General features: G+C 37.2%; 1 protein-coding gene across 1 annotated transcript; it reads left to right on the top strand.

Moving 5' to 3' along the window:
• Positions 1 to 7,578: 7,578 nt before the first annotated feature.
• On the top strand, positions 7,579 to 48,464 carry CDCP1 (CUB domain containing protein 1). Its single transcript, XM_029285524.1, has 9 exons — positions 7,579 to 7,787; positions 30,823 to 31,029; positions 31,715 to 32,068; positions 33,515 to 33,883; positions 34,442 to 34,645; positions 39,867 to 40,259; positions 41,815 to 42,177; positions 42,985 to 43,078; positions 45,364 to 48,464. The coding sequence occupies exons 1-9, from the start codon at positions 7,712 to 7,714 to the stop codon at positions 45,791 to 45,793; spliced, it is 2,490 nt and encodes an 829-aa protein (XP_029141357.1). The 5' UTR covers positions 7,579 to 7,711; the 3' UTR covers positions 45,794 to 48,464.
• Positions 48,465 to 51,720: the final 3,256 nt, after the last annotated feature.

The following is a 51,720-nucleotide window of genomic DNA, read 5'->3' as shown; positions in this document are numbered from 1 at the left end:
TAGGTCTTTGGTCATTCGGGTTTTCTCCCATGTAGAATTGGAAGTGTCCTGGCGACGTTTCGACGAAGTCACATTCGTCGAAATGTCGCCAGGACACTTCCAATTCTACACGGGAGAAAACCCGAATGACCAAAGACCTACATACAAACACCCGTGAAAACCTCAGAAAACATATATATATCTCATATTAGGCTAATACAGTTATTATTACTATCAACTAAGTAAAAACATCTTTGTTACATTTATCAATAATTTTTAGCTTATACATATCTTAATTGTGTTTGCATTCAATCCTTATATACAATCAATGTCCTGTTATTGCTTTTTCCCCAAGCTTTAATTTCCCATCCATATTCAAATTAATATTTGGTATTTATAATTTTCATGCTTTAGGTAACCAAAATTTCCCTTATCTCAACTTCTTCCCCCCCCACTTTTTCCATTTCTAAGATCGCCACTGCTTCTTCGAGATTTTGATTTGCTTGTTCCAGTTTCTCATTTTCTTGCAGTAGTATTTCCATTTTTTATCAATATCTTCTGTTTTATTTTCCACTTTCTGAATTCTTTGTTCATTTTTAAGCATCATTTGATGGTGAACTTCAAATTGTGACTTTATATCCCAGATTTCTTTGCTTAATTTACCAAATTTACTTTTTGTCTCTTCATGATTTTTTGCATTGATTCTTGAATCAATTTTAATGTGGATTGCATCTCATTTTGTGTAGTGCTTATTTTCTCACGCTGCAGCATTGTTTCGATAGATCCCTGGGTTGTTAAACTAGGTGTTCCCACAGAGGGTGCAGAGGAGGTCTTTTTCATAAGTCTAGTAAGGTTTGATGTACTCATTCGTCCAGCCAACTATCTTAGGCTAAAATCCAAACTGTAAAAGGAGCCAACTTCTTTAGGCTAAATACAATATCTCAGGGAGAGAAAGCAGAATAAAGCAAGCAACAAGAAAAAAGAAAGAAAGAAAACCAACTGTCTTAGGTTAAAATCTAGCCAGGAAAAAAACAGGCCAACTTCTTTAGGCCAAATCCAGCTCCTCCAGTCGGGCCTCAGATATAAAACATTCACTGTCTTCAAATAATTTCTATTTTAGTTATATCCAGAGTCAACAAATCTAGTTATGAAACAAATCTAGTTATGAAGAGTCTTTTCACTTAAAAATTCACACAAAGACACTTTGTTTAGAACAGGTGTTGTCTCAAGGTCACACTCTTTGAGATTTTTTTTTGTTTAATATTACTATAATATCTTCTTTCACCACTAGATGTCCTCCTATGCTGTTTAATCAATGTCTGATCTTAAAAAGTTGTTACAAAGTTTTCCTTTTAAAGTTCTTTACAGGTTATTTACTCTTAGAATTATAGCTAAAAAAGATTTTTCCACCTCTTGTAGATTGAGTAGTCTTTCTTTGAATCAATCTGAGTTCAGTTTTAAGAGATCTTTTCCATTCCTTAAAAAGCCTTCCCAATTGTAGTTGCTTGCCGCCTTTAACTTTGTCCTCTAGAGTGCTTTGAGCATTCAGCTTTATTACTTTCCCAGCTTTTGGTGGTTATCAGATACATTGTATCTTCATCTTAATTGGTTAAGGAAACATTGTATTTTATGAATGGAGGCAAGCTTTCTCCAGTAATAACTGATGCTGATGGGTGGCATAAGCAGTTTAAGGGAAAATAAGGACAATGGAGTACTTTCCTTGTGGAAATTTCTTATCATTCTTTTAGGAAATCTTTCCGGTGGGGTCTCCTGATTTGGAGAAGGATTCAAAATAAAACTGTGCACTTCTGAAGGATAAAGGAAATAGATGTTCCAAAACAAAATATCTGCAAAAAAATTAAAATGTTTCCCGTAATGGAGAGTAAATAGAAAAGAAAGAGAAACTTCCCATCACTTTTGAGGAAAAAAAGAAAAAATCAGAAATACATTCAAAAGTAAAACAAAGTAGCAAATTTCTTTTAAAAACTAGTAAAATACAAAACTAGTAGAATACAAAATCCTTGCAGTAGTCCGGTGCAGATGTAAATTAAATAAGTTCACTTTCGCTACCAAGGACAAAGTCTTTGCATCATCCGCTTCCATGTGACAAAAGCAAAATTTAGCTCAATTTATATTACTAATTGTTTGTATTACAGAAATACAATCAAAAGTGTTTTTGTTTATAAATAAATATAAATTATAATGTGTTTGTTGCGCTACCTTGTAGCTCTCTGTAAAATGCAGTTTTTAATCTCAGAAGTGTTCTGCTTTCCCTCCCAGAACATGTCAATTTGAGGGCAATTCCAGGGTCACTTTTGCTTTCAGAATACCTCTTCTAGGACAGGATATGGTTCAGGGTTTTGTTCAATGCATTTTTTAGACTTTGCTTAGAGTCCCATGAACCTTTTCCAGTTCTGGAAGATTTATTTCATAGTAACATGCAAAACATTCTCAGAACACTGAGATTAATCATTACATTTTCTATAACCCTACCATATTTAGCTTCACTTATTATAATATCTAAAACGCACAGCTGATATCCATCAAAGCTAGTCTTTACTTTCTCCTTGAGCAGATCATTTAATAATGTTCTGCGTCTTGCATTTCTTGACTAGAAAAATGCAAACATGAGCAATCTACTGGACTTCTTGGACTATATGACAAACTGCAGAGATGAAAATACTCCTACAATCTATATATCCAACTGACAATCCTAATAAAAGGAAAGTGGTTTTTTTTCTCTGCCTATTTTTATTTTATTCAAGACAAGTGTCATGGTTCCGACAGATGAATCTCTTCAAAAGAACTTCGAGGCATTGTTTTCCTTAAAGAATCTTTTATTCGAAAAACAAAGTATCGACACTACATAGTTGAAGCCAAAAACTGAATTCCCCTCCCCTGGCACAAAGTAGCAAAGCGCAATTCCCTCCTCCAATTAACAGTCATAAATCACATTCCCCAATTAACTTGAACTGCGGGCTTTCTCCCCATGTCTGCTGTCCGCCAAATTTCTATCAACTCTGGACCTAATAACCTTGGGTTCCCATGGCTGAGTTATTATTGTTATGACTAGCTGGACTATCATCCACATTCCCCCTCCCAGCATCAACGAACTCTAAAGTGATAGAGAAAAGACAGCTACATTTCCATCTGTTGTCAAAGCAAGAACATCTGATGTTAGCAGCGTTGACAACAAGGTTAAAATACAAAACTCCAAAAATTCCAAAAAATTACAAAACAATCAAGACATTAAAAAAGAAAAAGGTGCATAAGAAAACCCAACACATATACACATATTATCCCCCCTAATTGAATACTGATTAATACATTACTACGACATTAGTTTCCATTTCTTTGAAACAGTCTTCTCACCAAATTTTTAAACAAATGAATCTATTTGCAAGTTATTGATCTGTCTTCAATAATATTAGTGACAAAATAGTTAATACGAAGAATAATAATACGGAAACAAAACAAAATTAAAGTTTTAAAACTCTCTGTTAACAGACTGTTATTGTAATTCACTCAGAAAGTTTATCATGGCATCTTTTCTGTCCCAAATCACCTCAAAAGTTAAAAATAATTTGTCTTAGATCTAATATCCACATTTGTTTTTGAATGCCATCTCTTCTCAATTGTTGTCTAATTAAATATAATAGATTCAGTCTCTACAATAAGTTTATCTTTCATCAAAGTCCAAATAGAAGTGGTTTCCAATTAGGCATAATAAATCCATCTAATCTCCCTCACTATTCATAAGAAAAAGAGATCTATTACTTCCCCATTCAATCAGAGTCCTAATACTGTAGTGATATGAGACCTTAAACAAGATGAGTGACAACATCAGCAAGTATTGTGGGCCCAATTGGCAAAAGAAAGCTCAGGACCATATTGATTGGAAACATGTGAAAAAGGCCTTCGTCCTGCAGTGGCTAAAATGATGATGATGATGGTGATGATGCACGCTTAAACTTTAGACAAATACATGGAATCCGCTCAGTTCTCCAGTTGTGAGAATATCTCTTTGGTCTGGAACTGGATCAAAGTCTTTTTGTATATCTTTATTCAATTTTACATGCCCCAGCATATTTTGCATGATCATTATCATCTCATCAAGCTTTTTAGAGAGTCTTTCAGCTAGAAGTTGCATACTACCCAACTTGTCTTTTCTTAGGTATCAGCCCCTGTTCAGCCATTCCTTTATCTGTGAAACTTGATCAGGGAACAAAGAACACTGAACTAGAAGGAAACCAAATGGATATTTGCTGAGTGTTTCTGTATATTTCAACCCAAGGTTTAAAAAAAAATAAAAAAAGATAAATTCCAAGTATTTTGCAAATTCAAAAAGTACAGAAATCCTGTGGTGAGAATCTAATATTGAAATAAGTCAAATGAAAACTCTTCACCTTCCAAAGGCGTGTCATGTTCCCTTATGGAAGGAACAAAAGTTATCCCAAACAATATATATCAAAAGAAAAAGAAAAAACAGTCCAGCAAGGGATTGAAATAAATCAGCATTCAACCGCTGTTTTTAAAGCAAAAAACAAAACACAACAATAAATTAAAAAGGTGAAAGTTAGGATCCCAGGCACGCTTAAGAAAACAAAACCACTGACAGGAAGATGTATATACCCAGTGACTTTTTAATCATTTCCAGGGGGAACTGGAATCTTCAAGACTCTCCTTCCCAACTGGGTCCATAGTTATCCCAAAGTCATCTTGGGTCATTCCTAAATGCTCCTATTCAAATCCAGGGAGTAGCTCTGCCAGAGAACCAGCTTTGGCAGTAAAATCAGAAGATTGTCAGTAAGAGGAAAGAAAAGCTTTTACTGTACAGCAGCCATTTTGGGGAGGGAAAGTGTTTTCAATTACAATAAAAAATAAAAGAAAAAAAAGCTACATTTAGAAACCAATGAAGGATATTGATTAAGATCATGATCATAGTTATCGACAGTAATTTATTTTTCATTAGAGCAAATTCATGAATGGTTGGTAGCTACTAAGAGGCTAGATTTAATCATCACACTAAGCCATCATGTGGTTTAATTATTTTTAGCTTGACATGTTGTATGAATACAGACACTGTGATTTAGTGCAATGGAAACCTAATCAAGTGAGATGTTGTAAGGACGAAACACTGATCAGCTTCCAATGTGGCAGATTCTTACCTAATCACACAATACCTAATCTATAGTCCTTTCCCATGGTTGAGACCACATATGTACCATCAGCCATGAGTCATCAAATAATCTCTCCAATATCTTGCATACATGGGTGATTCAGTGACTTCACCCACAAGAGTGCAGCAGGAAGAACAGCAAGTACAAAGGCTTGGATTTCCTGTCTTCTTTAACTTCTCTATCTCTGAGATTTTTTTGGAAAGGAACAGCCATACTGAAGACAGCTTCTTTTTGATCTTCTAGAAGTGGAAAAATAACACGTCAGACCTTCACAGGGAAGCATGAGGGTAGAAAGTATGAGATATTCCCCTCCCCTTCCTCCTGCCAAAAGTACCCTCTGCCACAGACTCAATGCAAAACCATTACGACCCACAGTGTCTATGGAGATTCTCAGTCATCCAGGTCATGATTATCCCAAAGATGCTTTTTCAAGAGGCTGGACTTTCTTGTTTTTCTTTGAAGACATTTCACTTCTCATCCAAGAAGGTTCTTCAGCCTCTTGAAAAAGCATCTTTGGTAATACAACCACAGATGAATTATTAGGACTTTTATATCAAAACAGGCTGCATGAAGAGCCAGAGGGCTATTTTCTTTCTCTAATTTCCCTAAAACACATTTCATTTGCTCAGTCAAGTGGAAATTACTACATTATAAAAAGCATTCCTTGTTTTGGCAAAAAACCAAGAATCTTGATTATAAAAAAGTATGATTTAATCAACCCACAAACCATATTTTTCAGAGAATATATTAAGAATTGGTCAAACAGAATGGATCTTGCTATATAGGAACTTTTTTTTAAAAAACAACAACCCCTAGATGATCACTATTACTTCTTTAACCCTCTGCTCACGATTTCCTTATTATTTAATTATTTAATCTATTATTTAAAGTTAGGTTGTATAATGCAAATGTTAGGTTGAGCCTAGCTAAGAGTTATCAGTGGTTACACTTTATTTTTCAATATAAAATGTGCTTTATAAAACATGTGAAAAGTTGCAACAGTCATTATTTCCAGTTTTATGATAGAAATAAGACATATAAACTAAAGGACCAAATGTTAGTTCTTTATCTCTGATAGCAGAATCACATCTTCCATAAAAGCAGAATACAAAGTTCAGGCAGGGTCTCAGCAATCGCTTCTTGCTTCTTGCCTGTACATATATCTGCAAGTATCCAGAGACAGCTATAAAATAAGGAAAGACACCTTTCTCAGGCTATATTAACTGAACACCAGCCAACTCCGTCCAGTCTTTGGTGTATGGACAAGATATACCTTAGTCCTACTTGCTAGTTTTAAGCATATGTGACTAAAAGAAGGGTGATTTGTATTTCAGTGGTTGGGTTCTCAAAATGTACTTACTTGTGGTTTACTCACTTACTGAGTTGGAATGAAATTAACAGCATGAATGCTTAATTAAACACAACTAAATAAACCCCATTTTCTGGGTTCACACAACATGCTAGAAAAAACACATTTGGTTCATCTTTGGTTTAGCCTGCTCTGCATTGAATAATCAAGTGAATTGTGGGCACCAGTAAGATACCAAAATAGGAAATGTAAGGAAGGCTTGTATACTGGAACTTTCTAATGCACTGTACCCTGTACAAATTATTACAATTTGGTGCATGGTGGCACAGGTTTCAGAAGCAAATAAAATAAAAAGATCGTCCAAATAACTACCACGATCCAAAGTTTCCTCTTCCACTGTTGCTAGGTTGCAATTCTCCCAAAGTTTCTGTGATAATAAAATGCACTGTCTTTAGGAAGCCTAAGCCTCCTTGTTCTCTCCAGCAGCTGATAAACTTTCTGTTTATCTTTCCAGAAAACTTCTTATTTGGAAACAATTTCTATTTCAGCAACATTTCCTTCTAAGTAAATGTGCAGGGGATGAATCACAGCCTGCAGCAGTTTTTAAAATCAACCAAAGGTGGAATGTTGGTTTCAGTCATGGAACCATCCCACAGACCACCCCACAGACTCAGGAAATATGATTTACTTACGAAGTCCACCCTTTTAAATATCCCATCAACGAAAGATCCATTAATATCCAGGCAGCCGTGTACCAGGGCTGTTTTTTTAAAATCTTCTACACTTCTTTTAAAGAGGGCATCCTCGTTCCTCTTAAAAGTTGAGGCACTGTGCGGAACAAGCCGCAGCACTCCTTTAACCTGCTCATTTTCTCCCCTCTGTGCTAGACAGGATCCCTCCCCGTGAAACGACATCTAATACAGGTCTCAAGAGGGGGGTAGAGAGGGGATCGGGGTCGAGGGAAGAGGAGCGATTTCGTCATCACTTGCCACAGTACGAGAAGCGTCAGCGTCTTAATGAGGCACTTCCTCATTAAGCAAGAGGAAGAGTTTTACCTGGGAATCGGGATTAGAGAGGGGGAGGAGCTGGCAGTGCCTCCTGTCTGGAGGAGGAAGAGGAGATCGCCGAAGTTGCTAGGAGTTCTTGCAGTTGCGTGAGCCACAAATAGGCAATTTAGCCTGCGAGGGTCGCAGCTACTGAACTTAGGGCAACTCCGCTGCGGCCGCGGAACAAAAGGGTGGAGATGGCTGCGGCTTGGTGGCTCGCACAGCCGCTTGCCAGGCTTGTGTTCGCTGCAGTGTTGGCCCTACAAGGGGCAGGTAAGCGGGGATCGGGTGCTTCTTTTTCTTTCCTCCTCCGCACGATCTCCGGGAGGGATGGAAAGCGAATCATGCTGCTGTTTCTCTTGAGTTGAAGGGAACTGGGGCGCTTTCTGGAAGCCTTGACAGGTGGGTGGAGAACAAATTACCAGGGCGCTCTTTGTTTCTGAAGAAGACTTTGGAACTTTAGACGCTTCCCACTTTTTTTTTCTTTATCTACACTCGCGCTGGTTGGTCAGAACTTTCCGTTTTTGAAATATATGTAGGAAGTTTTCGTACTAGTCGCCCTTTTTTCTACTCTGAGAACATGATTCGTTGGTTGCGTTCTCAAATAATGCTAAGTCTATACTAAGATAAGTGGTGTAAAATCTATTCATACTTCCTTCCCAGAAATTTTATCTCTTGAATCTGAAGCGATGGCGGCTTCTGACTTTCCTAAAAGATTGCTTTCAGTCTTTTGGAGTGCTTCTCCTACTTTGCTTAATGTCTTATTCTTTCAGATAATGCACCCGTTCTTGTATAGGTTGGAGTTCCTGGTCTGTTCATTCTCCGAATTCTATCTTTTAAGCAATTTCTGAATGCATTACTCTAATGCAATCTGGCTTTATTGTACACAAATTATAATCCCACTATGGGGGAGGGAATTATAAGGAGTCTGATAGTACTGGGCCGCAGTTAACTAAATCTTATCCTTTTTAATAAAATTTGTAAGTCAAAAAAGTTGCTACTAGCCTCCTTATGATTTTTTTGGCCAGTTCAGCTCTCTACCCACAATGTTTAGATTGTGGGAAAGTGGATCTTGGTGTATAGAGCCAGGGGTTCTCAACCTTGGCAACTTTAAGACTTGTGGACTTCAACTCCCAGAATTCCTCAGCCAAGATGGCTGAAGAATTCTGGGAGTTGAAGTCCACAAGTCTTAAAGTTGCCAAGGCTGGAGACTAAGAATCTTAACAATGTCCTCTATTTGGAGATATTCACCATTTGAAAATTAAGGCAGTTCCTGCTTGCAAGTAACAGCATTGGCCCATGTAAACCACATATGATTCTATAGATGGGATTCACAGAGGTGTGGGAACCTACCCCTCGGTCGGTGGATTACTCATTCTCACATAGTGCCCTTAAGAGATACAGGTAGTCCTCAACTTACATCAGTTCATTGACTGTTCAAATTTACAATGGCACTGAAAAAAATGGCTTAGGACTGTTTTTCACACTTATGACTGTTGCAGCATCCCACGATCATGTGATCAAAATTCAGATGCTTGGCACCTGGTTCATAGTTATGACAGTTGCAATATCCCATGGTCATGTGAACACCTTTTGTGACCTTCTGACAAGCAAATTCAATGGGAAAGCCATAGGAACTATGTTACTTAATTTAACAACTGTGGTGATTCGCTTAACAACTTGACAAGGAAGATTGCAAAATGGGGCAATTAATAATTGTCTCACTTAACAATAGAATTTTTGGGCTCAATTGTGGTAAATTGAGGACTACTTGTATTGGGTTTCATCATTCCCCTTTGAGTACGGCCAATGGAAATTGTTTGTAGGACACCTGGGGAAGATTAGAAGACAGAAGTAATATTTATTGCCCCCAAATGTTAAGAATATCTAATTCCTCCATTTCTGGGCCTTGCGTATTTTGTCCTTTTTTTCTTAAGAGATTTTATGGCTAGACAAGAAGGAGCAATAATTTTTCAAGCCATTTTTTTTATAGACAGTATTTATAGACACCATTCTCAGATATTTTAGTTGCTTATTGTTCCTTTGCCGTGGGACAGAAAATACTAGTTAATATGTTGTACTAAGCCATGGTTTATTTAACTTTGATTGTTTAATAAATCATAATAATCTAGTTTATTCAAAACTAATGATTTACAACACAACTATCAAGCTCACATACCTCAGTAAATTCAACCAAAAACACCACATTATGGCTTAGTATTATGGCATAGATACTAAATCTCACACACATTTGTGAGATATCTTACATTTTCCCATTAATCTTTAAATTGTGTCCATTAAATTGAATTAAGATGGAGCATCCAATGACATGTGGAAGCCCAGCCAATTTGATTTACCTAATTCTGGTTAAACTGCATTTTTGTAATATATGATTATTACATTAGGATGGGATAGAGGCTGATATTACAACTTGTTTGTTTTAATAGAAGGCATAACTTAGCTGTTGCCCTAGAAAACAGATCTGATAGGTTTTCATTACAAAAATCTCATTTCTTGAAAGTAGGAAGTATGGAACAATGGACCTAGTTAATTAGAATTTTAGTGGATTTGAGATCTTCAGTCCAGACTGGATAGTTTTGCAAAATGATAAATGCTGCTGTAACTCTTGATTTTCTGCACTGATCAAGAGTCCATTCTAGGAATCCACCTCTGATTTTAGGAACCAAAATTTAGGTAGTCCTCAATTTACAATCACAATTGAGGCCAACATTTATGTTGCTAAGTGAGACATTTGCCCCATTTTACAGTCTTTCTTAACACATATGTTAAGTGAAACACTGCAGTTATTAAATTAGTAACATGGTTGTTAAATGAATCTGGCTTCACCATTGCTTGTCAGAAGGTTGCAAAAAGTGATTACATAACATTAGGACACTGCAACCGTTATAAACAGGGCTTTTTTTCTCGGAGAAAAGGTGGCGGAACTCAAACCTGGCCACGCCCTCATCAAACCCTAGGACCGCCCCTTTAGAGAACAGGAATGCAAGTAAAATTTGGGAGGGGCTATTTCCGGTGCGGCCGGCCCGGAAAAAGGTGCCGGAACGCGGTTCCGCCGCGTTCCGGCTGAAAAAAAGCCCTGGTTATAAATATGAACCAGTTGCCAAGCATCTGAATTTTGATCACATGACCTGATGCTGCAATTGTTGTAAGTATGAAAAACAGTCATAAATCACTTTTTCAGTACCATTGTAACTTTGAATGGTCACTAAATGAACTGTTGTAAATCGAGGACTGCCTGTAGTACTGATTCTGAAAAGCATGCGTCATCAGTTCAGTGCATGTTCAGATCCAGAGAAGTGGTGATAGCTGCCCTGATTAAAATACTGTGGTAAAAGCATTATTCTGACTCTTGATGAAAAAGGTGTATTGGATTGACTAGAACTAGATCATTCCGTGGATCTTCAGTATTATAATGCATCTGAAACATTTATCTCCTGAGAATAAGTTACAAGCCAGTATGTTCTAATGCATCATTTCGCGGTGAGTCAGCTGATCAGAAGAAGCCTATTTATTGTCACATGCTCATTTGTGAACCCATTTATCTAGTATGATTATTGAGACTAGACTTAATGGTGGTCCTATTTTAAGATGGCACCACAGTGCAGACATTTGAAGATATCTATCTTGACACCTTCAAAGCATTGAAATGAACTGCTTCATTTGAAGGAATATCTTCTATGCATGCACAAATGTGCAGAAGACCTTTGAAGATCAGCAGAGCTGCTAGGTTGTATGTAACTTGGATGTTGTAAATGGAAGTGGCCCCACTTTGTTTTGCAGATCCACATCAAAGCAGCACTTTGTCAAAACCTTGATCAAAATGAATACTCCTTTGCTTTGAATATGCCTACCAATGTGAATATTATCAGAATGTTTTACAATACAACTTTTCTTCATCTGAGTTAGATAATGGAATATAAAGGAATTACAAACAATAGACTGCAAGATTTGCATGAATACCTGTTCTGAATTCAGGTCGTCCTACTTAAACTACTCTATTAAAAATGTACATCTATATTTTAAAATATACCTTTAAGTTGCTACATGTATGTATTGATTTGGGAGAGGTTTTCTTGCATCTTACTTTTGTCATTAATTGAAGCTGAGGAAAATAGCCATCTTATTATGTAGGACAATTTGAGGGATTCTCTTGTTCATTCGTCTAAAACATTTTTATATTGCTTCCCATTTTTTAAAAAAAAAATCTACAAGTACAAATAGCATGATAAGAATTGTAGCTATAGAGTTTTATGTGCCTTCCATTTATTTGTAAAATGTTTCAATTAATATTATTTGATTTTGACTTACCGTATTGTGTGGACTCATTTATGGTTTACTCAGTAAATCATGATTATATAAAATTTCTTTAGTTAATACAGGAAATTCTAACAGTGTATTCAGTTGCCCAATATATATTGCTCACAAAAATAAAGGGAACATTTTAACATGGAACTGAAGGAGTTTGCGTTCCCTTTATTTTTCTGAGCAGTATATTTGGGCTAGGACTGGGAACAGTGTCCAGTTAACCAGAAAACAACATGGAGGTACTGTTGCAGACATAGAAAGGTTTTTGATCTAGTTCTAGAAGCTTAGCTGTTTCTGTAGTCCATGGATATCTTGTTCACAAAATAAACCATGTAATATTTTGAATTCGGAGAACCCATTCATGTGGTTAGTGTATAATTCTCTCTGTTGGCTGGATTTAGAAAACTGGATTAAATAAATATTAGTAAGTGAGCTTGACGAGCTATCATACAAACACAGCTCATAGATGAAACTAACAAAATAAAGTACCCATTCTGATTAAAATGTATGGTTCATGGCTTAGTATGATGGTTCTAAAATCTGTCTTTACACAAAGGGAAAAAACAGACCAACCTATCAAAAATAGTGCCATAAAAAACAATATAGAAATACAAATTAAGATAGGCAAGAAAATGATAAGTGAGCACCTGTCCAGCCCAGACGAGTTCAAATCACCAGGACTAGATGGATTACACCCCAAAGTTCTCAAGGAACTGGCAGATGTGATCTCAGAACCACTGAACTATATCTTTCAAAGATCTTGGAGCACTGGGGAACTACCAGAGGACTGGAAAAGAGCTGATGTAGTTCCCATCTTCAAAAAAGGGAAAAAAATGGATCCAGGAAATTACAGACCTATCAGCCTGATCTCAATACCTGGGAAGATTCTGGAAAAGATAATCAAACAACGAATCAGCGAACACCTAGAGACAAACAAAATCACTACTAAAAGCCAACATGGGTTTGTCAAAAACAGATCATGCCAGACAAACCTTATTGCATTCTTTGACCAAGTGACAAAATTAGTGGATCAGAGGAATGCTGTGGATATAATTTACTTGGACTTCAGTAAGGCATTTGATAAAGTAGATCACAATCTACTACTTGATAAGATAGAAAAATGTGGGTTAGACAGCATCACCACTAGATGGATTCGTAGCTGGCTGACAGGCCAAACTCAGCATGTGGTCCTCAATAGAACTGCATCTACATGGAGGGAAGTGTGTAGTGGGGTGCCCCAAGGCTCTGTTCTAGGCCCAGTGCTCTTCAACATCTTCATCAACGATTTGGACAAGGGGATAGATGGGGAACTCATCAAATTTGCAGACGACACCAAGCTGGCAGGAATAGCCAACACTCCAGAAGACAAGCTTAAGATACAGGAGGACCTGGACAGACTTGAACACTGGGCGCTATCTAACAAAATGAAATTCAATGGTGAAAAAAGTAAGGTTCTACATTTAGGCAAGAAAAACCAAATGTACAGGTATAGTACAGGGGGTACCTTGCTCAATAGTAGTAAATGTGAGAGGAATCTCGGAGTCCTAGTGGACAATCACTTAAATATGAGCCAGCAGTGTGCTGCAGCTGCCAAAAAAGCCAACTCAGTGTTGGGCTGCATTAACAGAGGGATAGAATCAAGATCATGTGAAGTATTAATACCATTTTACAATGCCTTGGTAAGGCCACACTTGGAATACTGCATCCAGTTTTGGTCACCACGATGTAAAAAAGATGCTGAGACTCTAGAAAGAGTACAGAGAAGAGCAATAAAGATGATTAGGGGACTGGAGGCTAAAACATATGAGGAACGGTTGCTGGAATTGGGTATGTCTAGTTTAACGAAGAGAAGGACGAGGGGGGATATGATAGCAGTGTTCCAATATCTCAGGGGCTGCCACAAAGAAGAGGGAGTCAAGCTATTCTCCAAAGTGCCTGAGGGCAGGACAAGAAGCAACAGATGGAAACTAATAAAGGAGAGAAGCAACCTAGAACTAAGGAGAAACTTCCTGACAGTTAGAACAATTAACCAATGGAACAACCTGCCTCCAGAAGCGGTGAATGCTCCAACACTGGAAGTTTTTAAGAAGAGACTGGACAGCCATTTGTCCAAAATGGTTTAGGGTTTCCTGCCTGAGCAGGGGGTTGGACTCGATGACTCCAAGGTCCATTCCAACTTTATTATTATTATTATTATTATTATTATTATTATTATTATTATTATTATTATTACTACTACTACTACTACTACTACTACTACTACTACTACTATTATTATTATTACTACTACTACTACTACTACTACTACTACTACTACTATTATTATTATTATTATTATTATTATTATTATTATTACCCAGCCTCTTAAAATTATACATAAATGCATGTGAATAAAACGTATGATTCTGTGGGCTTAGATTTATACAAGAAATAAAAGTTAAATAAAAATTTAATTTTTCAAAGTTAAATTTTAATCTATACAGGTAGTCCTTGACCTACAACCACAATTGTAGAATTTCAGTCGTAAGTAATAAAAGTTATAAGTCAAGGCATCCACATGATCAGTCTGATTTTATCACCATTTTTATGGAGGTTGTTAAGCAAATCATGTGGTTGTAAGTCCAAATCCATTTTCCTGAATGGGTGGTTTTTTACCTGAAACTGGTAACCTCCCCCCCCACAAATTGTAGTCAAGTGATCACAGGACACTATAACCAGTCGTAAATGTGAGCTGGTTGCCAAGCACTCAAAATGTAGTCACAGGACCACAAGAAAGGTTGGTGGCGACTTTTTACAATGGCCAAAACTGCTTTAGGGTTTATAGAGCACCCTTTCTGTAACAGTCAAGGGCTACCTGTATATCAGAGGAGTTCTCAAAGTTTGTGGAACAGTAACTGCCCACTGCAGGGTGATGCAGGCAAAACCAGGCAAAATGTGATCTCTACTTATTCCTGCTTTGCTGGAATTGGGCCTCTAACCTGCTTGGATAGGCAAAACTGTGAGCAAATTTTGGAGGTGTACCCTCTTCTCCTGGACAAATCTGGTAAGGTTTAAACATATGGTAAACCCCTCTGGATCCTAACACAGAGTTTGAAAAACCCTGCTTTGGCAGGATGTAGCAAAATTGTGGTTTATTTACCAAATCATTGTGAATGTGTAAATTAGTTCAGTATATACTTTGGATCTTCCAAAAAATATGTATTATACAATCTTTTTGTTTCTTCATTATGACCACAATTGAGCCCAAAATTTCTGTTTCTAAGTGAGACTGTTGTAAGTAAATTTTGCCCCATTTTATGACCTTTCTTTTATTGTTATTAAGTGAATCACTGCAATTGTTAAGCTAGTAACATAGCTGTTAAGTGAATTTGGCTTCCCCATTGTGTTTGCTTGTCAGAAAGTGGCAAAAGGTGTTCACATGATCCCGGGACACTTCAGCCGTCATAAATATGAGTCAGTTGCCAAGCGGTGAATTTTGATCACATGACCATGGGGATGCTGCAATGGTCATGTGAAAAATGATAATGAGTCACTTTCTTCAGTGCCATTGTAACTTTGAATGGTCACCAAATGAACTGTTGTAAGTCGAGGACTATCTGCGTTAGTGATTATTTTGAAGGAGAGAAACATATTTAAATTTTGTCCTTGTACTTAATTGTTTAGTCATTATTTTAATAATTGGTTTATTCTTGCAGAATCCTTTGAGCCATTAAACAAAATCTCATTACAATATTTCATACTTTGTGCTCTAAATAGAGCTCTCATTTTGCAACATAAAATTGAAATTTCTCACCCAAAGAGGTCCCGAAATATAATGACACACTTTGAGAGACAGGAAATTGCATTTTTTAAAGTACTACTATATTTTGCTTCCTAATTGTCTTGATTCTGCACATATTTATCATGCTTAACATACCAGTGTTTCATTTGTTTGCTGGGAAAATCCAGAGTCCTAAATTCTGGGTTTGGAAAGCTTCCTTAATCCTAAAATAAATAAAGGCAAGCAAAACAGAGTCTGATATATTTGCACATCCACAAATTTAAATAGTTGTGATAAATCCTGATAAGGCTATAAGGCCACAGTGTCCAGGGTGGGGTTGGAGCTGTGATAGAAATTATGGGAAAACGGTAAGAAAACTGTCTGTAATGTGAGCAAGCCAAGTACAGTGATCATAACCTGCATTAAGGATGAGCTGTATTATATCAGTTAATTGTGCTGGTTATTTGAGCAAAAGCATGGCTTTGGGTTGACTATATTAGATGGCATTATGATTAAGCCTTTGAACTGTTGTGTCCCAAATTCGCAAAGGATATGAGTTGTTTTTCTGAAAAGCATCTTTCACTGTATGAAGAAACCCAGCATTCCTGCAGGTTTAAACCAAAGTGTTCTGCTTCCTACAGTAGAAAACAGATTGTTTTGGGAAGTTCTCAACTGAAATGCAAAGCTTTCCAGCTTTGTTCTGCAATCTAGAGCTAACTATGGTTGAATATAAATAACATAATTAGTGCTCTCTATAGCTGACATGGCTAATAATCCCTGACAGGTGTAAACTTTATGTCTTCTGAAATGTTTTTTTAAAAAAAGATATTTAGCCTTTGTAGTTAATACTGTTTCTTTAAGTGGTAAGTTCTGTTTCCTTATAAAGCATGAAGAAAAATGTTCTTTCTGACATAATAGCCTAAAACTGTCATAAGCTTTCTGGACATTTTGAACTTTCATATATACCAGTCCCAGCCAGCATGGCCAATGGCAAGAGGTTTGTTTGTTTATTAAATTTATATACTCCCCATCTCATTGTTTGGGATGACTCTAAGTGGCTTACAATGTAATAAAATAGAGATATAAAATCATTTTAAATATAAAAGCATATTAAAATTAAAAGAGATTAAATATAGAATAAAAGACCATGAGTTTAAAGTGGAGCAGCAGTGGTGCCTTCTCTGTCACTGCACCAACCATATCCAGCCTAAGGTTATGGGATATGTGGTATAATTTTCTGTTTCTGAGCTGAACCAATAATGTGGAGACTCGGGGTCAAATTACCGCTTGACCATGAAGTTCACTGGATGGCTTTGTGCCAATTATTTAATTACTGATGTAATTTATTTTGTAGAGTTCTTGTAAGGCTGGAGATTTCAAGCCATGAAAACTGTCTTACACAGAATAGAATTTACATGATGTACACACATTCATGAGTGGTGTTTAGTATATTATTGCCTTGTAGAAGAGTGTGAAAAACTGCTTCTGCCAATTGGCATAGGGATTGAAGAGTGGCATGCAACCATAGGGGTTGTAGGTGGCCTGAGGGTATTTCTTTCACCTATAACTCACTATTTTAACTGTTTTTCTGTTCTTTACTCTGTAAAGAACTTTGCTTTTAATTATGTTTATTTACATGATTTTATGGCTTGCAAACTGTCCAGGGTTACTTGGATAGTACGATGGGTGGTGTCTAAATTTGATAAATAATAAATATATAGAATATTGTGGTGATAGCCAGTAGTGATTTATATTAACTTCATCTGAAAGTTCAGCTTCTCTTTTGTCTGAGCTTTGCAAAATACTACACAGCTTCATATTCCTTCTTTGTCTTTCTTCCCAGTGTATAAGCAGGAGGTTGGCAACAAGATTAAGGAATCCCTAACAAACTTAGAGGAACGATAATGTAATGTATCCAGCTGTCATATTTTCTGTAAGCTAGTTTTTCTTTCATTTCAAAGGTACAAGTTTGCCAATCTGAATTTGAGATTAAAACCTTTTCAAGTTGTGCAAACTGCCATCATTTTAGTATCTACTAAAATGATCCTGTTGGATCATCATTTCAGAGGTATTTCTTTTCATTATAGAAAGTTGGCCGGGAGCATTGGAAATGATGATCACCTGATTGTTGCTGACTACAAGAGCACTGTAGTGGCCACAATTTTGCCAAATTTTAATCCCATGGGATTTTGAATGGGTTCTGTAAATTAGCCCATCTGAGATACATTGATTCAAAAATTATCATCCTATGATATACCACATTGCCCAATTGAAGGTTACAAACAGTCAAACAGACAGCAGAGTTTAGTAGCATATAGATACAAGTGTTGAGGTTTTAAAGTGCTGCAGCAGCTTTGACCAATAATCAATTTGAATATTTTTGTTAAATGAACCATTGTTTCAAAAGATATTTTGTTTTCTGAAATGAATTATTTCATTACATTGATCACAACATAAGGAATACAGACTTCATGTCAGTTAAGCTAAAATTCCCTAGTCGTAATCAATTTTTTTAGGCAACTCTACCGAAAAAACATGCAAGCATCGTATAATACCCAATTTCTTGAACTTGCTGACGATATATAATATGTTGATGATTTGTTGTTACAATGAATAGATGAAAGCCAGCTGAGCTTTCTGGAAAGTTTTCTGATTCAGAATTTTTTGTAATTCCTTTTTAGTCACAGTTAGAAAAATAGTGATGACTTTAAAATACTGTTTTCTAATACTACCTAGTTAGTATTCTGCCAATTTTTCCAGTGTTGAATGGCAAAAGGATCTACAGATAGTCTTTAACTTACGCCCACAACTGAGTCCAGAATTTTTGTTGCTAAGTGAGACAGTTGATAGGTAAGTTTTGCCCCATTTTACATCCTTTCTTGCCACAGTTGTTAAGTGAATCACTGCAGTTGTTCAGTTAGTAACACAGTTGTTAAATGAATCTGGCTTACCTATTGACTTTGCTTGTCTGAAGGTTGCAAAAGGTGATCATGACTCTGGGACACTGCAACAGTTATAAATATGAGTCAGTTACAAGTGTCTGAATTTTGATCACGTGACCCTGGGGATGCTGCAGTGGTTGCAAGTGTGAAAAACAGTCATAAGTCACTTTTTTCAGTGCCGTTGTAACTTCAAATGGTCACTAAATAAACTGTTATAAATCGAGGACTCCCTGGAGTCTGGAGATTCTCAGTCATCCAAGTCATGGTTGTCCCAAAGGTACTTTTCAAAAGGCAACTGGGCTTTCTTGGTTTTTTTCCTTGAAAACATTTCGCTTCTCATCCAAGAAGCTTCTTCAGTTATTCAGTCCAGTTGTCTTTTGAAATGCACCTTTGGGCCGAGCACTGCCTATACTTATGGTCATTAGAGCTAGAAGAAGCTATAAAATTATATTGAAAACTTGGAATAAAAAGAAATTAAAGCTATAGATTAGTAGCCATTTACATGGGAGGAATGTCTTTTACAGGTAATCCTTGACTTACTGCCTCAGTTGAGCCCAAAATTTCTGTGGTAAGTGAGACATTTGTTAAGTGAATTTTGCTCATTTTACGATCTGTCTTGCCACGCCTGTTAATTGAATCATTGTAGTTGTTAAGAATAACATGGTTGTTAAGTAAATCTGGCTCCCCCATCGACTTTGCTTGTCAGAAGCTTGCAAAAGGTGATCACATGACTCTGGGACACTGCAACCTTCATAAATATGAATCACTTGCCAAGCATCTGAATTTTGAATCACTTTATTCAGTGCCAATATAACTTTGAAAGGTCACTAAACAAACTGTTGTAAGTTGAGGAGTATCTATATTTTCTGAATAGATTTATACAGGCTTATGCTTACATTGAGGTTTTTTTTCATATAATACAGATAATCTTTTACTTACAACAGTTCGTTTAGTGACTGTTCAAAGTTACAATGGCAGTAAAAAAGTGACTTATGACCATTTTTCACATTTACAACCATTGCGCTACCCTCATGGTCACGTGATCAAAATTCAGATGCTTGACAACTGACTCATATTTATGACAGTTGTAGTGTCCTGGGATCATGTAATCACCTTGCTTGTAACTTTCTGACAAGCAAAGTCAATGGGGAAACCTGGTCCACTTAACAACCATGTTGCTAATTTAACAACTGCAGCGATTCATTTAACTGTGGCAAGAAAGAATGTAAAATGGGCAAAATTCACTTAACAAATGTCTCACATAGCAACAGAAATTTTGGGCTCAATTATGGTTGTACATCGAGGACTACCTGTATTGCACTTTATAGGGATCTCATTGTACCAACTGTGAATGAAATATCAGCATGGTCTCCTTTTTTTCCTGACCTATTGATCCCTAATGCTCAAAGGTGGCTAAAATAGATTGCCAGGTACTTTGCAGATATTTAGATTACGTCTAGCACATTTCTAAATTGTCTGTGTTCATTTGAAGTCCAAATTGTGGGAAGTGCATTGTATTGGCAAGATAGTGAGGACTGTACTGAAGGGAAATAACAGAGTAATGGGTATCTGCAGTGGCTTGTTGTCTTTCTTTTGCCCGTAACGGTAATTCCCAGAGATCCAACAGTTTGTCTGTGGGATAGTTTAAATCTAAACATTGTGTAAATCCTAAAATGTTTTTTTTAAAATTTTGTTGACTGTGGTTTGGAAACCATGATTTATGGTATAAGCACATTGTGCCATAATTTATGGCAAGTGTGATTTATTCAGTAGATGTACTGAAGCAACCATGGCTTAATGTAATGTATGAACCCAATCTATGTTTTCTCCCCATTCCATGAAGAGCAGCGACACATCAGAACAAGCATATAAAGAGGCACTTCTTCCTTGTCATCTGTACTATTTTTGTTGAGAGATTGCATCATAGTTGCATCTATCACCAGTCACATTGGTTTCTTGCTTAAAGTGAACATTTTTCATTTTAGGGGTTACAGTTAATTGTGAAATGTCATCTTGCAGATGCTTAGTTGGGCTTACCACTCATGCCTGGTTGGTTGAGATACAGTAGCTGGTTTTAATTGTCTTGCTAAGATCTAAAATGTGTTTTGGGCCTTGATTTTGGCTTAGCATGCTAGTTGAGCTTGCTAATATGTGTTTGAGATGAGAAATGAATGTTGTGGGGAAAGCCCACAGTACAGATCCTTCCTTGGCATTTCCGTAAGCTAAGCAACTTCTGATATTTAGGTTCAAGGTACACAGGACAAGAGGAGTGCCAATTTAGCAGGTAGTTTGAAAGAAAGATTTCCAATTGTTACTGAATATTTGCAAAACTTTTGTGAGTACCTTCCCTTAGCCTGGCTTCTTTCTTTGGGCCAGACTGATCACGTCCTTGTGTTTCCTTCTTCCTTTCCTTTTCTGTGTTATATGTAAAGTGTTAATCATAATATAGTTTATTTTCTACCATTGGAAACACCAAAATTATGCTTTTGTTTTGTCTTGTCACACCTTTTTAATGTAACAAATTGACTGCCCGCAATGCCTGTATATTGTCAGACATTGAGACTGGGCCAAATTTTGCATTTAGTCTACAAGATTTTAAAAATGCAAATCGTACCAACTGAAAGCATAACTAACACAGGCATTTGTGTTTTCCTTTGCCACAGTCCTGAGAAACTGTTTACTTCGGACTAGAGTTCTTTTGTGCCATATAAATATCAGTTCAGGACAGACTTCAAGAGGTTTTTTTTTAACCTAGTTTGATCTTAATTATCATTGTTTATTGGAAGTTTTGAAAGTATTTGTAATATGGATATTACATGTTTTTTCTCCCAGAATGCTTTTGATCATCAGGCCTAGATTATGGGCTTAGATTTCTCACAGATTATGAATATTTTCCTACAATGTCAGCATTTTAAAAAAATTAACTGCAAAGCAAATTAATCATGTCCTTGAAATATATGGATATCTGCAAAATTCCTGTTTGTGACTTTTTCCTTCTCAGAGGTATTTGAGTGTATTGGATTCCATAATATAATCATCTCCAACCTCAAACTCTCTCAGTGTTGGCTAGAAATGACAGGAATTGTCTTTCAATTGTCCCTGAAAACAAAAACAACCAGCGCTAAGCTAGTTGGTGGTAGTGTGCTGGACTAGAAGGTACTGGCCTAGAAAACAGGAGACTTGTGAATTCTAACCCTCACTTAAGCCTGAAAACCAGCTGGTTGACTTTGGGCCAGTTATTCCCTCAGCCCAACTGTGAGATGTAAAAACCCCAAATTTTGATACTCACAATACGAAGACAAGTCTGGTTAACAAAACAAAGGTTTATTGGAGAATAACATAAAAAGAATAAAAAGAAAAGAGAAAAGAGAAGAGAAGAGAAGCGTTTGCAAACGGGCCTCCTGAACCCTTCCCTATGGATTGGATTTCCAGGAGCACTCTGGCCTGGTTTCAAATTTTGCATTTTATACCCCTACACATCTGAGAAGCTCTTTCATCTTTATAAAGTACTTTGAAGTTGTACTTTGTTAACCTGACCTCTTCAGTCCATCTGCTGTTATCTTGTTTATTTGTAATTTTCACCTAGGGTTAAAATCCCCTCTTTGATAGTGATTTCTACTCAAAGTGTAAGTTCCTGTGTCCGGAGGATTTTTAGGCAGTAAACATTGAACAAACTTTCTCACACATTTGGCAGTGCATTGCTACATTTGCGTTACAGTGTTACATTTGTGTTAAATAGACAGTCTCATATATTGGCATTACATTTCTACAATTATTTTTCTACAATTTTATAAAAGAATAACTTTTATTTCCTTCACAACCCACCTCATAGTTCAGTGGTGGCAAACCTATGGCACGGGTGCCAGAGGCGGCACTCAGAGCCCTCTCTGTGGGCACGCGCGCTGTCGCCCCAGTCCTAGGCCTTCAGCTGGGTTTTATAAAACCTTTTCGCTTTAGGCCTCCGTCGCCGTGTGCAAAAAAAAAGTTCAATCAGTCAATTTCAACTTCTCGTGGGAAAAAAAAGATCTTGCAAAGTTGGAATTGATTGATTGAACTTTTTGGTCCCACCCAGTCTGCCGTTACCACTGCAGCCACGCCCACCCAATGGGCCATGCCCATCCAATGGGCCACACCCACCCCGCACCCGACGAAGCATAAGTGGGTTTTGGGTTGCAGTTTGGGCACTCGGTCTCTAAAAGGTTCGCCATCACTGTCATAGTTGTTGTGCGGAAAATAGAAGGTGGGGGAAATATTTGTTGCTTTCAGTTAAAGATAAAACGGCAGAATAAAAATATATAAAAATATATTTTTATTGAAATAAAAATTGAATTGAAAAAACATATCAAATGGTTCAAAGTACAGATTGTACAAAGAAACAGAAGAAATAATAGATCATATACTCATCTCATGCAGGAAGATTGTACAAACTGATTATAAATAATAATATTACACAAAATTATTCACTGGAATATCTATAAATTTATCATGTGCCAGTGAAAAATAAGTAGAAAATATAGTTGAAAAAGTAATTGAAAATGTGAGAGTTAAAGTGTTGTGGGATTTCAAAATACAACTTTGGCACATGATACTTCTGGTTTAAGTGTAATTGAAAATAAGGAAGTGTGGAAAGTGTGGACAATTGATTTAGCCACACCAGGAGATAGTAAAATAGAAGACAAAGAATTGGAGACCACAAAGTATCAAGATCTGAAAACTGAAGTTGAAAGATTATGATATACACTGGCCGTAGTATTTCTAGTTGGCATATTGAGCGCTCTATCAAAAAATCTTGGCTAGTACTTCGAAAATCTGCACGTTGACAAAATTTTCATCCATCAATTTCAAAATACCACTCTGCTTAAATCCATATATATACTACTCCAATATATTACAATATCCTAGATTCTTTGGAAGAACTTAATGCATATGAAAGGCAAACCAGCTAAACAATTGGCAGCTCTGATTTCACATTATGTATATAATAATAATTAAAGTTATTTTGATGACACAAAAAATAAAAAAATAATTGTTTCTGTAAGGACTCGTTTCAACTAACCACCCAAGAAAGCAGAACTCTTGAAACAGGCATTGTCTCAAAAGGATACTTTTATTAGGGGGTCAGTGACAGTAGGGAAGTCAAGGCGAGATCTGGGGGAAAACCCGCCGAAATGGTATAGTTAAGCAAGCAATATTCCTCCTCCCACCAAAGTCATAATGTCCATTTGAAATCCAGCCAATCCACAGGTGTTCTGAAGACTGGGTAACTGGCACAATTGGTGTGCATCTCAAAAGTCTTCTCCAATTTCGTTTCTCTGATAAGGGAGACACATTCCTTTCTCAAGGCGATGGAGGCAGCAAGAGAGAGTAGAAAGCGAAAGATATCCCAAGCTAATGCAAGGCTCCCCCTCACCCAACAGAACGGCAGGCCCCAAAAGTAGAATATACATGCAAGGTAAAGAATAAGGATTTGGGGACCTGACAGTTTTTTAACCTCTCTTTCCATGGATTTTTTTTCTGTGTTGAATTGCTTTCACACTGACAAGGGGAAATGGAAGGATGGCAAATTTTAAACACGAGAACTTGGTTAGTGGAAGTCAGATCTGGTCAGCTAATCATCTCTATCACCTTATAGTTATTTCCAAAATTGAAGGCTTCTTGTGGTTTGTGTCTTGTGAAACTGACTCTGGGTCTCTTCCCCTTCTCTTCTCCAGGTTTGTATTAGGTTTCTAACATAAGGCTAATTGCAAAACATTTGCATTTCTTGTAAGAAAGCTTCTATAAACCTATAAGTGATATTTTCCTGGTGAGTGATCTTTAAATAACTTTTTCAGGAGCTTGCTGAGGTCTTGGAAACATGTTAATCTTTGCATCTTTATGTGTGCATAAGCACGTGTACACAAAGGTTTCATAATATTCTTCCCAAGAACACTGGAATAAACTGTGAAAGTGAATGTTGCAACAGTTTCCTTTGCTTTTGTCAAGAGTAGACTGTTTCTAATAAACAGCCATTTGTTTGCCTTCTCTTTCTCTATGTCTTATGATGTTCAGTTTATTTCATTTTCACTTAGTGTATATCAGATATGTCAAACACAAGGCCCGCAGGACAGGTACGGCCCGCGAAGGGCTCAGATTTGGCCCCCAGGGCTGTTCCAGAAATGGCAAGGGACTGGCCCCTGCTCTCCAGCCCAGGCCCACCCCACCCCACCCCAACAGGAAATGGCGAGCGCTCAGGGGCTGGTGGTGTGCAGGAAAACAGCTGCAGTTCATTTGCTTCACCAGTCCTCCTGGCCTCGCCTCACCCTTCCTGGCCTCACCCCGTCATGCCTGGCCATGCCCTGCTTTATTGGGCCTCTCCTCATCTGGCTCTGCTTTGCTGGGCCTCACCTCACCATGCCCAGCTCCACTTTGCTGGGCCATGCACCATAGTGCCGTTGAAAACAGTGGAGTCTGTGTGTGTGACTGCCTTGCCTGCATCAGCCATGCTCTCCATGGCGCGCTACAGCTGATCCGAGGTGGCAGACCAGACACCGAAGCACTCCTGAAAACAGCAGAGTCTGTATCCGCAACTGCTATTCATTCACCCGTCACGCTGCGAGGTTCGTCATGCTGATTGTGCCGGTTCCGCCGCTCATGGCTGCAGGCCTTGAGGCTTGTTGTACCAGATCAGCCTCAAGGCCTGCAGCCATGAGTGGCGGAACTGGTGCAATCGGCACAGCGAACCTCGTAATGTGACGAGTGAGTGCATAGTAGGCGCGGACACAGACTCTACTGTTTTCGGCAGTGCCGGCCACCTCAGGTCAGCTGTTTTCGGTGTGTGGCCGGCCACCTCAGGTCAGCTGTAGCGTGCCATGGAGAGCATGGATGATGTGGGCAAGGCAGGCCCGCACACAGACTTCGCTGTTTTCAGTGGCGTGCCCCCCCCCGTGCTTTGCTAAATTGATCACCTGGCTAGAAATGAGGTTTAGCAGGCCAAGCGCGTAGGCAGAGGCAGAAGCACAGGGGGAGGCGGGCTGGGGAGGCGGGCTGTGCAGATTCCCCGTACGTGAGACCAGGATTTTTTCCCCCTCTGCTGGATTTTCGCTGCCATACTGTTTAACTTTCTTTAAAGTTTACTTGATACAGAATGGGAAGGATTCATATTTAAAGAAAGTTAAACAGTATGACAGCGAAAATCTGGTAGCGGGGGAAAAACCCCAGTTTTTAAAGACACCAGAGTGGTGTGCATTTACGTGCTAATCCCCTTATTTGCTGCAAAGCCAGATTGGAGTCCTCGGCCCACTCCTTCCAGCCCATTTCAGAACTGGCCCAAAAGCAAAGGGAATGGTTCCCACCCCACCTGATCGCTGCAGGGCTTCGTTTCCAAAGACCCTCTGCACAGGCTCCAGACAAAACTCTTGGACTGAAAAAGCAGCAATGGGAGCAAAGGGCTGTTCAAAGGAGGAGGAAGAAGGAGAAAGTGGGAAAAGTCACTACCGAACAGGTGAGGTGCGACAGGTATTGGGGCATAATAAGCCTGACTGTGGGGGCCCTTCTGCATGGTAAACGGTTGCGGGGTGCATGGGACAGCTTCCCCCACCTGCCTCATGGCAGCGCCTCTCCCCGCCTCCCCCCTGCAGAGAACCAGTTGTTAAATTATTTTAATCCCACCACTGGATTTAGATGTATTTAAACTTTTGTTTCTTCTACCTAATTTATTAAATCAACGTTTAATTCAAAATTAAATGTTTTGGAGAAATTCAGGGTGGTTTGCAAGAAAACTCTCAAAGACAGTTATTGAAAAGCATCACCAGCTCTGCTTAAAACAATATTAAAAGTGTGGTATTTTAAGAAATAAAAATAGTAGTAGTAATTTACTTAGTGCTGTTTGACTAAAATATGCTGTTGTTCTACATATGCCTGGCTGAACAGTGTGTGGTGACATGATAGCAGCGTTCCAATATTTGACAGGTTGCCACAGAGAAGAAGGGGTCAACCTATTTTCCAAAGCATCAGAAAACAATAATAGATGAAAATTAATCAAGAAGAAAACTAGCCTAGAACTAAGAACTTGTGAAAACAACTAACCAGTGAAAAGCTTGCCTTCAGAAGTTGTGGATGCTCCATCACTGGAGGCTTTTAAGAAGAGATTGGATATTCCATTGTCTAGAATGGTATAGGTCTCCTGCTTGAGCCGGGGGTTGGACTAGAAGACCTCAAAGGTATCTTCCAACTCTGTTATTCTTTGAGAGAAGCACTGCCAACCTCTCCCCATCACCTCGTCCCTTCCTGGGCACAGAGAGAGGGGAGGAGGGGAGGGAAACAGGAAGGAAGGAAGGAAGGAAGGAGATGGGAATGAAAAGGAGGGAGGAAGGGAAGGAAGGAAGGAAGAAGGAGGAAGATTGGAATGAGAGGGAGGGAGGGTCTGAGGGAAGTCCTGCCTTAGCACTTGGCCACCAGCAGCCCTGCTGCCCTTTCGCTAACCCCTGGTGGTCTCCCATCCTATTGCTGAGGATGCTTTGGTTACAAAGCTAGGTCTCCTTGCATGGAAAAGGAGTGGGCCTTCCTCTGAACCACGCACTTTACCCTCCTGCACCCACCATGAGCAACCTGGCCAAGGAAAGCGAGCACAGCAGCAGCAGCCTTGAGGAGGAGGTAAGCACAGCTGGGTGTCCCATTGGGGAAGTGGGGCTAGGCTAGGCTAGGCTGGGCTGTGGGGGTCCCTGAACTCGATGGCTGGGCACTTGACCTCCGCTGCCCAGGGCTATTGGTAGCCTGTGCCACCGTCCGTCCCCCCCGCATAACCTGAGATGGACGGTGAGGCTCCTCCAGTGGACCATGCCCCGGCGCTTGCCCTGGTCCCACCCTCCTCCGCTGGAGACCCTCGGATCCACCCCAGTCCAGCACAGGCCTGCACAGGCGCTCCTGGCGCAAGCGATGTTGAGGTGGCCATGCCCACCCAGTAGGCCATACCCATCCCAGCCACGCTCACCCAGTAGACCACGCCCATCCCAGCCACACCCACCCGGGCCCCCAACGGCAACCACAATGCTGATGCGGCCTTAGAGTTTTGGATGTCTAGGCCTTTATGTGTCCCTACATGGTTCCTTCCTACCAATTGTTTGTTTTATTGAAGCATGGGAGAACTGAACTCTCAGAATCCAGTCTGTCATGCTGAAACACTTATTTATAATAAGCTTTAAAAATTCTCTTCTTTTAAGAATGATGTATACTTCCTGTAATACTAATAAGAATACATGTGGGAAGAAACATAGGAAAAAGAAAAAATTCATTATGAATCATAATTATAAATCAAATTTGTATTAACTTTTTATATCCTTGTTAAATTTGTTAGTCCTAAGCATAGAACGTGCAGAATACTCATGCTGTGCTTCCAGATATTTAGTGAGTAGAGATTTTGATTATCCTTCCTTTGGGCTTCACATTTTTGCTATTCAAATGAGATTGCTTTGGATCAACAGCTGTTACTGTTCTGAACAATGGGAAATGATATATGCAATAAAAGAATCACTGGATAATAATTGAGAATGATCATTTCTATTAGCTGCATTTTTTATTGGGAAAGAGATGCTGACTAGGTTGATGGGTAGTTGGAGAATGGAGTAGTTTTCTCAGCAACTTGGACAAGATTTTTGTAATGAGTCAGCCAAGGTTTTAACACAGTGAATAATGTGGAATAACTATAGCCACAAAAATTGTTTGGTTGGCTTACGTGTTTCCAGTGCGATTGTAGAAAGACAAATGTGTCTATGGAAACAAACAAAAAATAATCAGGAATTCGCTGGAATCTTTTCTGACTAACAGATCTTGTGTATGTGTTAAACCAACCTATCCTCCCCCTCATCATTTAAATCCTACATCAGTGTAACCATTCTGTGCATCTAATGGAATGAGCTACTGCTCTTAAAAGCTTATGCCTTTTAATAATTAGAAAAGATGTAACCCAATTTTTTATGATTAATAGCAATAGCACTTATATACTGCTTCACAATACTTTACAGCTCTCTATAAGCGGTTTATAGAGTCAGCTTGTTGCCCCCAACAATCTAGGGCCTCATTTTACCGACCTTGGAAGGATGGAAGGCTGAGTCAACCTTGAGCCGGTGATACTCGAACTGCCGAACTGCTGGCAACCGACAGTCAGCAGAAGTAGCCTGCAGTACTACATTCTAACTACTGCAGCGTCAAGGCTCAAATTAAGTGATTTACAGGGCAAAAACTGTTTGAAAACTATTTTCCTAAAGTATGTAATTCTAATAAACAATTAGATTTAGAGAAAGCACAAGATTTAGAGAAAGTTAGTATGCCTTTTCAACACATCCACTACTTTCTCCATACAACTTGTTTTGACCTTCAGCTTATACCTGAGAAAGGCCAATTGATAATCATTTGAAGAACATACTTGGTTTGAAGGTCTGCTTTTGCTTATCTTCAGTATATTTTATTTTGAAGTATATTAGAATGTACTATTCTTTATTGTAATGTTAAGCCTTGTAGCACTTCTTTAGCTGCTAAACACAGCATATGACCATGCTAAAAGTTTAGTTGCATTTGAGTAGAATGAACCCAACCTGACTTTGATTTTTTCCCCCTGAGTATGATGTGTACAGGTAGGCCTTGAATTAGGAGTGTAATGGAGCCTGCACATTCCACTCGTAAGTCGAAAACTCGTGGGGGTGAATCTCGTACCTCGAACAAGAAAACTCCCTTCTTGTTAAAACATATGCGGCTTGTTAAGTGCACATGAGGTATCTCAGGGTGGGGAAGGCCATGGGGCGGCCTAGTGATGGGACAGGTCCTCAAGGCCTCCCTGACCCACTAAGATAGCTCATGCTTTCTCCTCCCTTTTTGCTGTGCGGGACTCACTTACATTGAAAAGATCTGTCTTCTCTCTGCCATGGTTCCTGCTTTTGAGGAACAGGAGAGTTGATGGAAGCCCCTGGATTACGTAATATCATGTGAGTTCAGGCACCGGTCCTCTTTTGCAGAGAATAGGTACCTGAATTCTCGTGCTGTTTGCGATGCCTGGATCCAACCTCTGGAGGCATGTAAAAGCTCCCCCATCTCCATTCCGGGCCTGGAGGACCCCTTCAAGGTTTGGATCCAATCTCTGGAACTCCTTTCCAGGTGACAGCAGCTTGGAGGACCCCTCCGAGGCGTGGATCCAACATTCGGAGGCATGCAGAAGCCTCTCCTGGCCTCTGTTCTGGGTGGCTTGGAGGAGGCCTCCAAGGCTCCGGGGACAAAAAGGTCACTTTCCCCCCCCCCCCAGCGTGGCGAGCTCCGGCAAGCTGGATGCTGGTGCAAGGGGCCTGGCCTTCTCACTCAGTTGAAGGCTTCATGCCTGCCCTCAGGCAGAAAGGAGTTGGGGCACGAGCAGGAGACAGGCATCGTTCACATAGAGAATGAAAGTTTCTGAGGTCCATGATTTGGCGCAACTTCAAACACTCGTGCGAGATCACAGACTCCAGAAACTTCCATTCTTGGCATAAAAAGCATTTTTAAGCTGATTCTCCTTTCCTCAAAGGGAAAGAAACTGGCAAAAAGGTAAGTGAGTCTGGCGCAGCAGGAAGGGAGAGGGAAGCAGTTATGAGGAGTGGGGGGAATAGGGTGAACGTTGGAGAGCCTCTGCAGTCGCTCATAAGGGCAAACGACTGCCGGGGTGCTGCAATATTCGTAATTTTGGGACTTGTTCATAAACACTAGGGGGCGCTGATCGTGTAATTTCAAACGAGCGTTAAGTGAACGCTCATAACTTGGGGATTACCTGTACTATGCAGTGTTCCAGGTTCCTTTAAAAGTTCTCACAATACCATGTTTTCTTAAACTGATCTCTGCAGGTAGGCAATGGATCTTTTCTATTTGCTAATTGTAACAGATTTGTTAGTTTTAATTAGCGTGTCAGCTGGTGATTTTTAAGAAGGTTGTGGGTGTTTAATGGAAAAAACGAATGTTCATACTTTTCTTTTTTGAAAAAAATTTACAAATCTTAAAAGATTGTATTTTGAAATTTTTTTTAAATAGAAACAGTGGTAGCTTTCTTTGTAACATTTACCTTAGATCCAATCTCTGTGAAATTTCTGAGGCTTTTTGCATGAGATGAGGAAGTTGTTCTTTTTCTTCTTGTGTCCTCCTTTGCATTCTTCAGGATGATTTTTCAATGATGGGAAGCAAAATATGGAGGAGTATTGCACCTAAATATATTTTTATGATATGATATAATAATAAATGTCTTGGTCTTAAAATGCCAGAGGTCCATATATTTTCTCTCTTTTAATCCTAGGTGCCTTTGAAATTTCTCTTCAACCAGGTGGAAGCATAACAGTTAAAATAAAACCTGGGTTTTCTTTTGTAAATACCTGTGCATTGCGTGAAGGAAAAAATACTCATTTTTCTGAGCAAATCATAAAGCCTGGACAGAAGTTTCAATTTACCTTTGATTGTTCAACACCAGAGAAATATTGGTTCATAGTTGTGGAGAAAAACATTGGTAAGCAATGTTATATGAACTGCATTTAAGATTACTGGGAGCTTGTCACAAATGTAAATGAACTTGTACAACCCCATCAGTGAAATGGATTAAAATCTATTTTTTCTTTCTTAGTATTTTAAAAGGACTATGTACTTTAAAGTTTACATTTCAGATTTTCTTACATTTTTTTATAGTATAACAATCTTTTGACTTTTTGTTTAATGGGACATTCTCACACACACTCCTTCCATAAATGAGTAAAAATATATTATGCTCAAAATTCCATAGTGAGCTTTCTTGAATACTGCTTGAACAAGACAGAGGCTAAGGCTGCCATTTAAAAATAGATGATCCGGTACACATCTTTGCCCTCAAAGTGTAATAATGACAATTTGAGGGCAAAAATTTATAAAGTACAATTCTAAGCATACTTACTAAATTTGGTAATTTGGATTATATTTCCCAGATTCCCATAGAATCTATTGCTGAGTAAGTTCTGAGTAAGACTACTATCCCATAAAGTAGTTAAAAACAACTTATATATATGTAGGAACTTTATGATAATGCTCAGTTATGGATTGTTGATAGAAAATTCTGATAGTGTGAACAGAAGAAAGAGTAAAATCATAGACCAAATCAATATGATTTATTATAGTCATTTCAGATTAAAGTATCAGTCTTACAGATTTCTCTTTGTTTCTAGATTGCCTGTCAGGTCCATGTCCTTTTGGAGATGTTCAGCTTCAGCCTCCTGGATTGCCACATCTTAATAGGACTTTCATTTGGGAGGCTAAAGCTAACAGAAGAGTTGGACTTGAACTGAAATTCTCTCCATGGTTAAGGCAAATTCTGCCTGGAGATACCTGCCCTGATCAAATTATTTACAACATTGGCAGTCGTCTGGGAAAAGATAGAGTCCGCATTGGAACCTTCTGCAGAAATGGTTCAGTGTCACGGGTAAAGGCACAAGGTGACGCTATTTTGAGTCTACAACTTCCTTGGGATTCAAAACTCGCAGCCTCTGGAGTTAAGCTTGAAAGCAGATCATCCATACAACGTAAGCATAGGGGATTAATACTTTGCTTCCATTGACATTGCATTTGCTACATTCAAATGAGATCCCTTACACAGTCTTTTTAACTTTTTTTCTGTGGCTGGGGTTAGGGCAGGGGTAGGCAACCTTGGCTCTTTTATGATTCATGGACTTCAACTCCCAGAATTCCTGAGCCAGCTATGCTGGCTCAGGAATTCTGGGAGTTGAAGTCCATGAATCATAAAAGAGCCAAGGTTGCCTACCCCTGGGTTAGAGGGAAAGAGGCAGAACCACGAATTTACTAGGTTCTTTTATTTCTGCTTTTTGATTAATGACAATTTTTGTATGGATTATTTCAGTTTATTATTATTTTTAAAGATTATATGGGAATGTTGCAGATTTGAAGCAGAAAGTTTATAATCTTGAGGCTTCATTTAGTTTATTTGTGGATAATGTGGAAGGGATTAAACCAACATTATGGATTATGCCTAGATCAGATTGAGCAAATGTTTATTGAAAAATATGGACTAATATATATGAAAGATGGACTTGCTCAAACTCAGAAGCTGTCAACAATGGATATATGCCATCTTTTGCACATATTTTAAGAAGCGTATCCACAAAATCTGGTGTGAGAAGTTGATCTAGCATTTAGCAAATGGTGTTCTCTCATTTTTTATTTGATGGGAAAAAGAAAACCTTGCTTTTTTTAAAGTGCTCAGTTTATTATTTAACTAGATTTATTATTATTTTTAAAAAAATAATAAATTCACATTATTTTATACCATCAGATTTTTAAACAAGCTTTTTAAAATGAAATTTCATTTTAAAATTTCCAAAATACATGGAACAACCTTGGCCACTGTATGTACTTAATAAACAAAGTCCAACCCACTTTCACAGAGAGATTTTTAATGGAAAGTTGATAATCAGGAAGTCTTCATTTGTGCCTCACTTCTTAGACTAGAAGAAGAAAATATTACTTTTTTCATCGGACAATAGAAAATATTTTCCACTTCTAGATAAAGCTGTAACTCAGAGTAAAGAAGACTGATCAGGAAGGAGAAGCTGGGCTATTTAACAACATATTCATATATAGGGATGTCCACAAATCACAGTAAATGGAGCTTAATGCTACCAATAGCGGGTATTAATGCACACCCACTTTTTCATGCTCCTTGGCAGGGTTTGAGGAGTATAGTATATCAGCTGAAAAGAGACATTGATTTGGAGGAAAACTGAATGCTATTGTTGGACTTCAATGAGGCTATATTTAAAAAGGCATTTTCACTATCTAGATTCACTAGAGGAATTGGTCAATGCCTTCATTGCGTTCTGAACAATCAAAAGTGAAGTGAATTGCTGCAGTGCATCCAACTAATTTTAGTGCCTCAAGCTTTGAGAAGCTTTGATTACTGTACATGGAATTTTTCTCCTTTGAAGTAAATTTTTCTCCTTTTTTAAATATAGGACTATGCATTATAGAATCTACATTTAAAGGCAAATCATCAGCAATTTTGATGTCTGCGAATTATCCATTGGGGTTACCCGAAGATGAACTCATGACATGGCAATTTGTTCTTCCATCCAGCTTAAGAGCAGATATCAACTTCATCAATTATACAAAACCAAACTGTGAACGGAAATATGAACGGGTGGAATACTCATTACCTGATTATTTTCCTGATACTAGAGTGTTACGCCTGGATGATGTGCAACCTGTCAATATTCCTGGTAGTTTCAACCTTTCCCTGTATGGATGTGACCAAGATGATATTAAGCCAGGACTCCTCAGTCTCTTATTTAAAGTGGTAGTAGATTACCCTAAAAATGAAGAGAGTAAGTAACCATTTTTCTCTCTGTTATGACCATTTTCTTTGGTTAATGTGTTTGCAAATTAACTAAATTTGAAGAAGTATTCCCCAACTAGTATCTTCTACTTGTGTTGGCTTATAGTTCTTGTCAACCCCAGATATATATGCATTCAACCCCAGATATATATGCAATGTATACAATTGAGTACCTGACATTTTAACTGCTACTGGAAATGATCTTTTCTCTTTCTTATCAAAACAAACAGATCATCCAAATATTAAAATTAAGATTTTCAATCTTAGGTTTTTAGTATGTGGATACAAAATTAAGATCAGTTACTCTTGCATGAATCTATTGTTAAATCAAACTTCAGATTATTATTTTTTAATCAGGCAATTTTATCTGCCCATTCAAATCTGCAAATCTTTCATTGCTTCAGAGTCCATCATAGCAAACCTGCATACTAATAGTCTATCCCTCAAAAGATCTAACTGAAACCTGAGGTAACAACAGTACCATTTTCTTGTAAGAATATGATAATTATTTTAAAAATTGATCTTATGTATTTTTGTTTGTTTTTAGATGTAACCTACCAAATTGATCTAACACATGAGAAGACTAATCTTACAGTTTATTCAAAATCATCAATGAATGAATGCTTGATCTGTGTTCACTCTAGCAGAAACTGCAAACCAAATGTGACTTTAGAATATGGTCGCACATATTTTGTTACCTTCCTGTGCCAAAATTTAGAGAATATAAGGATAATTGCTGAGCAAAGTATAGGTATGAGAAAATTATTTAGATTTTTGTTACATGAAAGAAGCAGATGTCCACTGATAATGTATTTTGTTCTTTGTTTACTTGAACTTCAGTATTGTTCTCCCCTCTCTAACTTTGCTTCTGAGAGCTGGAAAACTAGGAAAAAAGCAGACTTTCAGTAGTCAGGTAGAACCGAGCACCATCATATACTATAGGAGGAACCAGATTCCTACTTGCCCCAAGATGCCTTGCCATTACATTTTTACAATCTAATTCTATCTGAAAACTGCAACTTGTGTAGAATTACCACTCCTGTCATCTTTACTCATGACATGAAGGCTAGAGATTATAAAAAGCTATATATAAAAAATATATTCATACCATACCAGATTGGGAAAAGATATAATTTATTGAAATATGGCACATGCTAATAATATGGTCTGCAGTAATGAATAATACTTTTTGGACCCAAGTTTAGCTATATTTTTCAGCATTCATCTCTATGTTACATTGATCCTAAGAGCAATCTTAAATAGAATGTAAAGACAAACTTGACTCTGATCACTACCACAATATATGTTATCTAGAATTCAGAATGCAATAGTTAACTAGAAAGAATAGAACATGTTTTCAATATTTGCAGAACTGAAGAGGCTTCCAATTTTTTACTAGACTGAATCAAAGTTCTGGTTTCTCTTGATCTAAAATGGAAGCAGTTATGTGAAGGGCTCACAATATACTCATGGGGGACTTCAATGCAAAAGTGGGAGAAGGAAGTGATACTCCTGTAGTTGGAAACTTTGGCTTAGGAACCAGAAATGGTAGAGGTGACAGATTTGTAGACATCTGCAAGGAACATAACCAATGTGTGATGAATACTTTTTTCAAGTTGCCAAAAAGATGCCTCTACACTTGGAGATCACCAGCAGATACACAAAATAATATAGTGAGGAACCAAATTGACTATTTTACAATAAACAAAAGATTTAGAAACTCAGTAAAATCAGTAAAGACATGCCCAGGTGCAGATGTACCATCCGATCATAATCTACTACTTGCTGAAGTCCAGCTGAAACTAAAAACCCAAATCTTGCTAAACCAAGAATTGACAGAGACTTCATCATTAAACATGGAGGTAAGATAAAAGAAGAACTAGAAATTCATTTAAGAGAAACCAACAACTGAATGATGAAGATGTAGAAGTGAACTGGAATAAATTTAAAAATGCAATAGTAGAGGTAACAAATTCAAAACAGAGAGAGGGGTACCACAAGAAACAATGACGGAGGATGACGGAAGAAATTCTTCATCTCATGGATGAAAAAAGACTTTATAAAAATAAAAACAAAGAAAAATACAATGAATTGCAGAAAACAATTAGAAGAAAAATTCAACTGGCAAAAGAAAAGTGGTTTGCAAAAAGATGCAAGGAAATAGAAGAGACAGAACGTATGCATGATAATTTCAATTTACACAAAAAAGTGAAAGAAGCAGCAGGCCACTATAAAAAGAAAACCAACAACTTAGTTGACAAAGAGGGGGAAATTATCTTAGATGAGGACGAAAAGCTAAAAAGATGGAATGAATATATTGAGGACACTAGGGATGATATAGATATGGGAAGTATAACAACTGGACCAAACATCACTATGGAGGAGGTTGAACATGCAATAAAAATAGCAAAAAACAAGAAAAGCCACAGGACCTGATGATATCCCAGTAGAAATTTTAAATTGCTAGAAGACAATGGGAAGAATTTTTTGCCACAGCTCTTCAGTCGAATATATGAAACAGGATAGATACCAAATTATTGGCTAAAATCAACCTTTGTGACAATCCCCCAAAAAATAAATGCAAAGAAGTGTACAGAATACAGAACAATAAGCTTAATGAATCATGCCCTGAAAATATTCCTGAGAATAATTCACACAAGAATATACAACAAAATTGAGGAGCGTCTAGGTAACACACAATTTGGTTTCAGAAACAATCTTGGTACACAAGATGCGCTATTCAGCATTCAGGTTCTTGTACAGCATTGTAGAGATGTCAATCACAGTGTTTACATGTGCTTTATTGATTCTGAAAAAGCATTTGATAAAATAAGACACAGCAACTATTAGAAATCCTGAAACAAGGGGGACTAGATGACAAAGACATCCAAATCATAAAGAATCTATATTGGCATCAGGTAGCAAATGTGAGACTAGGCCAAAAATACTCAGCTGATGCAGAAATATGAAGAGCGGTCAGACAGGGATGTATTCTGTCTCCATTGTTGTTCAATATCTACTCTGAGTTAATCTTCAACGAGGCACTGGAAAACATTGATGCTGGCATCAAAGTAAATGGTGTTTGAATCAACAATTTAAGATATGCGGACGATACAGTTCTGCTTGCCAGTAAGAATGAAGACCTTCAGCTCTTCATCAACAGAGTCACAGAAACATCTGGAAAATATGGCTTGAAGCTTAACACCTCAAAAACCAAGATCATGGTCGTCAGCAAACAACCCATTAATTTACCACCAATAAATTTGGAAGGAATACCATTAGAAAAAGTTGAAAGGATCATGCACACCTCAGTTCTAATTTACATGAAAGCTGGGACATGACCATTGAAGTAAAGACAAGGATAGAGAAAGCTCGAACAGCATTGTTCAAAATGAAAAAGGTCTTCTGCAGTCACGACATAAGATTGAAAATTAGGCTTATCAGATGCTATATTTTTTCTATCCTGCTCTATGGAGTAGAGAGTTGGTCCCTGACAGAAGGCCATCTGAAGAGACGAAAAGCATTTGAAATGTGGATTTACAGGCAACTGTTATGTATAAGCTGGGTTGACAAGATCAGAAATGAGGCGATGATAAGCCGCGTAGGAAAGCCAAGGGAAATTATCAAAACAATTAAAAAACGAAAGTTAGAATATTTCGGACATGTGATGCGACACCCAGAAAAATACGGCATACTCCATTTAATCCTCCAGGGAAAGATTGAAGGCAAACGAGGTCCAGGCAGAAGAAGAACATCATGGCTTCAAAATCTAAGCGACTGGTTTGGACAAAACTCAGCAGTACTTTTTCGTGCGGCTGCTGATAAAAATAGGATTGCCAACATAATCGCCAACGTCCAATAACGGATATGGCACAAGAAGAAGAAGATATGAAGGGCTTATTGGCAAATTCCATTCTGCCCAATTCAATTATCAAATGCCTTATTTTGGATTTCCCCGTTCTTAAAGAAGGCAAGGCTTTATCTGTGGTGATTCCTTATTTCTTAGAATAGTTTTTTGGTCCTATTCATACAGTTGCTACTCTCTTTGACAATGGAGAAAAAAAATCTCTTTCCCCCCAATTCCACTCACCATATTTCAGTGTAAATGTTTTATGTTTGTAACAATACTGTCAAAAAGATAGTTGAGAAATTCTTTATTAATACTGAAAGGCAAGCTAAGTGCCTTTTAAAAGCCAATAACCTGGAAGGAATATTGGTGACATCCAGGTTTTTTTTCTAAATGTCTTATAATATCTTCAAATATCTCCATTTGATATCTATTAATGCACAGCATATTAAACATATAATGATGGTGATCTGAGGGTGGCCATTGCCTCTCTGGGAAATTATTCCAAATACTATTGAAACATGGCGACATTGAGGATAAAAGGCAGTCATATAACTCTCAAATTTACAGTTTTTCTAAGAGCTAAATGCTTCAGAAATCACTGATTCATCTCTCTCTCTCTCTCTCTCTCTCTCTCTCTCTCTCTCTCTCTCTCTCTCTCTCTCTCTCACACACACACACACACACACACACACACACACACACACACACACCTGTCCATCTCCATCACCGCCTCTGGGCAGTATGCAGATAAAATATTAAACAGTGAAAACAGAATATAAAATTTACAACTTAAAAAAGCAAAGATTGATTAAACATTAATCTTAAAGGTTAATTAAAAGGCAGGGAAGAACTTTCAAGGCACTAACCAGCCCACAGCGTCATGTTTCTATGTGAGCCCAAGAAAGGCCACAGAGCCATGTTTTCACTCCTTTTTGGAAAGCCTGGAGAGTGGCCCCCCTCACTTCTAGAGAGAAAATGTTCCACAGGGTGACGAAAACGGCAGAGAAGGCTTTTTTCCTGGACCCCACAATCAGACTTCTTTAACTGATACGGTCTGCAGCTTGCCTTCTCTGCCTGAATGGATGGGATATTCTAATAGGACGAAGATGGCTTCATAGGTAACCTGAGGTCTCATGCCATGTAGAGCTTTAAAGGTCATAACCAACACCTTGAATTGGACCCAGAAACAAATCAGCACCCAATGCAGCTTGTGCATTAAGTGTTATATGGGCCATTAAGGGTTATATGATAAAATAATCATGTATGACATGCTTCGCATATCAGTATAAATTAAGAGAGGGAATATTGAGAGTTAGTGAATTTACATATTGTGGGAAGCCATTGTTGCTGATTACCATGATTGTCTAGCTTTGTGCATCTTAAGTGATCGTATGCTTTACGAATCACAACATCTGGGATCATGAAATATGCCAAGTTAGAAACAAAGTATACAATCACTTGATGTGATTGTGTTTTTTTTTTAATTGAAAATTTTTTAAAATTTTTACAATATAACTCCCCACCTCCCTCATACCCCACCCTTCCCCACCCCCCTCCCTTCCCCCCGACTTCCCAGAGCTACACACAGGGTTTACAATACAATAGTTATATTCTGTCTTAAATTATATTATCCTTAAATTAACAATTCTATAACATCCTTTAGCTCTCTTCTAAACTGACATATTAAACATCATTATTACAAATTATTTCATTTTAATAAAATATACTACATTAACAATCACAAATTACTCAAAAACCAAATGAGACTTTTTAGTTCCATATTTCTTTTCTATATACTTGATGTGATTGTTGAACTAATATAGTTGGATTCTTGAAAGTAGTTTAATGAGAGTTTGTTGCAATGAAAAATATGGGTAGGGAATTAAAAGGTGAACCTTAATATATTTGGAGAGCACCATCTTTGGAAGATTAATATACAGGATAATTACTCAAATACAGATTTCTCAAATTCTATGTTTCATTGATTTACCAGAAAACTTTCCATGTAGAAAAGGATGCTTGCCATGTAGAAAAAACAGTAGTGGGAAAGTTAGAAAATTGCCTGATTTTCTTTTTAGTTTCAGATTCAAATCTGCTGTGTTCTGTTTTTTTCTGAATACAGTTTGCTGGAATGCCAGAACATGTGAAAACCTATTCTTCCAGCTGGCTGTACCTTCTGTTCTTCTCCAGATGCCAATTTTAATTGAAACATTTACATGGAAAATTCAAGCTCTTGAAGCAGTAAATATAGAAATCAGGTCCTCCACTTTGAAACTCAAGCAACATATCCCAAATCGGGATCAAAGGTGCAGTGGAAGTTATAGTTATGTTATTAATGGCTCCAGTCCAGGAAGACCATGGAGTCTTGGTCATTTTTGTCCTGTTGGAGACATTGAAAAAATCCAGATTAAAGATAATGTCACCATAACCCTTAAGACATATGGTAAGAGATGGTTCAATGAGTCTAATGCTCAGAAAGGAGATCTGAAACTGGTTTTTAAACCAGTTATACAAGGTGAGTTTGTTTTCTTTTATTCCTTGCTTACATGCAATATTTAAAGATTTTTGGAATTTATGCCTTACTAAACTAAGAATCAAATGTAGTGCTCTTTTCTATATAATTCATTTTCTGTGTTATTACACTGAAATCAATGTTTTGAGGTATGATAACTAGGTTCCATCACAATGTGGAATACTTAATTAGTACTCGGAATAACATATGATAAGGAAACAAGATCAAACGTCATATAGATGGGCAACAGTTCCAGACTATCCTGTCGGGAGGGTAATATGTAAGTGAAAGCTTAAGGAGCCATGAAAAAAACAGGGCTCAAATGCATCCTTGCCTAAATACTTAAAGCCTGGCTAACTCATCTTTAATTCTAGCTTGCAACATGTTTTATTATTGGTTTTGGGGATGGTGGGTTTTTTTTCATTTTTGTACGTATATTAGTCTTCCCCTGGAGAGCTTGGAGCAGAGTATGCTCTATGACAACCTTCTGTTAGCCCGAGCAGTCTACCAACCTTCCAAGACATTCATTTCTTCAGTTCCCCAAATTATCAGCAATGAAGATTTCCCATTTGATAAGGCTGAGAATTAAATTAAAAACAATAAGCTAAAGGAAAAACATGCATGCTATCCAACAATTTAACAGGTACCAGTCCAAAGAGCATTTTAGTATATTACAATTACCCAATAATGTTTGAACAGATATATTTAATTGTTTTTTTAAAAAAAACATTATATTGCAAGCCGTCCAGAGTAGCTATATCAGTGAGTTGGGTGGCATTGAAATGTAATAAATAAATAAAAACATAGAAGGTATTTGGATGGGTTGGAGACAGAAGCTATATTTATCCTGGGAGAAAACACTTTAATTAGGGCCAGTATGAACTATTTTCACTAGTGGAATCAGAAATACCCAAACATTCTCGGCACAATGTTCAGATGATTCTAGGAAGAAACTACGGTAGACTGGGTTTTTTTTGTTTTTTTTAATCTGTTCTTGTAAAAGTGATACTTCAAGACTACTCCATTGAAAAGCCACAATATATTAAATTGAAATCATTATCATCCAGAAAGTAGCCCTTTTGAGGGAGACTATTAGAAAAAAGAAAGCAAAAGTTTTTTACTGTGCAAACGTCCATTCCATAAAGCAAAATTAAAAAAAAATAGTAAGCTGGCATAAAATAGAGGAGGGCACAGAAAAAAAAGCAGGTCTTTGGCTACTATGATCCTGGTTACTTTTATTGGTAATGAAATACCACAAAGAAGAGGTCAATCATCACAGAAGCCATTACAAAATATAAGACACCCAGGCATGTTTGCAGATGAGAAGGTATAAAACAGATAAGTAGCATGTATGATGTGATCAGGCAGATCCTAATTAGCAGCTATGGAGTTCTAATCAGTCATTCTTGGAATAACTTATGGAGGGCACCTGTAGATCTAAATTCATTGTTGATTACTGTAAAGCAGCTGCTATCATTTTAAGCAATTGTGTTGTCTGAGATTTGTGTTATAGAAATAAAGAATAGACATGTTTTTTTTTCCTTCCTTGTCTCTACAGAAGATTGCATTTTCACCCTTAGTCCAGATCCAAAAGCCAAAGTTTATGTACAGACTCCTAACTGGCTGGAAGGCCTTCTTCCTTTAATGTCAGTGTACTGGAATATCAGTGTCCCACCAAAGCAAGTTGCACAGCTGACATTTTTAAAGGAAAGGATGGGCATAACATGTGAAAAGAGTAGAGCTTTTATCTACATTAAAGAACAGAGTCCAAAAGCAGTAGAAACCGTGTTCCGTGATGATAATGTACTCCCAAAGACTCTGAATATGAGACAACATTTTTGGATTAATATCAGTAATTGTAAGCCATCTGCCAAGCAACAACTGAGTTTGCAATTTTTGGTGACATTTCAAAAACATTCAGGTGAGATCATATTGTTACCCAACCTAGTCCCCTATAAAATTTCATACAAAGAAGAAACTATTCTGCATAAATGAATCTTTCTTTTAAACCTACTAGTCCATGGAACTAGACCCACCCCACTTTAGCCTATGGTTTAATTTTGGGTACAAAAAAGGCCTAAAAATGTGACATGAATCAATATGACATCTCTTATTTTGTGCATCATTCTTCTTAACATGGATATTTCTTCAGCGCGATGTAAATGTAAATTGCAGCAATCAAAATGCTGTTGGGCATGAAAGTTCACAAGTGAGGAAGGCATCAGATAGCCTCTCTCAACCTCCTATGAAGAGTATCTTTGAAAAGAGCCAGTATTATGTAAATGACTTTTTTTCCTGCCACATAATTTCTTATGACTCCTCTCCTGTTTGTTTGTTTTTTCCTTCTCTCTTTCTTCAACTTCCTCACCATCCCTTCCTTTCTTCTTACCACCCAGCTATTAATTATTGGAAAAATATTATGTATCTACCCAGTCTGTGAATTGTTCATGTATTTCATGTTGATTTCTGTTCCCTTCTTTCTAATTCTATGCAAACATGCATGTAATCACCAATATTTTAAATTTGGCTTTGAGTAAATTGTCAATACATTTAATTGGTCTTGAGGGTATTTTATTCAAGACATGGAAGATGAGACTGGAGGGGAAGAATCTTCTCTCTTTCCAAGCCCTTTTGATCTTCTGTATGAGAAGCCTTCAATGGGTTTTGGAAGGACCAAAAGCCTTTGCCTCTTATTTTGTACCATCTTTTTCCCTTCGTCCTTTCACAGATGTGACTGTCATAATTGGTGTGGTGGCTGGCGGGATGGCAGTGCTAGCCATTATTGGGCTCCTCATCTGCTGTGTTAAGAAAAAGAGAAAAAAGTAAGTTCATTTTGTTTTAGTGTCCTTTTTCATTGAAATTAAAACATACTCGTTTCTTTTTATTGTCAACTGAGATTAGCAGGCCTTAAGCAAACAATGCAATAGGGGTATTTCCCCTCAGAAATTCCTTTGAAAGAGAGGTTGCATCTGTGGCAGTTATATCATCTGTCTTTTAGAGGCTCTGTCTGTTGGAATGAAAGACAGATACTTCCCATCCCAGGAAGAATACTTCACAGTCCTCCTATCTCAGAACTAGTTGTTTCTGGAGCTAAGTGGAAAGTTGCCTGGGAAGAAGCAAGTAGAAAAGACTCTCCCTACTCTAGTTTTTGCCCTGTCACAGTTACGCTCCCTCCAATCCCAGGACGATGAGCTATATGGGGAAGAAACAGAAAACTCTGCTAAGCTTTTTCCTTGCCATTAATTGAATGGCAATTGGGCATCTATGGGAAGACTAAGGGAAAAGGAGAAGTCAGGCTAGGAATTTCAGACTGTCTATATGGGTTGCAGGTAAACTTGAAAAAAATGTCTGAAGAGGGAAAATAAAAGATCTTGCTAGCTGTTGTCCTATATGCAAGGATATCATGATAAGAGTTGTGTACATGAATCAGGACTGTTTCAAAATATTACAGGGTCTGAAGTAGAATGTCAAATTCCATTCCCACTGCATAGTATCCAAGGCTGCCATCTTATGCAGAATATTCTGAACAGTAGCCTCCCTTCTCCTTGATAATATAAGTATAACAAAACAACAACTAGCAAGTTGTAACTAGGGCTAATTTTGATAGTCCACCTCTTCCTCTTGGTTTTTCTCTTTCCTTTTTTTGTGGTTCTCTCTGAGGATAGATTTTCAGAAATCATTCTCAAAGAATTATAATTATAATTCCAAACGCTTTAGGATTTTCTGTCAATAATGTTTACTGAATTGTAATTTTGGGGAATATTTTTGAGAGCCTCCATAAGGAAGATACAAAGGTCATCTTTTAGATATAGTGGTTTCTACCACTGCTTTGCCACAAACTCACTGACCCCTCTGCAAGCTTCTCTTCCTTTTTATTAACAGGTCAGATAGTTCCCAAAGCATCCCAGCCAGTTTTGTGTGTCATTATGTCAATCACCACTCACTCAGGATGGGATAAACCCAAGTTTCTTCATTTTTTTTCCTGCCAGTGGAAATCATGCTCTGATGAAACAGTCATGACTGTGCTCTCCGTGCCTGTAGACAGTCCTGTTTCTAAATTGGCCAGGTCTGTGTCAGCAAGATTGAACTGATGCTCATGATAGAAATCTGAGTCATATTGTACTCAAAGTACTATACATTTTCTGTTTTGTATTACGTGATTTAACCATACATAAAATGGAAAATCTAATTAACAGGAAATGATTAAATTAATAAATTACTCAAAGCCTGTGGGAAAATGAGATAGGAAATCCACTGATTCTCCAAAAAGGGGTTAGATAAAGGGCTACACAAAAAACAAAAAAAAAACAACACCCCAACTTATTTTGGAATTTTCCCCTAAATGGGCAGATTAGGTTCTGTCTTTCCATCTAAAACATAGTTATTTTTCCTAGTTTTGGGGCTGAACCAAACACGTTGTGGTTTCTATTTTTTTATTAATAAGGTTTCTGCATGTTATTACTCACTAGAGCCAGTGCTTTTTTTCTAAAAAAAAAAAAAAGGTGGCAGAACTCACACACGTCATACAACCCACCTTGTCTACCCTACAAGGTTCCATCCAAAAAAGGTGCCGGAATTCCGTTTTGGGTGTTCTATGAGAAAAAAAGCCCTGACTAGAGCATATAAGCTGCTGGCCATGTGTAATAATTCATTGGCAGTTAAATGTATCCTTAGGGTTTTTCTATTAAGGTGGATGAATAAACTAGTGAAGTCACAATATGAGGATATTAAAAAACAAAATAAAATTGAAATAATATTTTATTACCCATTTCCTTTATTGAATTAAGGTTAGCAAACCTCACAAAATAGACTATTTCCCAGGCAATTAACTAAATGAATTTGTTATTAAGACCTGTGAAAATCTATAGGAGAAAGTAGAAGCTGGCTTTCAGAAAGAGCTTAAAACTTGTAAGACAACACTTGATGATAACTGTGAGAACCATTTTTTTTCCTCTAGGGGAAAAGAATCATGGTAGAAAGTTAAATGTGACACCTTTTAATTAGCAAAATGAGAGTGTAAGCTTTGTAAATCAACATCATGAAAATTTGTGAGAGAGTAAAATGCAAAAGTGTATTGTTTTAAAACTTATTTCCTCTTCTTTTTTAGCAAAAGAAAGGAAAGCCAAAACCCAGTGGTGGGAGTTTATAATACCAATGTCAACACCTTGTTACCTGGAAGGCAGGGCATTTTTAAAAAGGAGAGGAAGAAGAATGATTCTCATGTCTATGCAGTCATTGAGGATGTTATGGTTTATGGGCACCTGCTTGATAATTCCACAAGACCAGAAATGGCTGAGGTAGGGGTGTACAGGCCCTTTTCTGGACCAGTAAGTACTACACCACCTTCCCCACCTCCAATCAGAAAAATATCTAAGAGCTCGGACCTGCAGGAACCATCAGACATGCTTGTAACTGATAGTGAGAACTATACCTTTGCACATCATGTGCCAGAGGATATCCATAATTGTGACCTGAATGTGAGTGGTAATGGGCACATGGGCAGCAGAAACAATGAACAGGGAAATTCTGTTGACTAGACTTGATATCTTGATGATCTATGACTTCTCTGATTGAAAGAAAAAACTAACGCTTGCAACTCACTTATGGGTTGTGTTTGAAACCTATTTATGTGGTTTCTTTTATTAAAATATAGACTGCAGATCTGTTCATATTTTTGGAAAGAGATTTCTGAGGATGTAATGCAATACTATGTTGTATAGAATGCAACAACTTTTAAGTTTGCAGATTTTTTTAGTCTTATATAACTAAACTTTTATAAAAAAAAAGTCAGCAAATCAACTGCTGAATGTTAAACAAAACTAAGAAATGATGTTAGCAAAAGAACTCTTAATCCAAAAATTGCGCTGGTAATGAGCACTAAATGCAAGAATTGTGCTTTTTGTAAATGAAATTTTTACTTATTCTCCTTTCAGTACATTAGTACATTCAGTACAGTACATATGTATTTTTTAAAAATATTACTTTTTTAATTTTAGCTGTTTGGAAATAATTTAATCTATTTTAACAAATCATCCTCAGTTACATATTTCAAAGGGTGGGCAACACTAAGTTTGTAATGAAAATAAAAGGACCATTCTACAATTAATGGAATTAATTGTTCCATTGTTATGAAGTAATGGGTTGCCCTCCTACTTAACTATAAAAGTATCATGGTACATAGGAAACAAGCCTTCTGAGATATTTGGGCCTGAGCTCTATGGTTTCTTTGCCATTTTACGCTAAGGACTAAGATTTCTTGGAAACAGACATAAGTCCGTTATGCAGATAAGTACACATCACCAAAAGTCTGTCTGTGCATCCATTTGTCTACTTTTGAGAAAGGGAGGTGTGGAAATTTCTTCGTAGAAATAGACAGTTTTGAACATATCATCAAACCTTAGCATAGGCATACTATATAGAGTGGCCTATTGTGAATTAACATTTAATAGTTTGGGTTAAATACTTGATTTGGATAATCCTGACTCCAACCGACTCAGAGTAGCATACAGTAGAATCAACAGAATAAAAATAAAATATAATAATCATAAAAATAATTTAAAAAGTAAACAAGAATCAATGGTAAATTTGGCGAACCACACCCATATATAATGGACAGGAGCCCCAACCACCCTAACCCAAGACCTGAGAAAACAGAATGCAAAAAGGAACAGAAAAGATATAGTTCAGGAGGGTTCATGTTTTATTTTTTTTTTAAGTTTACTATCTTTATGTAATTTATCTTGAAAAATACTCTTGCCATACACAGGATTCTATTCAATACATTTCAATAGATGAGAAGATGTGGGAAGGCATTTTCACTTCAGCTTGAAATTAGCATTTTGAAGTTCTATGTAAGCAGCTAACCGCTGCAAATTTTTTTGCGCTGTTCTAACCTTATTGGCTCTTGCACAAAGTATTTTCCTGGTGAAGAATAGCTATGAGACGGTTGTTTTTAGAAGAGAGAATTAATAGTCAAAATGAATTCCTAGAATCCAGGAGGAGGTATTGTCACACCTTGTATGTGCAATGGAGCTTCTGAGAGCACCCCTTCCTCCCCCTTTGCTGTACAAACAGATTGTTCCTGGGCTTGGAGGACTTTCTGGAATGGCCTGTGCATTGTAATGAGCTGACAAAAAGGACCGGGCATGCTAAGATTGTCATGAAATTGATCGGTCTGTATGAAAAACTAAACCATTTTGTACATCTGTAATTATTTCTATTATCCTATTTCAGGGATTGCAAATATTTGAAAGGTTGCAGGCTGCAACACAAGGCCTCCTGATTTTTCCAAAGGCTGCAGGAGGCCTTCTGATGATGCTACAGCATCACAAGAAAAGTCAAGTTTGATTTTAGCCAAGCTTTAATGTTCTGTTTAATCATTTTATTTCACTGGATCCTTGATGCTCTCTCAGCTTGTTTGCTTGAGACATTTCATTACCCAACCAGGTAATATTATCTGTACTACTGAGTGTGGGGATTGCTCCCTGTTTATATACCATTTTTATTTCATTTTAACTGTGTGGTTAGATATAAACTGAACAATTTGTTTGTTGTCATAAAGGATTATATATGATATTGGTCCTTATATCCTCAGGCAAACAAGATTGAGTTTGTTTACATTCTTATATGTGCATATTGTGAATTTTGTCAAGGAAGTTTGGGATTATTTAATGAAAAAGAAAGTATATTAAAGCACTGTCAATTGTCCTTCTAAAGTTACAAAAATATTTCCTGTTAAGGATAATTATTTCTGAAATCAATATTCTTGTCAACAGTAAGACAGATTTATTAATTTTGTCACTAATAGTAGAGGGGCTATTATTATAGATCCAAAATTTCAGTTAACTGAATTTTAGTATGAACTCTTGGGTCAAGTAAACATTATAAAACTATCTTTCTCTCCTACCTCATTTTTTTACTTTTCTGTCACAATTTCTATTCTTTAATTAATTATAGTTTGTTCTTGATATATTTCTTTCTTATATTTAAAACCTTACTAAGTTGCTTTCTTAATTTAGACAGAATATTTGTAAATATTTGTCACAATTTTAATATAAATGGAAGTTCTGGTGTTAGTGTTTTCATAGCCTTGTAACATGGTGGTTCTTGTATGTTCTGACACAATTGTTTTATTTAATTTCCATTAATGCATACAATTGAAATGTTTGTGTATATGCATATTGTATATACTTTGTGCATTCTTCAAAATGAAATAAAAAATGTTTACAATTTAAGCAAACCTCAAGTGGACTTGTTTTTGTTGAGAAGCTTAGTTTGAAATCCAGCAAAGAAGTGTAAAGAGTAAATATATTCTGGTTGAGTGTACTTTGTTCTTCTTAGCTTATAAATTGTTAAGGGGGAATAGATAACATAGATAAAGTTTGATTACCATGCTAATCTTTTTATTACATGATAAAAATATACTTTTAGAAATTAAAGAAAGGAAAAACTAATTTTAAGAAGACTTACTTACACAAAATGGACAGGGTTAGGTTTTTTTAGTCAACTATTCCTTCATATTTTTCTGTTCAATTAAAAAAGGATAAATGTGTTCTCTGCATTTTAGCTTGTGGTTTGACTGAAGATTATTTTTCACCTTGAAAACTGAATTAATAATCTTTGGAATCAAACAGCCTATTTAAAGTTAAATTTTAGTTCTTCAAGAATGCATGTATGTTTAGACAACCTAGCTCTGATAAAAATTAAAAGCTAACATGAGGGATTTGTAATTTAGATATAAAAGAATAAAAGCTACTTAGAGCCGTTTTGCAAAATAAAATCTGTTCATATATTAGAAAATTAGGAAATAAATGTAAATAAAATGAATTATACCAACAATTGGAATTTGCTAATGATGAAGAACTGTGAACTAATTACAAATATTTATGTAATAAAAATGGTAGAAAGATTTTTGCTATCCCAGATTTACAATCTTGGATTGAAGATAATATTTGCTCTGAATTTTTGAAGAAAGAAAATGAAAAAATAATAATAATTTTGTGTGGTCATGATTTAAAACTATATTTAAACATTGAACTAAAAGGATGTGGATTTTTCTGTTTTACTTTCTTTTTCTATTCCATTTCTTTTCCTTTAAAGTTTGCATACTAAAACAAAAACAAAAAAGCAAAAATAAAAATATGGAGGGAAAAATGCCAAGCAAGGGTTGGCCATAGCAGTTTAAAAATACTTCTTTCATTCCAGTCTCTCTGTTTATTAATGTAATGAGTATGCCTTTTAAACACATGTTTAAAAGATATAAATATGTAAAATATGAAATATTAATGCAATTGGACAACTAGTAGGCATTGTTATTATCAAGTCTACTTTTATCAAATATTATCAAACAGACAAACTGGTTCACTCTACTTTCCTGCCTTTGTACAAAACATGGACTCTTAATGCAAAATGAAATAATTCTCATGGAACTATTTACCAGTTAGAACATACAATCATCAACTGCTACTTTAATTTTTCATTTTCTCAGTTAGACACAAGTAAAAACTTCATTATGTCCCACACAAACGGTGGGGTTACCCTTGCTGTTGTGGATGATGTCCCCATAGTCTCGCAAAACTTGCCTAATTCCTGGTTAAACGCATCTAATAACCAACAATATTTAGTTTTCGGTGACAACATCACCCATCATAACTATCTTCCAACAAGTGCCCCTACTGAGAACACAGACTGACTATATGAAGGCCACACTGTTCTAATATTATTTTGTTTCGTTGTATTCCCCATTTCCTCTGATTTCACTGGTTTATTCCCATATATAAAACTATCTGATTGTACACTTGTTTCTTCTGATATAGGCCATATCCATTATGATTTAAGGTAGATACTTCTGGACTTTTGACACAAAGTTAAAAACCTCAACCCTTGAATTTTACATAAAGCTTCCTGGATGAAGAAATTGGAATAGAAAAGAACTTCCCAATAGACAATATTCATGTCAGGATTTTTAGTTGAGTAGCCTATCATGCTTACTTTTATCTGGGACTTCTAGAACAAGGCTTTTCAACCTTTTCACAGATTGTACCACTTTTAGGACATGACAATATTTGAGTACCACCAGTGCTTAGCAAGGTGTCAAAAACTTGATGACTAAAAAGGGGGGGGAAATTTGGGTTTTACTGATTAGATTCATTTGTTGTTATAGAAATGGCTAGTTTATAATATTATAGAAAAGTAAAAAGTTGAGGTTCAATGTTAATGCTTCCTTCTACTGCAGCAGAGGAAGTCTGTTCTTTTTCCCTTCTCCGCCTCACTTTCCCCCCCCCTTTTCCTCCCCACTGTGTCCTACTATTTGCTTTTGTATTTTTGTATTTTATTCTATAATCTAATAAAATATTACAAACTGTAGAAAAAAGAAAAAAAGTACCAGTTTTAATTTCTTCGGTGGCTGTTCCTTTGCTGAATCACTTTCCCTTTGCACTGACAAATGTATGATGAATTTATCCATGTTTATTAATATGCACCACTACCAGCTAACTCAGGGGACTTCAAACTTGGCACTTTTAAGACTTGTGGACTTCAACTCCCAGAATTCCTCAGCCCTCATGCTGGCAATGGGGTGGGTGCAGCTTCCACGTGACGCATCTGGCCTGTGGGCCGGCAGTTTGACACCCCTGCTTTATGCTATCCTTTCCTGTTTCCCAGCCATTATAGTTGCTTCCCCACTCAGTAAATTTCCACTGCAGCAAATTCAATTTTAAATTTCTCTTTAATATTAAATTTTGAAGACCTACTTCTATCAAATCCCCCCTTTTAATTTTTATTACTCTGGTAATAAATTATCATGCTTAGAAAAGCATTATCATGCTTAGAAAAGCATTATCATGCTTAGAAAATCTTATAACCATTAACTGTATAATTTCTTCTCTTCCTAAGGCTTTCCTAAAGCTTTTCCTACAGCTTTGGTTAAAGTAGATGCACATAGAGGAATATATTGCAGACTTGCACAACATGTAAGTCCTACAAATATTTGTTTTAGCCATCCAAAATTGAGAAGCCAATAAGTTAACCAACTCCAATCATTCCACATATTTTCATACTTTTGTTCAGGAGCTTTAGCCACTTTCCTGATTCCTTTTGCAATATCCATTACTGCTTTATGATTGTCATCTACCTTTAAATCCCACAAACAATTTTTACCTTTATTTCCCAGGCTGCTCTGGTGTGTTGTCTTCAGTAATATTAGAATTAGAATCCACCCCTCATGATTATTTCACAGTATTTCACACCCACAAATTGATCCACAATGGGTCTGGATGGGGAGGAACAGACTCAGGCTCAACCCTTCCAAGACTGAGTGGCTGTGGCTACCGGCGCCTCGGCATAGTCAGCTGGTTCCATCGCTGACTATAGGGGGCGAAACTTTGGCCCCCTCGGATAGGGTGCGCAATCTGGGTGTCCTCCTGGATTCGCGGCTGACACTGGATGACCAGTTGGCGGCCGTGAC

The sequence above is a fragment of the Protobothrops mucrosquamatus genome, unplaced genomic scaffold, assembly GCF_001527695.2.
Source record: "Protobothrops mucrosquamatus isolate PMUCROS unplaced genomic scaffold, P.Mucros_1.0 scaffold_177, whole genome shotgun sequence".
Taxonomy (NCBI): Eukaryota; Metazoa; Chordata; class Lepidosauria; order Squamata; family Viperidae; genus Protobothrops; species Protobothrops mucrosquamatus.
The sequence above is the reverse complement of the archived record's forward strand: the minus strand, read 5'-3'. Positions and strand labels throughout refer to the sequence as shown.

Excerpts from the sequence above, each read along its gene's own strand:
- CDCP1 (XM_029285524.1), top strand. The coding sequence starts at position 7,712 with ATGGCTGCGGCTTGGTGGCTCGCACAGCCGCTTGCCAGGCTTGTGTTC. Across the intron at positions 31,030-31,714 it reads AGTTGTGGAGAAAAACATTG|ATTGCCTGTCAGGTCCATGT; the intron begins GTAAGCAATGTT and ends CTTTGTTTCTAG. Across the intron at positions 40,260-41,814 it reads TTTTAAACCAGTTATACAAG|AAGATTGCATTTTCACCCTT; the intron begins GTGAGTTTGTTT and ends TTGTCTCTACAG.